General features: G+C 38.0%; 6 protein-coding genes across 13 annotated transcripts; 4 read left to right on the plus strand and 2 right to left on the minus strand.

The window, feature by feature from the left end:
• Positions 1-4,402: 4,402 nt before the first annotated feature.
• LOC116204975 (telomerase reverse transcriptase) lies at positions 4,403-16,133 on the plus strand. 6 transcript variants are annotated; one of them, XM_031537378.1, is made up of 14 exons: positions 4,406-4,884; positions 5,498-5,575; positions 6,182-6,247; positions 6,375-6,543; positions 7,421-7,785; positions 8,255-8,381; positions 9,811-9,955; positions 10,605-10,743; positions 11,243-12,084; positions 12,235-12,397; positions 12,969-13,022; positions 13,918-14,483; positions 14,936-15,208; positions 15,525-16,133. In XM_031537378.1, exons 1-14 carry the CDS (start codon positions 4,558-4,560, stop codon positions 15,793-15,795), a joined length of 3,585 nt encoding a protein of 1,194 aa, XP_031393238.1. In that variant the 5' UTR covers positions 4,406-4,557; the 3' UTR covers positions 15,796-16,133. The 6 variants fall into 6 exon arrangements, 4 of the variants coding, with proteins under 4 accessions (XP_031393238.1, XP_031393235.1, XP_031393237.1 ...); XR_004156425.1 differs by having other exon boundaries at positions 4,403-4,884; positions 11,243-12,397; positions 14,958-15,208; positions 15,525-15,664; XR_004156426.1 differs by having other exon boundaries at positions 4,403-4,884; positions 11,243-12,397; positions 14,982-15,208; positions 15,525-15,664.
• Positions 16,134-18,763: 2,630 nt separating this feature from the next.
• LOC116203523 (tubulin-folding cofactor A) lies at positions 18,764-21,948 on the plus strand. 3 transcript variants are annotated; one of them, XM_031535276.1, is made up of 4 exons: positions 18,764-18,963; positions 19,035-19,236; positions 21,410-21,496; positions 21,584-21,948. In XM_031535276.1, exons 2-4 carry the CDS (start codon positions 19,084-19,086, stop codon positions 21,683-21,685), a joined length of 342 nt encoding a protein of 113 aa, XP_031391136.1. In that variant the 5' UTR covers positions 18,764-18,963; positions 19,035-19,083; the 3' UTR covers positions 21,686-21,948. The 3 variants fall into 3 exon arrangements, with proteins under 3 accessions (XP_031391136.1, XP_031391135.1, XP_031391133.1); XM_031535275.1 differs by having other exon boundaries at positions 18,765-18,963; positions 19,076-19,236; XM_031535273.1 differs by having other exon boundaries at positions 18,767-18,975; positions 19,076-19,236.
• A 1,167-nt stretch (positions 21,949-23,115) lies between these two features.
• LOC116203522 lies at positions 23,116-27,868 on the minus strand. Its single transcript, XM_031535272.1, has 4 exons — positions 27,607-27,868; positions 27,085-27,142; positions 24,470-25,185; positions 23,116-23,967 (listed from the first exon to the last, which is right to left on the minus strand). Exons 3-4 carry the CDS (start codon positions 25,078-25,080, stop codon positions 23,274-23,276), a joined length of 1,305 nt encoding a protein of 434 aa, XP_031391132.1. The 5' UTR covers positions 25,081-25,185; positions 27,085-27,142; positions 27,607-27,868; the 3' UTR covers positions 23,116-23,273.
• Positions 27,869-39,112: 11,244 nt separating this feature from the next.
• Positions 39,113-42,332, plus strand: LOC116204683 (proteasome subunit beta type-3-A). Its single transcript, XM_031536886.1, has 7 exons — positions 39,113-39,264; positions 39,364-39,545; positions 39,654-39,761; positions 40,624-40,713; positions 41,292-41,376; positions 41,718-41,812; positions 42,024-42,332. The coding sequence occupies exons 1-7, from the start codon at positions 39,259-39,261 to the stop codon at positions 42,070-42,072; spliced, it is 615 nt and encodes a 204-aa protein (XP_031392746.1). The 5' UTR covers positions 39,113-39,258; the 3' UTR covers positions 42,073-42,332.
• Positions 42,333-46,317: 3,985 nt separating this feature from the next.
• Positions 46,318-48,679, minus strand: LOC116204684 (upstream activation factor subunit spp27). Its single transcript, XM_031536887.1, has 2 exons — positions 48,085-48,679; positions 46,318-46,758 (listed from the first exon to the last, which is right to left on the minus strand). The coding sequence occupies exons 1-2, from the start codon at positions 48,424-48,426 to the stop codon at positions 46,633-46,635; spliced, it is 468 nt and encodes a 155-aa protein (XP_031392747.1). The 5' UTR covers positions 48,427-48,679; the 3' UTR covers positions 46,318-46,632.
• A 17,039-nt stretch (positions 48,680-65,718) lies between these two features.
• Positions 65,719-70,447, plus strand: LOC116205208 (chromo domain-containing protein LHP1). Its single transcript, XM_031537723.1, has 7 exons — positions 65,719-66,019; positions 66,124-66,344; positions 66,722-66,747; positions 66,836-66,922; positions 67,220-67,912; positions 69,770-69,830; positions 69,917-70,447. Exons 1-7 carry the CDS (start codon positions 65,977-65,979, stop codon positions 69,965-69,967), a joined length of 1,182 nt encoding a protein of 393 aa, XP_031393583.1. The 5' UTR covers positions 65,719-65,976; the 3' UTR covers positions 69,968-70,447.
• Positions 70,448-70,801: the final 354 nt, after the last annotated feature.

A 70,801-nucleotide genomic window follows, 5' to 3' on the forward strand; every position in this document is an offset into this window, starting at 1 on the left:
AATCTATAAATATTTAATATTTTAAAAAATAACAAATTTTCGAAAATAACAAAGAACAATTTGTCAGCAATAACTGAGGTTCTCAATGGTCTAGAGCGAGAGTAGTCAGCGAGGCCGCCATTCCTCACAATCGATATCCCAAATTGCAGCGGCTGACATCTTGATCTCAAGAGATCAAGCTGACTCTCGTGCAAAAATTTTTTATTTAAAAATTTTTAAAATAAAATTTAAAATGTAAGACAACAACTATAGGGAGCCTGCGCAAGGCCGACGACTACAATTTTCTGCTGAGGGAAGCAATGATATTGGGTGTGGTGCAGCTTGCCCTCACCCAAACCCCTCCGCCAGCTATTAGTCCCCGCATATTTTTTTTTTTTGGGATGAATCCGGTATTCTAAAATCCAACTAAGCCGGGAATAATTCAATCAAGCCGGGTTGACCTATTAATGGGTAAACCTCTTTCAGTGTAAATTTTCTGTATACACGGGGACTCGAACTCAAAACCTTGCTTTAGCGAAATAAATACCGAACTGCTTGAACCAATTCATTTCGGTACCATCACTTCTTTTCTTTTATTATTTTTTATTTTTTGGTCGACTTCTCTACTTTTATTTCATCTTTTAACTATTATCTTTTTATTCATAAAAAAAATTGAATGTTAGAGAATAATTTATAGAGAGGGCTTCAGGTTTTGCACTAGCGGCTGCCAACACTTAAATGAAGCTGCGGGCAATCACTTTGGCACCTAGCCAATAATTGCTATTAGGATTATGGATGCAAAAATTGTAAGAAAACAGAACACGTGTGCAACGAAAACTTTAAAATCGGTAAAAATGAAATTTTTATCGCATGCTCGTTTTAATTAAAAACTCAAGATCGAATCTTGACATGGGAAACACCTTCTAACGAATAAATTAACAATATATAATGAATCCACAAGAAAGTTATAACCTTTAAACTTACTCTCGTCGGATTCAAGTTGATTAAAACAACAGTATTGCCCCTTCTCCAGCTCGTCCACACGAACGTGTTACCACTGATTATAGCCTTCTCTCGATCCGTCCACTCTGATCTAGGCCACTAAACTCGAACGGAATCACCATGGAAGGAGAAGACCACTTCAAGGATATCTTGGACAACTTCAATTTACAGAACCAAGACCAGGTAGGCCTTCAATCGGTGAGGGCAGTGGAGCGGCTAAGTTGATGTCTCTTGGCCGACTCTTTCTTTCTCTCTCTCACTTTCGAGCCTTGGGAATAATGATACTCGTAGGGTTAATTGTAAGACATTATATCTATATATATTAAAAATTGAATTGAATGGTTAAAAAATCAAAGAAAAAGGGAAAAATAATAATTGTGTTGTTGATTTTTATTGCGTAGTGATTATAGCTAAAATTAGAGTTAAAATTTTAAAAATATGATTGTAAAATCAAACAGAGCTAAGAATCTATCATCCCGATTGATTTCGCAATTTAATTTTAAGATTTTAATAATAACTTTAACTATACTCACAAAACAACAAAAATGAACTCTTAAAAGTCAAAAGAGTGGGCCCCATATATAAACCAACATATAATTCCCTTATAATTAATTATCTACTAGTCAAACGGAAATTTCAACGGGAGTGGGGTTCGCATGTCAGCCAAATGGGCAAATTTGCTTTGTCAGTTTTCAAAATCAAAGTTCAAGTTAAAACGCAACTGTGAAAACAAACGAGTTTATATGACCTGTTTGATTTCTAAATCCGATTTTAAGATTTTAACTCTAATTTTAACTCTACTTACTATACAACAAAAGTCAATAACATAATAATTATTTTTTTTTCAATTTTTTTAACCATTCAATTCAATTTTTAATAATAAATTATCTCAACTATTCATTACTTTTTATACAATTCAACAATATAATCATTACTTTTTTTCAACTATTCATTACTTTTTCATACTTTTTATCATAATTTTACATCACAATCATTACAAATAAATTAAAATTAAAATCAAAATTCAAGACTCAACTCTAAAACCAAACACACTATTACATTCTCTCAACTATCCATTTCTTTTTTCACAATTTAACAACATAATCATTACTTTTTCTCAACTATTTATTACTTTTTCACATTTTTTCTCATAATTTAACAACACAATCATTACAACCCAATTAAAATCAAAACTTAACTCCACTTAACTCTAAGACCAAACGCACCATTAGATTTTACCCCATGGATCTAATTGTAATTATTAATTAATCTATATTAATCAATTAATCACAAATCAGTCCTTGCACTTTAAGTCATATAATGACTTGCCCTCCGAGTAAGAAAGAAAGATTATTCTAGTTCTTGACACAAGTTTCCATTAATAGACAATTTATTTATATAAACTCTACAAATAAGGAAACTATCATATTTCATTAATTAGATTTATCTTTAATATTGGATTCGGCTTCAAGATGTGCCAATACCCTTGCAACCACATTGTCAGCCTCATTTGATAATTAATTCCTAATTAATTTCTTTTCTCAGCTTTAACACTTTTAATATGTGTGACTAACTAGGTTCATCACCAAATGACAATGGGATCATAACATCAACTCATTTGACATTATCGGAAACTCATTTCGTAACCAAAAAACATTATTTCCAAAATGCACTCAGCTCCCAAAGTTCATGAATGACGCTAAATAATATATCATGACAATCCAAATGGTGACGAATGTATAATTAAAATATTCTAATAAACATGTGATCATATATACTATGCACTAAGTCCATTTACTACAAAATCCCAATTTAGCCAGGGCTATGGCAAATGTCAAATCCTTTAGCCGACTATATGGATTCTTTGATTTCATTTTTAGATCTATAGAACTTAAACATAAACCCTTTTCTATTTAAGTCTATTTACCCCGATTGATGATTTCTCGATCCAGAATAAAATTCACATCCACAAGACCTTTTCCCTATTTACTCAGGTTGGTGAATCTCGTCTTGCTCAGATACATATCTCCAAGTATAACTAACTAGAACCGTTATTTGCCGAATACTCATGTTAATCACAAATACATTAGCAGTAGCAAATTCTAATTACCTATACATGAGATAGCGTTCCATTTTAGATCTAAGGACTAGCACTAATACGATCTATATAATATTCATTGACATTAGTAAGTTACTGTATGAATATTATCTAAGTATGTCTATCCTAACAATAATTGTTAAATAACATGAGACTCACTACTCCATCTTCATTAGTATCTATATACCAATTATGGATACAGACAGAGGTGACGATCCATCTAGAGAGATAATGCTCAATTAAGTCTCATACAATCGTGAACAGTTTAAAAATATTATTACCGAATTACTCCGTCACTCGTATTCTTAACTCTTTAAGAATGAAGCATTCAAAATATTTTAATGACTTTATTACAATAAACATAGACCATAATAGAATAAACTTCATTACCATAAAAGGAATTATTCAAATACATAAACCGGCTCTAGGGCATATCACAAAAAAAAAACAACTTAAGCTGCATTACATATGTAATTAATTCATCACGGAATGCCAATCATACTCAGCCAAACATAGTACTAGATTTCGCGATTTTCAAAATTTATAGAACTGATCTAAAAAGTAAAAGCCTAATTTGTTTATAATTTTTTTGGAAAACGACACATTTAGTCATCAGTTTTTAGCGTTTTTGTCACTTTTGTCCTAAACTTTTTCTAGCCAATATGGTTCTTAACCTTTCACATTTTTGCCACTTTAATCCTATTGTTACGTTTTCCCTTAAAGGATGTCATCATGGATTTTTGGAGCTAATAGGAGAAAGCCATGCGAGCGATATTTTCCAAAATAAAAATTAATATTTTTCAATATTAATTTTTTTTTAAAAAAAATGGAAGATCGAAAGCGATGGGAACTGTCGAAGAGGGAGGTAGCGTTGAGGCCACTGGAAGTCCCTATCTACCTCCCTCTCCGCCACCCCTTCAGCAAGACCCTTTTGACCCTTTTTTTTAAATAATTTAAAAGGTATTTTTTAATTAAAAATATTAAACTAGAAATAAAATACACGTCAGTAGACTTTTAACAGAGAAGTTAATGGTAGGACTAAAGTGGCAAAAAAGGTGAAATGTTTAGGATTAGAATGGTAAAAAAATGATTTAGGACCAAAATGGTAAAAATGGTAAAAATCAAGGATCAAAACGTCTTTCTCCATTTATTTTTTGAATGGGTAAACCCAATCATCATCTAGATGCACATTGGGTTCCCCACCCCACCCAAATTCCGGTTCGGGTCTCCGCATGTGTGACCCGACTAAATCGGATATTAGTGTGTTTTGCCCCAACCCGATTCCCGCCTACGCAAACCAAGTGGCTGGGCCGAAAGTGCTTCCAGTAAAAGCACCAGCTAAGAAAAAGCCGCTTTCATTCATTCGTTCGTAAAGCTTCCTCTACGAGCTTCCCTCGTCCTTCCTGATTTCGAATGCCCGCCAGAAGCTCGACGGTGGGACCCCGAACGCGAACTCTCCTCTCCTCCGCCGCGATCAAATGCCAAAGAAGCAGAGGGTGCCGGAGGTTCTCTGGCGCCTCTTCGGCGGCCGGGCGCGGCCCCTTCTCCAAATGATCGTGTCACTGCTTCCTCCTCCGCCACCGCTCGCTGCTGCCATTTGCGAGAGATGCGCCCGGTGCAAATGGAGACGTTGCCTCGGCTGCAGCTGCGGAGTGGGGGAAGCAGAGGCCGCGTCGTTTCTCCTCAGACCAGACGACCCGCAGGACTATCGGAAGCTCCTCAGTCAGTGCTTCGTCGTCGTTGACGACAATGTACCTCCCTACTCTGGCGGCTACGATGTCGTCATCGTCCGTACTCAGCGCCAGGTTCTCTTTGTCTCTCTGTCTGTCTGTAACTGCCTGAACTTGTTCGTGCCTTCGTTTGCTGTTCTTCTTACCTGTGAGCGAGAGAAATAGTAGTCCTGAAGTTTTCCTGAAGTGGATCGCTTGCTCAGCTGACGGATTTTGGTGCCTTTCCTTTTTCTGGTTTCTCTCTTCGATCAGCTTTGAGCTTTCTTTCCTGTCAGTCAGTAACCCCAGAATTTTGCTCCCTCTAGTGGGTAAAGTTTCTGTTTGGTTATCCCAGAGCTATATCTCCTAATTCCGTCGGTATCGATGTGTTTGTGATCTGATTGTTTGTGCCGCTTCCATGGATCTACAGTATTCACGGATTTTGTTTACAACGAAAGGAACCTATTCAAAATGGACACTTTGCTTTGATGATTAAAGTGGGTAGCTGGACATTCTTTGATTTTATGAATGCAGTTGTCAAATGCCAGGGTAGGGAGCTACATAAACATCTCATGGTGGTGTCTAATATCTTTCCGATCATTTCTGGTTGAAATGTGAATGGTTTCTGTGTGAAGACAGCAGATTACATGACAATTTACAATAGTAAATGATGTCTCCTGGATATTGACTAATCTCTTCTTTTATTTAGATCGTAGTGAATGTGATTATGAAGCTGCGTATGGAGAATACGCCTTCGGCAAATGTGATATGCAATGGTTATGATAAGGTATGAAATTCTTGTGTGGAAAACGAGAGAATATCATATTCAGGGGAAGTATCATTGTTGGGCTTTGTTCATGTTCCGGATGGCTGGCTGCATCATTTATTTTGAGTTCCTATCAGTGATGAATGACTGAGCAATGCAGTGGCTTTTTCTTATGCGAATATTTGCCACGTTTCTTAGCTATGACTATATATATTGATAAGTATCTCTAGCATTTTTTTTTATATCCCTGATAAGCATTTCAATTTGAAGTTAAATGTTTTGGGAGATTCAATGAGCTGTTATAGCTCCATGTTAGGTCATCACTGTCTTCCATTTGAATAAGGGGTGATTATGAGATTATGGGAGTATTTCTATCTAATATTCTCTTGTTATGGTTCCATTATTGATTGCAATCCTCATTTCTCTAATTGCCGATGGTGTATGATTTTGGAATGATTATCTCCATGAGTTTCAAAATATATTTTCTATTTTTCTACTTCAGTTTACATTACTGATTGGAAGCCTTACTTCTGCACATGCTGATGGTGTATGATTTGAAAAAATTTCCATTGTGTGCAGATCTGAATCTACCATTACCCGTGGTAACTAATTTGTATTTTCTGGCAGCTTGACCGGACAAGTGCTACTTTAGAACTTTTAGCAAGTTCAGCCTGGTGCCTTCTTTCAGAAAGGGTATGCCACCACCTTAAGTTCCTTCAACCTATTGCTTTGCCCGGCCTCCTTTCCTACATTTGATATTCAACTTTACTAGATGATCATAGTTGGGTCCTGGAAGTTCATTTCAGATGCTATTTTGCAGGCCGGTGGCCCCTTCATGAGTTATCTCCTTAGCAATGCATCAATATTTCTGCCAATGTCTGGTGTGAAATATTGTCAGGTGGCTGGACCTCCTATAACCAGATTGAGGCATAAACTGTACAAGCCTACATCAGACTGTTTTTTTCAACATCCTTCAGTCATCCAATCTGGTAGACATTTCTTTCTTTCTTTCATTCATTTTTTTTTTGTGGATTGGTTACATATAGTCTACAAAATCTCAGTCTTCTACAATGATATAATTTTGTCCTTGTGTTGTGCTCTTCAATATGCCCTCTAGAGTAAATATGAGGCTGCATACAGATTGACTTTTATGTTTATCTTGGAAGAATATTTCATATCTAAAGGGGTATTTACGTGTTTGGTGTAGTGACGTCAAAGGATGTAGTTTTGGATGAAATATCTCTTTTGTTGGTGATGAGAAGTTAGTATGTGAAATAACATCCGAAATTATGAAAGGACTGGAAATCTAGAGGAAAAATGTCGGAGTCACTGTCAAACTTAATTAATGTATTAATTGATTGGTGAGACATCAATTTCCTTGTTAGTGATATTTTTAATGCTAATCTCAACTTATTCCAGTGCTTAAAGCGCACATTTATGTGAGTCATTAGAATTGTTTTCTAAATTTAGTTGGTACTGGATTGGGTTCTGATACTTAAAAGTTAATGAAACATTCATCTTTAGTTTCGTCTTTGCTGCAGTGTACAAAACATGCACAGTTAGTTTGAACTCTGGTTTTCTATGAATCCGTTTGTTAATTTTGGCAGTTTAGTCATATGCTTTCGACAGGACCTTCTTGGTTTAGTCAATTTCATCTGACTTCCCATTATGAATGACTTACATTGCTTGTTTGTATCTTACAGCATTTTCTAACGTAAAATTGCTTTCCAAGCTTGCAAACACTAATACTTAATCGACTAAGTTTTGTCTGGTCTCTTCCTCTCCCAAGGGTTTTCTTGTATAATTCCTGGAGTTTGATAAGGTTCATCTTATTGCTAATTTATGGGCATTCTGTTCTTCTGGTAGGAGTTCAAAAGAAGAGAAGAGTTGGAAATCAATCAAGATTTTCTAGTGATGGTTGCTCTATTAGTAAAAGTGGCACCGAGCCAGAAGAGCATGTTGATAAGAATGGGGATAACCAGATCAGTGTTGTCGCAACAACAATTGGAAGAAATATTGAAGAAGCTACTAATAATGGATTGCAAGGAAACTATAATCAGATCATAGCCAAGGATAGAAAGCGTAGGAGACCATTTAGCTGGCAGCGGCGCAGAAAGAAAAGAAGACTGGAAGTTGCAGAAGTTGCTACTGCCTCTTCCAGCGTATTGTGTGAGGACACACTTAGTTTGCCTGCAAAGCATCATTGCAGCTCAAAATTCACATTAAAGAAGGTATTCTTTTTAACACTCTCCCTGGGATGTTAATTGCTCTGAGATGCTGTCTCAGTGTAGATTCTCAAAATAATATGTATGGATTGATTTTAACATATATCTTTGGTATTGTTGACATAGATTGGCATGCAGGAAAATAATCTATGCATCAGCAAAAATTGCTGTTTTATGCTGTTTAGACCAATTCAAAAAATAGACATATCCCCTTTAGCATGCTTAAATTCAATGTATCTCCTTCACTACAATACTATACACTTAGTTCATGCCAGGATTAAATACCTTTGGCTGATATACTATCATACTTTAAGTAGCCGCCCCATGCTTTCTGCTATTAACAATTTTGCCGAGTCTTGATGTTGACTTTGGCAAATACTCATTTACATGTTCCTATTGTGCTCACTACTTATGCGATGATGTAGAGTTCTATGTATATATATGAGTATGTAATCATTATAATGATCACTTGCAGATGCCAATGTTTTGCTCATGCTGTTTGCAATTACAAGCTATCGGAAAATCCTATCAAGGGGCTCAAATTCAGAGAAAAAGTGTTTTCTATAATTTGGAGAGTTCTTCCTCTGGTTTCCCGAAAAGCCGTATCCTTTGAGTTTCGTGAACATTCCATCTTGACAATAGATATGCATGATAATACATTGTAACAGTCTCAGCTCAAAATACTTGACCTTGCTATTGTAACAAGACTTTTGGAAGAAAGATTTAACTAATCAGAGGATTTCAGTTGTACGATAAACATTTGCCTCATCATTGGGTTTGCTGCAAAAAAATTTGAAAGCGTCTTGAGTATATCTAAGGTTCACGACAAGTTATGCTTATCCAAGCAAAAAAGGAAAAGAAATAAATCCATAACACTTGGTCTCTTTCCCGCTTACATCTCAAAATTTTTTTATCCAATTTGCATGACCAAATTGAGGTTAAAATCATCTTATTTTCCTCATAAAAACTATTACTATAATAATATGTGAGGGACACTAGAAGTACTAAATTTGAAGTTTTTTTTTCTTTTGTTAATTAAGATTCTAGTTCTGCCACATTTTTCATTCTTGAGAATGCCTCAAATAAAAAAGGAAACAGGAAGCAGCTTGCTGAGATATATTATTTATTGATTTATGACCTCTAATGTTGTAATGAATTAGAATCTTGGTAAGAATATGAGTATTTAATACCAACCGAAAAAGGTAATTTTAGATGGATCGTACATTAGAGGCCAGTTTTTCTCTAAGTTTCATATTATACATTAGAGAACGCTGGCTCCACGCCATGCGCGGACAATACTTAGAAAAAAAAAAGAATGATAAAAAAGAATTTATATTCTGTAACTTCCTAATTATCTTTTTCCTTTCTTGTATATTGGTATTTGTTTTCCTTGAAAAGATATGGAGAAGATTACGGGGAAGTTGAGTTGAGAGGGGAGTTATCTACTTTGGAAAGGAAGAGAGAACGTGTAAAAGAATTAAGAGTAAGGGTGAGAGTGTGAGAGAAAGGTGGGGGATAAGGAGAGAAAAGTAGCAAGAAGAGGAGAGAACATTGAGCGAAATGACTTTTCTACCCTAATCTAGTTAATTTATAATTGGTTGATAAACTTTTATAATAGGTAAATTTTGTAATTTCATTACATTTATTTATTAGATATTCATGAATTTAAAAATGAAGAAAATGCTCTCTTTATAATAGTAATAGATGTTTCTTCACAAGTCACAGCTGCAAAAAGTTTATCTATAGAATATCACACACATAAATTTAATCCTTCAACTTTTCCTTTCATGGTTTTTTACTGTCATTGATATCAATCTTATCTATAGCATCTTTTGTAGCAGATAATTGAAAATTAGCAATTCCATTTGCACATCCCTGTTGTCCACATAGTCAATATAAATTTATGGATGGTTTCATATGTTTTCCAATATAGGCTGTTCTAAATTCAACTTTCTGACATGGAATCACATTTTGCAAGTTCCGTTCCTGTTTTAGGGTGAACTGGATTATGTACTCCTTAATAATGTATAGATGAACTAAATCTCTTGAAGCCAGATTTTGCTGGTTCAGTGTCTCTTCTTTGCAAAATTTTTGACTTGTATAATGTAGATTCTCTTGCCCAATCAATCAAATGCTTCCACAAGGCTGCTTTTTGTGGCAATCACTCATCATGCCTGTAAGCAAGGGTTTTAGTTGGATTTATTATATTTATCCTTCCGCTTTGAAACTATAAGTTTGATGTCCTCTACGTTTTGAATTTACACTTCCAACTAGTTTTTCTGCTTGCAACTTTCATATGCATCATCAACAACTTAAGGCCACTTTGATTGCTTTTCACGATACAAGCTACTTAGCCAGTGGTACTAGCATTTCTTTTGTCTCAATTGACATGTCGTGTATTTGTATGGTTTAGATTCAATGGCTTATCCTGAGCATTGAAAATGTTGAACTGTAAAAATATGTCTGATGTGGTCTTGACCTCTTCGAATATAAAGGCGGTGCTGGAATGTGTTAATTCTCTCAAAGTCATATACTGAGCAAAATAGTCGCCGTGAAATTCCTAATTGGTGGATTTATTTAGCATGAGCAGGGAATATTTTTGCTTTGAAGCTTGGAAGGAAAATGCGTATATTATTTTGTGTTTGAAGGGATGGAAAAGACAATAATTTCTCTGGAGCTTACTTGGTTAATGGGGAATTGGTAATACATTGTAGGAGCTGAATAATTGCATGGACAGTCATTGATGTAAACATGGAATTTAAGGTTATTTCTCTTTAGTATTTTATCGCTAATGTGATCCATATTGTTGATCTTTCATCTCTCAGGTATCATTCAACGGTCAACTTGCTCAAGACTCTTATTCGTAGGAGTAGGTCCTGCCAATACTCGAGGTTACTGGAAAAGCATTGTGCTCCTCCATTATCAGATAAAGATACCTCTGCCAAAGTGGCCAACATATCAGAGGTTGTTATCCCAAACAAATTCTGGTTCATGTTATATAGTCTTTGAATGTTTATCTGAACAAATACAGTGACATATATGACCATCCTAAAGTTTAACAATATCAGGTGGTCCAATCTGCATTGAAATGATATAGGAAGTCCATAGAACAATTTGTACTTTGGGATAAAAAAGACCCAAATGTTAGTATCAACTACAAAAGTTAATGAGTTCAGTACCTCAATCTTTGACAGAATGAAATTTGCACCCAAAACATTTAAGGTTTTTTGTGACTTGACTTGGATGAGTATCGGCATAACGTGAAACTATGTGGTTTTATCTACTTCTCTGAAAGCATATGAGGGTTTAAAAGGTGTACAAGTTATTTTCTGAAGTTTGAGTCCTATGCGCCTTTGATGGATGCTCTAATCTGCATTGACAAAGAGTTCTTGAGTTCTATGCTAATTAACTATTTACTAATTCAGAAAATTTCTTTTATTTGCTCTATGATCTTCACTTTCAGGGTAATGGGCTCAAGAAAAAGTTTCTGGAATCCACAGACTTAGAGGATATCAACTCATACTGCTCAAAAAGTCAAGTAGTGTCATTCGTATGGGCTGTTTGCAGGAGTATAGTTCCTCCGGAACTGCTGGGAACTCCATCTAATTGGAGAATTTTAAGGAGAAACATATACAAGTTTATTGAACTCCGGAGATTTGAGAAATTTTCACTAAAGCAGTGTTTGCATAAGTTAAAAGCTTCAACATTTACATTTTCAGCAGACCCGTCCTCCTCATGGCAGTACAATTGTCTGATGCTTCAGAATGAAGGGGCCCACAATGTAGAAGAACATAAAAGGTGCACTGAGCTGAGAGAAATAATGTCAAATACAAGGCATAAAATGTTGGAAAGATGGATTTATTGGTTCTTTTCATGTCTCGTTGTGCCGCTTCTACGAGCCAACTTTTATGTCACTGAAAGTGAACATGGGAAACAAGAGGTATACTATTATCGCAAATCAACATGGAAGAAGCTGACAAATGGAGCTATGGGTAGCTTAACAGGCCAGATGTTTAGTAGTTTAGAGGATGCAGCTGTTCGAAACATTGTGGCTAAAAGATCTTATGGGTTCTCAAAGATCAGATTCCGACCAAAGAAAAATGGGCTAAGGATGTTGGTCAATCTCAAATCTCCGTCATTTATGCCAGTGCAGTGGTCCTCTGTCTGTGCTCAATCTGGTGAAAGTGTGAAGACCAGGAGACTGCATCGAACGTTACACAAGTTTAAGCGTTCCAAATCTGTGAATTATTTTCTCCATGATACCTATGCTGTTCTGAAAAGTCTAAAACAAAGGGAACCAGAGAGGTTGGGCTCCACAGTGTCTGATTACAATGATGTTTATAGAAAGCTTTGTCCTTTCCTCCTTGGTTTGAAGAATGGAGGATCTCTCATTCCTCCAGTATATGTTGTTGTTTCTGATGTGGTAAAAGCTTTCGATTCTGTGGACCAGGATAGGCTTCTAAGCATAATGAAAGACGTGATTACAGGACGTGTGTATACTCTGGCAGAATCATGTGAAATGAATTGCAGTAGGAAATCCTTGTGGGTTCGCGACAAGTTCTTTTCCGCTGATATAGATGCCATAGCCAAGTCTTTTCATGGGGTCATCATCAACCAGGTAAGTATTGTTGTCTCCTAAGGCAGGCAGGCTTATAGTTGAATAGATAATTTACCGGCTTCCATCATATTTATCTGTGAACATTAGCATATTTCCCATATCCATAAACATACAGCTATCTGTCTGAGAGTTGTTGAAGTACTTCTTTCTTTCTCTGGACCATCCCATGATTGGAGAGAAATAAACTCCACATCTTTTTCTATTCGTCTTTCTTTTGATGCCTTATCTGATAATTTTGGAAATCAGACCCTTCTGCTTCAAATTTATTCCCATGGAAGCCCAAGCTACTGTCTTTACCTGATACGTGTGGTAAGCCATGAATCAGATCATTTCTTCCTCTATAAAAGGAAGCATCTTTTCAAGGTCTTTTTCCTTAGGTTTGGAAGCTTCCATTCATTTGCACAAAAGGTGTCCAGCTTTCAGCAATAGTGCAGATTCCTTTCCTCCCCAGAGCTACTTGTCTTTTACACCTTCATTGATCTCCAGGAAACATGCAGATTTCTTTTCACAGTCATTTGGTCATATAGGAAAATCTAAATCCGAAAAGTTACCACGCTTTTGATGTCTCCAGGTAGTCCTGGCCTACTTGCCGTTGCTTTATCATGCACAAAATCTCGGCCTGCAGGTCCTTCAGTTCTAAGCTCCTCTACAGTTTATTTTGGCATAAATTGCTGTTGACTTAATATACGACCTGGAGAGTAGTAAATTTGCAAAGTTTTCTAACCTTATGAGGTCACTTCCAAAAGCTGACCCTTTATAGTTCTCTACGAATATATTAAGTCCAGCCAATTGTACTCAGTACGAATCCGCTTTGTTTTTCTTTACTTTTGAAACATAAGCACCATTTTCTTGTTAGTGCTGGATTGAAACAGGTCGAGATCTTTGATCCTGACTCCTTCCTATTTAATTCATTATTAAACAGTATTTTAGTGGACAAGGTGACGTATGACCTCCTGGATAGTCTTGGTAGGCTAACTGATTGATGGCTCATGTCACGAGAATTGCAATATAATCTATAGACTCGCCTTCTCCTTATTTGGCCTAGTAGTTACTTTTTTCATTTAGTCATCTCTTCCAATTTCTTAAAAGTGGATTATATAGTTTTTAAGCTTGTGGTCAGAGGAAGCCAAGATACCTGCGAATATGCAATTCTATTTGCATTTTGCTTCCACTGTGTTTGGTAATCTGATGTCTAATAAATTGATATTCTTGCCGTGTGAATTTCTATGCATCAACCTTTCAGAAGATTGTTATATATCACGTAACATTTCTTAGGCCATAGGCCTAGATAAAATTTCTAAGAAATCATAGGTTAATAGTTAACTCGACCTATAATATGCTTAAACTAATTGGCTGGAATTTAACAGCCCTAGGACCACAAAAACCTTTCCTGTTCAATTTGCATGTTTAGTTGGCGGCATTTCAGGTTCCTTCTGAAAGCAGAAGTAGTATTTTCCTTTTTCCTGAAAATCTTTGTGAAGCTAAATTATGCCTCACATGCTTTATTTTTGATGCATCAGATCGGATCCAAGTCCGTAAAAAGGCAAGAGATCTTGTTTAATCTGAATGAGCATATCAAACATAATATCTTGCTGTTTCATAAAAAGTTCTACTTGCAACGGATTGGTATCCCTCAAGGAAGCGTTCTGTCTCCTCTTCTTTGCTCATTCTACTTCGGGTATCTTGAGCAAAATGTGATCCTTCCATTCCTGGAGAAAGCTCCTGAACCTGTGGTTGATGATTCATCTACCACAAAGAGCTGCCCTGGAACTCTTAATGCTCTTCACTTGGAGGATGAATCTGCATGTTCTTCTCGCTTTCTGCTGCTTAGATTTACTGATGACTTCCTTTTCCTATCAACATCAAGAGAGCAGGCAGCCAGTCTTTTATCAAGGCTAAGGAGAGGCTTTCGTGAATTTAACTGCCAAATGAACGAGAAGAAATTCTCGGTAAATTTTGATGATGGATATACGCCAAGGACCCAGTCAAACAGGGCTGATATTAGCGTGGATGGTATTCAATTTGTTCATTGGGGTGGACTGCTGTTAAATTCTTGTACTCTTGAGATTCAGGCAGATTACTCAAGGTTAGAAGTTCTTACCAGTATATAAGTTTGCCACACCGTCTTCCCTATATTTGATGAGCTTATCTTGGTGTGGAAATTAGTGCTTCTCACTTTTTAGTTAAACTCATCAGAACAGACACTGATAGCTGTGTCAAACTGTAAACATTCAGATTTTGCACCTTGAAAATCATTAGAATGTTTAAATCGAAGTGTGCATGAATGAATAGAGAGCTTGCTAAAATGAGGTAAGGCAGTTTGTAAGTGCTTATGACTTCATATTTTGACATTATTAAGAGCAGAAGGAGTGGGATCTGATTGTTATTCACTAGCTTTAGTATCAGCTCATGCGGAAATTCGTGGCTGCTATTATAACAATACTTGCTTGGACCAGGTCATACCTAAGCATATATCTGTACTTTATGTATTTGTTAATGTACAAATCGCATGAGGAACAGCCCTTTATTTATTGACAGGTACTTGAATAACCATTTGCAGTCCACGCTCACAGTCTGTTGGCAGGGAAAACCTGCATCTCGTATCAGGGCAAGGTTGTGTGACTTCCTTAGGCCCAAGTGCCATGCGATATTCTTTGATTCAAATATAAATTCAGCAGCTGTTGTCCGATTAAACGTCTATCAAGTGTTCGTGCTATGTGCTATGAAGTTTCACTGCTATGTTCGCGACTTGTCCTACATTTGCAAGTTTACTCCGAGATTCTATTTTAACATAATCAGAAGTTCCTTCAGGTATTGACGTCCTCCTCCATCTTTGTATTTCTTCTTTTAATTATATGCAATCGTCTGCCTCCTTGAAATATTTGCATTTATTCTGCATCATTTTCTCCGTGCCCTAGATTGGGTGTAGCATTGGCTATCAAGAAATGGTTTTAGGCCCTATTTGTTGACAAAAAGAAGTTGCAATTTTTCCTAGAAGTTTTCCAAGAAAACTGTTTATTGTAGTTAGCTTCTTTTAAAAACTCACTCTTTGGTCCCCTAGTGTTCTCTTAATTTCTGCATTATTCTCTTGCTGGTACCAGTTATATACTTCTGGATTTGCTTGCAGATATATGACAAAGTTGATACACAGGAGAATGCGCACTCGATATCTTCCCAATATCCGCCCAGTTCTTGAGTTGAAGAAAGGAGAAGTTGAGTGGCTCGGTTTGGTTGCTTATGTAAGAGTGCTGAAAAGAAAGCAGTCGTTGCATAAGCAGTTGCTCGCATCACTCAGGTCTCGGCTGTTAAAACACAGGATCTCGGGGAGTATTTCACCTGAATTGAGCTATGCGGTCGATAGTCGCCATTCTTCTGTGATCTGGAAGGTGCAATATTGATAATGCCACAGATCAGATGTTCTCTGGGAGAAGGTCGCGACCTTTTCGATTATTCTCTTAACTGGGATTCCTTCCATTTGAGGGTTGAATTGTTAGTAACCATGCAATCGATGGTATGATGGGTTTTGTAAAGCCGTTGGTAACCTGTTGGTGGAATGAGACCACAAATTTGATGCTTTTGCTAGACTTCATGTTTATTTAACCCCTTTTGATTTCGAGGTCGTTGGATATTATCATTATATGGTGCTTGAAATTTACTGGAGATGTATATGATTCGAACTCGAGACTTCTCAAAGTTACAGAGATTGTGCTGTGCTCAAACGGCAAAAGCTTCTCTACTACTCTCTCTCTCTCTCTATATATATATATATAAATTACAACATAGTGGCTGAATGGAATTTCAAAATTGAACAATAATTTGAAGAAAGTGATAGAAAATCTATATACATAGTAAAAAATTATGAAAAATAATTTTCGTAGATATTTCAAAAGGATAAAAAAATAGTTATGTTAGACTGCTTGTCGCCTTGAGGCAAATATAATAATAATTAGGATGAAAAGAAAAAATTCGTAAAATTGAAAGCCCAAACTTACGCAAACTTGACAGTCCTGTTCTCTCCCTCTGGCTCTAATGACCTGTTTGATCGATTGAATGTAACACCGGATAGGATTTTTCAAATCTTTATCCTTGGTGACGTCTAGGATAGGAAATCGGAGAGGATTGGACGGGATTAGGCCCATATCCGGCCCAGGACTGGGTTGAGCCCGGTTTAGGATAATAAAAACGGTTAAAGGACGAAAATATCCTTACTTTCTCCTCAGATTTACAAAACTTGCCATTGCACGTTAATAGTGCTCTGCTGCTCGGGGAAGCACCAGCTCCCTCTCGATTTTTTTTTCTTTCTTTTTTCTTTCTCAGTTTTTGAAAAAACAATATATTAAGAAATTATAAAAAAGAATAAAAGGGGGGAAAATGGGGATATATTGGTCATTTCAAGACTACATCCAACTAACATATCCTAATTTTCTCCAAACACAAGATTATGATTAAAATTATCCTCCAAATCCCACCTTTTCCTCTTCTTATTTCCTATCCCATCTTGACGTACAAACATGGCCTAAATGGAATACAACAATACCATATTTTGAGGGAGTGAAGAGAATGAAATTGAAATTAGGACACGAGAAAAAAACTCAAATAAAGGCAAAAAATGACAAAATACTGCAAAAGGGGATGGCGGCCTTTTTTTGAAAAAATTACATATATACTTGGGTCGGGTTGGTCCCTGTGAATTTTTTTACCTTGAACCTGAGAACCGAATAAGAAGAAAGAAACCGCTCAAATCTCTATTCGATTTTCGATTTTCTCGGTTCGGACTGGACTGAGTTTTTCGGCTTCTGGATTTTTGCTTACACTCCTAATATAGCTAACAAATAAACACGAATAATTTCACAATGAGTATTAAATTTAAAATTTTTTAATTATTAGGAGGAAACGAACGTTTTTCATAATAAATTTAAAGATAAAAGATGCACTAGAAAAAGGTTATCTTTGCAGCCCCATCGTAATCGCATGAGGGAGAAACTGTTAGGAAAGTACTGTCAACCTCATTGGCATTTTAAAGATGCCCAACATGTTCACTAGCAACTTTGAGTCTCGGAGACGATATTTTTTTTTTGGGTAAAGTGAATTCATTAAAAATCCATGTCAAAAGCAGATACAGGGAAAAATGCCCAAATTGTATATTATAAGAGCAAAATAGAATGATTTATACGCCGGGCAAACGACAAAAGGAAATAAGTGGAAAATCACAACAGGAAAATACAGATACAATTATCATTTGCCATCTTGAAATCCTAGAATCTGCTGTTGACCTACTAGGTTCATTTCATCACAGTCCCCCGTACTAACTAGGAAGGGGAAATCTGATCCTAGTCCATAAATCTGCGATGAAATCCAACTTCATTCCAAGCAGAAAAAGTAGAGTAGTCAGGAGGTGTTGGGCCGATATCCATGCGCAAGATTCCACCAGAAAATCCAACCTTAGACCAATTCAATCTACCTATTCCCAAACTGCAATGCCAAACAATCAAACCAAGGTTGCCAAAGCCTCCTTTGTCGGTTTAGACTAGTGATTGGCCCAGGAGTAAAAACCTGTTCAGGAAACACAACAAAAAGGACAAGCCACAAAGGATTAGCTGGAATGGCGGAAGGCAAGATCGATCTGACCCAAAGTTGCATCTTCTAGGTGGTGGTCGGGGATTCTGCCGCCAGTAGGAGACGGTAAGCCGCAGAGGAAAAGCCACATCCAAGGGGAGGGAGGGGATCCAGTCGGATAATGATGCTGGTAAGAGCACAAGACCTCTCACTCCTACTACGTAAAGTTGCACAACCTCTAGACTAATAAGCTACCAGCTTCTTTTATGTTGACTTTACTCTTTACATGATTTTATAAGCATTTTGTTAAGTTTTGCAACACAAATGAGTAGATAAAGATACTTTCTCTTTCTATTTGTTTATTATTTCTCCCTAATTATTATGTACTTATCAAGTATCATTACTAATCATAATTTTATTAGTAATATATGTATTATATAATTTTTAATTAAACGTGCGGTCTGACCTATCGAATCCCGATTGACCTACCAAATCCGTGAACCCGTATCTCGACTGGTTCAACATCTAATCTGATTTTGATAACACTGTTTAAAAGTGCAATTTTAAAGAACCTTCAAAAAAGATAAAAATCTTACTATTTAACAAGAAATTTTGCTATTTAATAAAAGTTTTACTATGTTCAAAATAATAAATTTCAAAATAATAGATTTCTTCTTGAATAACAAAAAATTTGTTATTTAACGAGTTTATTATTATTTCGTTATCGACAAAATAATAAATTTCAATCAATAAACTGCAACCGGACGCATTGTAATTTCCTTGTGTAAACACAAGAAGGGAGGATCCGTTCTCTTATAGGAGTAATTACTGTCCTCTGCCTTCCTCTCGGCCTTTCTCCTTCCTCTTGCTGGCGGTGCTTTTTTGATCTTCCATCCTGACCGAGCTTCGATTTCAAGCCATCTCTCTCTCTCTCTCTCTCTCTCTCTCTCTTTCTGCGTGTGACTGAGGATTCTTCTTCTGCTTCTCCATCGTCTCTCCCTCCCGGGAAGGTAAATTTAAAGGTCCGTGCGACTATCCCCTCTCCATTCTCTCTTTGCAACCCTTTTCCGTTCATTGTCAGATGGATGGATAGGAGTGAGTACTTTCCAACTCTTTAATCAGAGTCGACAATGGCGACGCTGAGGAATCTGAAGATAAAGACGGGTACTTGCCGGCGCATAATAAAGGAGCTCCACTCGTACGAGAAGGAGGTGGAGAGAGAAGCCTCCAAGACTGCCGAAATGAAGCAGAAGGGCGCCGACCCTTACGACCTTAAGCAGCAGGTACGTAACTATTCCCCCTTCACCCCATTTCACCTTCCTTTCAATCGATCAATCCATCCCTAAACTCTCTTTCTTGTCCTCAATCGAGTCGATCGGCTATGATCTGATCTGCTGATTGAAATAGTTTCCGTAGAAAGCCTTAGGCCGTTGCTTTCTTAATCAATTTGTGGTTTTGGCCAGTCTGTATCTTGCTCAGCTGCAGCCCTACCTGCCTGAATGAGTGATGGTGTGTTCGATTATCTTTTTCCTTACGTTACTTTGGTGCCTAGGGGAGTGAACATTTGTCTTAGCTCTGAGTGCTGTTGTTGAGAGCATCCTGTGCTTAGTGAATACTAACTATTTACTATTCATTGCTGAAAATAGCCTTGAAACCATGAATGAAAGTTGAGTTGGGATTGATAGTCTCTGACTAGTCAGTCCTCAGTCGCTCCTTGAACCTTTAGTTTTGCTGTCGTCCTTTTAGCCCTGAAACCATGAATGGAAGTCGAACTTTGGGTTGGAATCCGACTCAACCCTCCAATAATTTGGTCACCAAAGGCTAGATAGACAAGAATGTGGAGAATGAAAGTGAAATTGCCAGTAACGGGGAAAAAGTCTGGAATTAGTGATGGTACCTTTACTTATAGGTGACCTGAGAAGTCTCATACATGTGAAGACTAAGTGCTGAAGTCACATGTCATCTCTTCCACATGTATCTACTGACCTGGCCAGAGTTACATTGTTTCCATGTCTCTCAAACCCTTTGTGATGTGAGTATGTAGGACATACTGTAGCTTGTCGATGCATTGTAGTTCTACTAACATGGGCTCAGCAGTTCTCTAGTGACAGCCATCCCCTGCCAGTCTCATCTATCCTTTTGGTGAGATTATATACATAGTTTTTATTCAATTATCATTTCCACATCACGGCCAAAGGCTAAACTCCATGATAACGAGAAATGAACTTGTCTTCTGATCCAACTTAAGACCTAGAAATATGTCAACACGTGCTTATTGGACAGGACTCATGTTACAGAATGATTATCTGAAGAGTTTGAACTTATCATCAAGAATGCAACTGTGGTTTACGACCATTACTGGTAGTTTCTCAGCATAGGCACGTGTAGATACTGATGTGGACTGCTAACAATGTGTTAATGTAACTTACGGTTCTCTTATATTGCAGCTCTATTTAGAGGGAATTGGTTAGTTGTTGAGGGAGGAGAATTTTCATTGTGTCTTCTGTGAAGCTCCAGTGACCAGCTTGATAATAAAGCCTTCAATTAAGTTGAAATGATCATGAGGATGGACTAGTTAATTGGGAAATGTGATGGACTGATCCATGGCCATCATAGAGTGAGGTGAAACACTTATCTTTGCTTAGCTGAGGAAGAGAAAGTGAGCAAAAGCAACTGGAAACTATGATGCTTAGATACAACCAGCTGCTTGCAGTATATATATATTTTTTTTTTTTTGGCAAGTGGCTTTTTTTCTGTCTTTAATCCATGTGTTTTTGGTTTGTGGAGATCTTGAGAGATTTCAACTAATAAAAACTGCTTACCAGTAGATGGTCAAAACAATGGATTCAGGAGATTCTTTTTATATTGTAAGCTCAATATCTTGCCTGTCAACTGAGGAGACAAGCTTGATCTTGGATGGTGAATGCCCTGAAGCTTGTGCCTAAGCGTCCTCCTAACGCTTTCCTAAAATTAATCCCTTGGTTATTGTTCAATTTGCACCTTAGGCCATCTGAATATTAAGATGACTGTTAGGCACAATTTTGGGAGGGAATAGCAATTTTCTAAACTTTCAGGCTATGAATGGGAATCATTTAATTTTAACCTTTTCTTGGGCTCTTTGCTCTGGTAGACACTAGACAGTGTTCATTGCTTTTGAGCACTCACCCTCTGGACGCATCCTGCTCCAGTTTGAATGTATCTACCCTTTTTCATTCCCTTTCTAGTGTTACAGAATGTCTTCTTGGTTTATCTCCGTTTATTTATTTATTTTGGAAACCTATCTCTGATTATTTTAATTCAGCCTTCCCTGATTCTGTTATGTTTATATGACTCTTCCATAGCCCTTCATGGTATGGTTAGCTCATATATTTGAATCTTGAATTGCCAATACCTGCAGTTTCAAGTATAGTAAGAAATGGTCCTAAATTTGCAATCTTATGTTCTGATATGGAACAGGAAAATGTGCTTGCTGAATCAAGGATGATGATTCCGGACTGTCGCAAGCGATTGGAGGCTTCTTTAACTGATCTTAAAGCTACTTTGGTACTGAACTAATCTGCAGAGTTCAAGATTCTTTTCTTTTAATTTCCATTAGCAGACTGAGTAACAAACGAGGGTCTTTGATTATAGGCCGAGCTGGAGGAATCGGATCAGAAGGAAGGGGTGGAGATCAAGGAGGCTCGAAGCACCATAACAGAGGTTGAACATTTTTTTGAGACCACAGAGGCCTGAAATCCGGGATCACTAGTGTCAGGTCTTGTAAGGTCAAGAGTTTGATCTGCCAGGAATTCAGGTTGTAGTCCCGTCAAAAGAGCACAACAAAGATTGCAAGACTATTGTGCTGTGTGAGTCAATGGCTATGGTGAAGCATTTCATGGATTATTACTCTTCTGTTTTGCCTAATTTCGGTTTGGCCCCTGTAGGTTGAGGATATACACAAATTGCCTCCTGTAGTTTTTAAGTTGTCTCAGAATGCCCATCGAGGCTTGAGTGACTGTCTCAACTTGCCCTGGGGCCTGGACGGTAACGCCATATACTTACTTGCACGCGTTTTAAGCTAGGGTTAGATTTGGAATTTCCAAAACAAAGATGACATGGTTTAACTTTGTCAAGCAATGGAGTTTAATGAGACCAACCGGCTGCAAGTCACATTTTTAGTTGGTGTTTTTAACTTCGCGAACCCTTCAAATGATATATAAATATATGAGAATTTTAGAAATTATGAAAGAAACTACAATTATCGGACAAATATTAAAGGAAAAGTCTGGGAAGCCCATTCTTGGGCCAGCAAGCCCTGGTTCCGTTAACCAGCCCTAGCGAACCAGCCGCAGCTTCACCCAGTCCAACACTCAGCCACCCTGTGCAAGATACGTGAGCTCTTGGTGAACCCAACACTGGGCCGGCACACGAGTTGTGTGGGTTGGGCGAACCAAGGCATCAGAACTGGGCTCAAGGCTCACTAGCATGAGTGCACGGGGGTCTCCCTGGCCACATCTCGTCAGCCAGAATTATTGACCTTGAATCTGGCTTTGTCGTCTCAAGACCGGCCAAGAGAGGCCCGTTTCATCTATGATCATGCGGCGGTAGTCACAACAATGAAAAATGCGACCTAATTTGTGATCAAAGTTTGGCTGAGGGACAGGGACAATGTCTGAAAATGAAATCAAACTCGGGCATATTTCGTCTCTCCTAACAATTAATAGCCTAAACTGTGAGGACTCGCCCAAAAGAAAAGCAAGAAACTGTCTAGCAGGACAATCCGCGCAAGAGCTGCTTTTCTGATGAACATGCTTTTATCTCTACTGCCCAGTCGCGATCTTAGCCTTAGGTGGGCAGTCAACAGTCCATACGACCTTCCATATCTGTCGATCAACATTGTGAGGGAAGACGGCTTATGACAGTTCCTTTTTGTCAAAAGACCAAAGCAGCACATCCGGTCTCCTACCAGGCACAATTTCGAGTTCTTTTTAATGCCCGGTTGATTCTGAGCAGCACGCAAGCTACCTTTTTTTTTTCTTTTTTTTTTGCATTTACAATGGAGGCTTATCGGTGAAATTATAAGCAAACTACGTATTTACAAAACGGACCGACTCCACCTATATATCTACATATCGACAGATTTTTAAATGGAACATGTGCTCACCTACTTGTAATATAGCATATAAAAAAGAAAAAAGAAAAAAGGAGTCATTACCTGAAAATGATAATTATGTACACCATGACCAATCATGACAACAGTTCAATCGTCGTGAGTTCTTAGGAAGGGGAGGGGCGAAAAACAGTAAACACAATGAGCTGGTCAAGAATGATTATCAATCGATCACAAGGAGTGCCACGACCCTCTCCTGATCTTCCGGCGGAAGGGCTTGCAGGCCTCGATGCTTAGATCAACGGCGGCAGCGAGGGCCATGAAGATAGCAGCATCCTCCACACAAGTCACGTGCCGCATTGCCAGCTGCACGAGGGGCCTGCTGTTCTTTCCCTCCCCTTGGACTCGGCAGCTCATTACGAACCCCCCAACCGATGGGCCAAGGCCTGCGAAGTCCCCGCTGCTATGGGGGCTCGGGACAGGGCTCGCACTAGCCTGTTGGCCACCCGTTGTCCTCATCTGCCTATCGGTGTCGATGAAGAACTCCCCTCCCTTCTCAGCGTTGATGCTTATCTCAGGCAGGAGGACTTCCCCTCCGCCCCAGTGCCCCTCCGAGAGGAGCCGGAACCGGCAGCAGACAGAGTCTCTCATCCCACGTTCCCGCCATGCCTCAAGCTTCCCCCAAGGCTGCCAGCTGTCAGGGCCGCCACATGGGTCCGGCCGCACAATGAGCCAAGCCCCTGGGTTGGACCTAGCCACCCAATCACAACCTGACGACGGCACAAATGGAGTCGTTATGAAGGCTGCCGCAACAGCCGATCCAGAGAGGTCATGTATTTTCACCTTCCATCCTTTCCTCTCCCGTCTTTCGTTCTCCTGGTTGGCTCCATCAGGAGCACTAGACCATGGATCCACCTGTGACACCCTGTAAATTCTCATAACATCAAGATCGCCACATAACCGAGCCAAAACAGAAAATTTGCGCACTGTTTATTCAAACTATAAATGGAAGATTCATAACAAAAATGTTTATTCCACATAATCTTTTTACTTCTCCAATAGCTAACCTCCTCAAATGACTGAAAAGTTTACGTATCAACTTCTACCATCTCTAATTCTAGCCATTTTTTCTACGTTTTATCTCCCATCACTCTTAAATCCTACACGTGCACCCCTGCAGGCCTTTTATCCTCCTTTTTTCCAAATCCCATTTTTCTACCCCTAAAAGCAGTGCTTGTTGCTTACTTCCATGCCATACGTATATAGACCAAGCACATCCTTTCTGTTCAAGTTATCAGGTACCAAAAATCAACAAAAGTATCAATCATCTTGGATATATTTGCTCTCACATTCCAGGTTAAGACATCAACTATCAAATGAAACCAATATATAAGAGCTCAAACTTAATTTGGTAGTGTTCACATCACCTGTCTCGGCTGAACTTGCAGCTAAAGATGGGTTGCTTGATGGAGCCCTGAAGCTGAACGATTTGAGGGCTCAACTTTGTCATGTCCTCAAATTGGAAAACATACCTGGGATCAGGGTCTAACTTCACTCTCAGGTGAAGCTCTGCTCCGGGTTTCCCCGATTCCACCTTACTCTTCCCAATCCCGATCCATCCATTGAATAGAGTCAGGGGCTTCCCCTCACCCCACTCAGGGCCCACCTCGAGCCTAAATGTCCCTATCTGCTGCCTCTTGATTCCTACCCCACAGTGGGATCCCTTCCTCCCACTGAAGACTACAATCTCAAGGTAAGCCTGGGAGTTGTAGAAACAGGAAGGGGCTGAAAGGGCCTTTAGGTCGGACTCCTCGAGGTAGAAGCTCGAGGCAATGCTGTGAGAGTCGGGAATGGCTTCAGGGGAGGAGAACAATGGGATTGTAGTGGTCTGCACTGGGAACCCTCGGAGGCGAATCTCGCACAGGCACAAGGAGGAAGACAAGGGTTGAATTCCAGACTTCACGGAGCTTACAGTTGTGCCGGGAATCCGCAGCCCTAATGAGCCGACCGAGAGCCTGGTGAAAGCTTGTGGATCCATCCTTGTCACAAATCTTCCCTCTTCATTGTCTCAGAAGCTCTGTCGTTTATCAAATTATGGTACCCAAACATCTGTATGCAAGTGGTAGCAATTATATAGAGCAGCCTGATGAGCAAGAAATCACATGTTAGTATCACCGCTTAACTGCTCATGCGTGTACCCCCCCAAAAAAAAAAAGATACCAGAATGTGACTGGATTAGAAAATGCAGCCGTCTTATGTAAGTTATTTATATTGCTGTTTTACTTGTTCATACAGAATGTTCTCTTACAGAACACTATCAATGGAGAATTTCCTCACCCAAGATCCTCATCACACTTGGAGAAGTTATTTGATGAAAACTGAGTCAAAATAGTCGACTCTTATTTATACTGGCTGTATTAATTTTGCAGGTTAAGTATTAATACATTTAAACATACAAGGAAACCGAGATATATTTCCTCATTAAAAAAGCTGGGAAACTCTTCCAAATTTGAGGATACTCCAGAAGAACTATGGAGGATAAGCTTTTCTAAAATAGGCTTTTCTTGAATTTCATGCTATACTCAGTTATAGCAAACACTCAGATCATACAAGCCACAGGCATACCACAGAGTGTATTCTGACAAATGTGCACCCATGCATATTTCATATGATGCACAAAATAAAGGTTTGGACACTGGCAAAATCTAGAAGCTGACCAAGGGCCTAATCTGAAGAACTGTCAGCAAAGAATATAAATAAACATGCAAATATATATACAGATTAAAATTGAGTGGAAGCAATGCTCAATTTAAAATCTCTTCCTGCATAATGATTTACCCCTATACTCACTTTCTCCATTAGTTGGATGCAAGGAGCAATAGACCTAACTTTAAAAGTTTAGGACACGTTATGAAAAGGTAAGTACCTAAATCAAAGGGCAAAGATTGATTAGCTGCTTCTTTTGAGGGAAAAACTGCCAGAAAACGTTATCAAACTTTTGCACAGGCAGGAGTCAATCTGATGCGCAGACAACATGTCATGGGCTTAAAGATTATTTTCTTATGCTGGAACATACAACAAGAATGGGAACTCCTTTCTACATTCTAATAACAGACAAGTCTAAATCCGAAGATGCTTCAGTGGCATGCAAGGAAGATCCCAAGATAAAGTAACCATCAGTAATATTTTATACCTATTATAACCTAACCACTCTAAAACGACATACTAACACAAAACCAAATATATCATGAGTAAATTCTATATTTCCAATAATCCTCCTGCAGAAGGAATCCCTGTCACCCGGAAAATAGCCAATTCTGGTAGAATCAACTCTGCCAAATCAATGTGTGCAATCAGAACTCTTTTTCTACAAATTTTGTCCAGGGAAAAGGGTATACCAACAATTAGAGCAGTGTCGTAGTGAATTCGGCTTTTTTTTTTTTTTTTAACAATTCAGTTCTCCGTGGAATCAAATACTTTGCATCTCTTTTGGTTTGAGTAAGCAAAGGAAGCTGTGTTCATGTTACATATGCTGCAGCATACATTAGCTCTCTAGGACTATATATTTCCCATGCTTTACAATTTTCTTTGTTACCCGGGTGGATAAGACCATCACTTTGATCATAGGGATTGATCCTAGTCAGAGAGCTCAACAGCAAATCTCAAAAGCTTTCCCAGACTTACTGATTATCTAATCCACATACTACCCACCAACCGAATGAAAAACATGCACAAAGGGGATCACCATCAATTAGCACAGAAGTCCAAACAGTTACGACCAACAATAACCCATGATACGTAAAACAGAATGAAAAGCCACCACATGTGGCAAGGCAAACTACCAACAACTAATTGAAGTGACTTAATTAGCACAAACAACAGTCAGGAACAAGCGGCTAAGCAAAGTCAGAGTCACCGAGAAACATGAGCGAAACAAGGAACAATTGTTTGTTGGCAAAGCTAATAGAACACGAAGACAAGATTAAAAAGAGAGGGAAAAAAAAAAGCACAGAATTTAAAGACCCCAACATAAAAAACTTACCTTTATTGTTGGGTCAAGAACTGCTGATCTTCCTCCTCCTCAAACTCCTAACAGGTACCTGAACAGAGATCACAATTCAAAGGCGTACAGAACAGAAGGGTCATCAAGGTTCTTAGAAAACCCCAATCAAGCACACCAAGACACACACACTCACATGTCTCAGACACACATTCTCTCTCTCTCTCTCTCTCTCTCTCTCTCTCTCTCTCTCTGTGGGTAAGGAGAGAAGAAGCTAAAAATGGTGAATTGTCATTAGTGGGCATAGATGAAGAAGCAAGATCCAATAATAAGCCAATCTTCCGGCTTAGGATATCACGTACACTATGCACGGATCACGAGGAACAAACCCTTCTTTCCTTCCTCCCTCCCTCCATCCCTATCCCTCTCTCTCTCTCTCTCTCTCTCTCTCTCTCTCTAGACTGGACTTGGGAGAAAGACAATAACGCGAGCATATGCCAACATACACACAACATGTACAAGAGGACAGGGGAAATACAGCAAAAAATCTGTCATGTCCGTTACCTGAGAATTGTGCTCTGTTCTTTTTGGGCATTTACTAATGGGTCGAGCGGAAACAGTTGTCGGAAAAGAGAAGGGATCGGATTTTCCATATCTGATACTGCTTGGGGGCTAGTGACTCCATTCATCTCATCTCAGTTATCAAGAACCAAGGAGGAATTGAGTGATGGGCTTTCCCAGAAAGGAAGAAAGAGACCACGAAAAACAGAAAGAGTGGAGACAGCTATGCTTTCTTTGGGGCTATCGAAATTAAATGTGGAGTTCGGTTGACAATTACATTCAACAATTTAGAAATGAAAATTGTTTCTCTTTCTTTTTCTTCCTTTTTTTTCTTCTCTTTTTATTTTATTTTATTTTTTTTTTTTTTTGCCCGCACTCACAAATGAGACAAGAAGTTCTGTATTGAATGTCGTGACTGAAATACAAGAAGACATTTCAACTTATCGTATGGAGCTCGGAGATAAATTACACATATAATGCACTAACACACACCATCTGGCACTAATACCTCTAGATTGATTCAAGATCGAACCAAATTATCGCACTAAAGAGCAAAACTCTCGATACTTTCCTTAAGGAAGTAAGCTACTAATCACTGGAATTGTTATTTATATAATTTTATCAAACCAAGCATAGACAGTTCTGCGTTATCATGTTATGTAATGTGAAGCCGCCGCTGGTAAACTATTGTTCTCTATGACCCAGGAATATGCAATATAAATATATATATATATATATAGAAATAAATAATATTTTCTTTTTGGCTGGAATGATGAATAAATTAAGAATATTTCAATGGGAAATGAAGAGAAGAAAGAGAGAGAAAGGAAGAAAATGAGACTGAGAGAGACGGAGAGAGGTCGTGAAGACAGCTGTAAGCAACACTCCTCTTTAGGATTTCAATACCAAACAATTTTATTTTTTTTGGTGAATAATACCAAACAATTGATAATAATAATAATAATAATAGTTATTATTATAATTAATTATACCATTGTTATAATATTATTATCATGTAAAGAACAGTGTATTAGCTGAATCCTCACTTGCTGTGTGAGGTGAATTCATTAGAATAAATAGTGATGTACAGAGTTCTAAGTATGTAAACTATCTATACATGACTAAAATACATAAACTATACATGGTAAGCAATAATGAAAATATTCATGCTAATCTTCGCTATTACTCCCCCGCAAGCCGAACAGGGACTGTGCCACGTGAAGCTTGGAGCGGATGTCAACAAAGCGAGAAGAAGATAAGCCTTTTGTGAGTGCATCAGCTAGTTGGTCATCGGAAGGAATGAAGCGGATTGATAGTTGGTTGCGCATGAAATACTCCCGCACAAAATGATAGTCAATCTCAATGTGCTTGGTCCGAGCATGAAAGACGGGATTCGCCGTAAGATAAATCGCAGAGATATTATCACACCAAAGAGTCGGAGGGTGATGCTGTGAAACCCCAAGTTCCTGAAGTAGGGACTGGAGCCATAGAATCTCCGCAGTAGCATTGGCGAGACTCTTATACTCAGATTCAGTGCTCGATCGGGCAACTGTCCTCTGCTTTTTGGAGCTCCAAGAGATGGGATTGGAGCCAAGAAAAACAATGAAACCACTGACAGAACGACGATCATCAGGATTACCCGCCCAATCAGCATCCGAAAAACCATGAATAGATGAGATAGGGCTTGGACGAATATGAAGGCCGTATGTGATTGTACCCTTGAGATATCGTAGGATACGTTTCACCGCTATCCAATGAACAGTAGTTGGACAGTGCATAAACTGACAGACTTGATTTACCGCATAGGCAATGTCAGGCCTGGTGAGCGAGAGATACTGGAGGCTACCAACTGTACTCCTGTAGAGAGAAGGGTCTGGAAAAGAATCTCCATTATGAAGAGAAAGCCGAGATCCTGATGAGACTGGAGAGCTGATAGGCTTGCATTCCAGCATAGAAGTGCGAGCTAAGATATCATGAATGTACTTGGACTGTGTGAGATAGAGTCCAGTACCATCAGTGCGTGCCTCCATTCCAAGAAAATAGTGAAGAGGACCGAGGTCCTTCATGGCAAATTCCTGTTGTAAGGCAGTAATTATGGAGTGGAAGGGTGCACCTGGGGTTCCCGTCAGGATGATATCATCAACATAGATGATTACATAGACAAGAAAAGTAGGTCCTCGGAGGATAAACAGCGAGGGATCAGCTTTGGAATCCGAAAACCCAAGTTTCTGAAGATAAGTGTTAAGTCGCTGGAACCAGGCCCGGGGAGCTTGCTTGAGTCCATAAAGAGATCGGCGAAGTCTACAGACATGATTAGGACGAGAGGCATCGATGAAACCGGGAGGTTGAGACATATAAACCTCCTCAGCGAGATGCCCATGAAGAAATGCGTTCTTCACGTCTAGTTGTCGAATCGGCCACTGGGACGAGACAGCAATAGAGAGAACTGTCCGAATGGTAACCGGCTTGATGACTGGACTAAATGTTTCTGAATAATCGACTCCTTCTCTTTGATTAAATCCCTTTGCCACCAGTCGAGCCTTAAAACGATCGATAGTGCCATCGACCTTTTGTTTGATGCGGTAAACCCATTTGCAACCAACAACATTTTGCGCAGAGGAAGGTGGGACAAGATCCCAAGTGTGATTCTGGAGTAATGCTGTATATTCTTCCTCCATCGCTGCTCGCCAAGTAGAGTGTTTGCTAGCCTGAGCAAATGTGCAAGGTTCCTGTAGCGCAGCAGAAACAGAAAAAGCCGAAGGGTGGCGAGAGATAGAGAATCGAGGAGGAGGCAGAGTACCATCCTTAGACCTCGTCATCATCCTGTGAGTGTTCTGAGTAGCAGGTGCAACAACAGCACCCACAGCATCCTCAACCTGAACTGTAGGATCTGTAGACTGGTTATGAACCTCAGGAGCAGATACAGGTGACTCAGTGGGTAAAGTGACGGGATCACTGAAGCTAGGGATGCGCATAGAAACAGATGATGGAATAGGAATAGAAGTGGAACTGATATTGGAAGAAGAGGGAAAAGACATACCAGTAACAAATGCGGGGCTAGAGGAGGATCGATCAGCATCCACCGAGATAGGCGCACCTGTCCTGAAAGGGAAGGAATGCTCATCGAAAACAACTCGAGTAGATAAAAAAATACGACCAGTGGTAGGATTTAGACATCGATAACCCTGATAGTGATAAGGGTATCCGAGGAAAATACAAGGTTGGGATCGAGGTTCTAGCTTATGACGGGTGTAAGGACGTAAATATGGAAAACAGAGACATCCAAATACCCGTAAGATAGAATAATCGGGTCGACTGCCATGAAGTACTTCATAAGGAGATTTGGAATTAAGAGATCTAGTAGGTAACCTATTAATAAGGTATACCGCTGTTTCAAAAGCAAAATCCCAAAATTTTGATGGTATGGAAGAATGAGAAAGTAATGTAAGACCCATGTCAACAATATGACGATGTTTGCGTTCAGCAGAACCATTCTGTTGAGGAACATGAGGACACGAGATACGATGAAAAATACCATTTTTCTGCAGTTCAGATTGAAAATCCGCAGATAAGAACTCCTTCGCACCATCTGATTGAAAATACTTGATTCGATGTCCATAGAGATTCTCTATTTGAAGCCGAAAAGCTCGAAAAACACTAAGTACATCAGATCGAGATTTGAGAACATAAAACCATGAGTATTTACTATAATCATCAAGAAAGTGAATATAGTAATGATGACCAGTATGAGAAGTGATTGGTGCAGGACCCCAAATGTCTGTATGAATAAGCTCAAATAAGGATATGCTTTTATGAAAGGTAAGTGGAAAAGAATTATTTATTATTTTTCCTTCTTGACAAGCAGGACAAATATGACCAATATGATCATTATTCAGAGAACAAGAAGTACTTAATGCATGACGAATAGTGGAAAAAGACGAGTGACCAAGGCGTTGATGCCATAGGACACTAGATCCAGACACAGAGAGATGAGCTTCAGGACGTTCGATGTGCCTGCCTCCCGGGTGGAAACAGTAAAGTCCATCCTTAACTGGGCCACGCATAAGCTCCTGATGAGTATGACGATCCTTCACAATGAAACAATCTGGGTGAAGCTCAAAGAAGCAGGTATTATCTTTGGCAAATTTAGATATAGAAATGAGATTTTTGGAAATATTAGGTGCATAAAGAATATGTTTCAAATGCAAAGGTCGTAAAGGAAGTTTAATAGTAGAAGAACCAGAGGCTAAAACTGGAAGAGATTTACCATCACCCACATGGAGATGATCTGAACTTAAATTGGCATCACGAACACTAAGATTAGAGAAATCTGAAGTCACATGATATGTAGCTTCTGAGTCCATATACCAGTCTGGATCATAAAGTGTTGGAGAGGAGCCGTAGGTTAGATGAGCCTGAGCCCCAGAAAATTGATTAAACTGACAGAATGGTGCGGTGTGGCCAGCGCGATTGCAAGTCTGACATATAGCAGATGGACCGGGCCTGAAGTGTTGCCTTGATCCAAAATGTTGATTTAGCCCAAGAGGAGATGGGCCACGGGGCTGAAGAAGGAAGTAAGTTGGGCCGGCCAAAATTAGGCCCAGCATTAGTCGGCCCAGCATGTTGTAAGTTATTGGGCCCAAGATTAGTCGGGCTAGCATGTGGTAAGCTACCCGAGTAAGCCTGACCCGTGCTGTCATAACCCGACCCGAGTCGATTATCTTCTCCACCCGACCCCCCTTGATTAGGGTTTCTTCTTCCTGTCCCTCGATCAGACACCCATGCCGAGCCTCCTCCTCTCCCGTTGCCTTTTTCTCCTTTTCCTTTGCCTTTGTTGTGACCGCTGTGGTTGCTTCGGCCATCAGTGTAGTGAATCTCGAACGGAGGAGGACCAAGAATCCCCGAGAGAGGGGCGCTTTCGGACGGAGACGGAGCGCCATGGCTAGCTGCATATAGGCGTCGTTCTTCGTGCCCGACGAGTAGCGATTGAAGCTCGTCTGTGCTGATTATTAGCATGCGTTCGGATTGAGCTAGAACGATGGGTTCCCATTCCGGGCCGAGACCGGTATAAACTCGGCGGTTGATCTCGGCAGTGCTCTTGGGCTTCCCGATCTGAGCATATCTAAGAGCATGTTCCTTCACCGAATTGATGAATTTAGCCATCGATTTAGAGCCCTTCTTCAAATCACGCCATTGTTGATCGAGTAAATCCTCCTGTGCAGCTGTCTGATTCACAAAGGCACGTTCCAGAGAAATCCAGGCCTCATGAGAGGTTTTAGCAGTGAGGATAGTCCCCCCAATTGCCTCGGTGACGGCAAGCATAACACAGGTGAGAGCAAAATTGTCTCTCGATTCCCATTTTAGGAAGTCAGGATTAGAGAATTGAACACCATCAGTACCGACAATTGCTTTGCTAGGAGCAGTAGCCCGACCCTCAACATGGTCTAGCAAACCGTAGGTAGCTAGCAAAGGTTTCATAACACCTTTCCAGTATAAGTAATTCTGGCCATCAAGTTTGACGGGAATCGTCGGAATAGTAGACGGTGTTTGTATGATGAAAGATGAGGATGCAGAAGAAGTAAGAGAGGAAGATGAGGAAGAGTCGAGTGAGGATGTGGTGTCAGCCATAATCACTGAAAAAAAAAAAGAAAGAGCGGAAGCAGATGAGCTGATCGGAGTTATCCGTTTAAAGCTCTGATACCATAAAGAACAGTGTATTAGCTGAATCCTCACTTGCTGTGTGAGGTGAATTCATTAGAATAAATAGTGATGTACAGAGTTCTAAGTATGTAAACTATCTATACATGACTAAAATACATAAACTATACATGGTAAGCAATAATGAAAATATTCATGCTAATCTTCGCTATTATCATGAATCACTTTCGTCACTATTTAATTTATTCTTTCATGATCACCCGTTTCGTTTCGACAATGACTCGAGCATTGAGTAGTATATTTATTTTCCAATGTACACAATGAGTTTTTTTTTTTCGGTGGAGTTCTTTTTCAGTGGAGGACAGTGAGGCATTTTAGTTGAGTGTCCATATATGCCCGTTTGGTTAAACATAATAATAATAATAAATCTACTCCATTTTAACTCAACTTATTTTCAATTCAATAATATAATTTTTTTTAATTTTATAACTATTCAATTCAATTTTTAATATTAAATTCTCTAGACTATTCATTTTTTTTTATAATTCAACAACACAATCATTACTTTCTCTCAACTATTCATTATTTTTTCACATTTTTTCTCATAATTCAACAACACAATCATTACAAACCAATTAAAACTAAAACTTAACTTTTTTCAACTCTAAAACCAAACACAAATCAACCTAAAACTCTTTTTATTCAAAAATATCATTTATAATGGCATAAGTTGTAATTAGGTCATGTATAGGGGCTATCTAATATATATACATATGATTGTAAAGAGGATTATTAGTATTATTTCTTAGGAAGACATATTCTATTTCAGTTTTCTCATCAAATAACTTTCGTGATTTCTATTAAGCAAATTTCGTTTTGTTTTACAACTTATCTATTATATATAATTAGTATTATTTTTTTTGTTACAAATGAGGTTTAAAGCATAGTACAATAAAATAGAATATATATTTATTACACAATTATTTTAGACTCATGCTACGAGAGCACTTCATCCGTTTGATGAGAGTCTTTCATGAGCTTTCCCTTAGCTCATAATTGAACATCCATTCGCATCCCCTGTATTAATGCCTTATTTGATTACCAAGATGATACTAAGAACAAGATGCAGAAGTTGTTTTTACGTTTTATCTTATCAATATTTAAGAATTTAATTTTAAACATAATTTACAATTAGAAAATGCAAATACCCACGCAATGTACGGGTCACATGACTAGTTAATTAGTAGTCTAAAAGCTTGAGCACCAATAAGTCATGCTCTTTTGAAAAATAATTTCTCCATGGTCAAGGCAGAAATGAATATCCACTAACAATATTGTTCGTCCTATTTCTATCCGTATACATCTATATAATCTAATCTAATCTAATAAAAAAAGAGTGTATTATAGTGATGCATGTCTTCACATGTTAACCTAGCGGTCGTAGATTCAATACTTAGTGGAACTAACATGTCCATTTATTAATTATTTAGGATTTCTTTTTCATTGTACTAAATCTTGAGCCTCCTTTATAATCGAAAAAATAATATAATGTAATACAAGATAATGTAATTTAATGGTATATAAGAAGATAAAAGTTCACGAGTAAATACTAATGGCACTTCCCAAACTTTAGGATCTGTAAACTTCCAGTCCCTAAACTTTTTCTAATGAAAATTCTTGTATCACTCCACAACTTCTATATGATCAATAGTATATGATATAATATGGCTTGTGCAATGCACTTAGTTGAAGAAACGACCGATACTTCAATTTTAATGGATGAGAGGCAACGTTCTTCCACGAATTCTCATTTACTGTCGATTGAAATTAACAAATACAATATAAAGTATTCCCGGTTGGTCTCATATATCGGACTTCTTTCTCGAACACTTCTATTGTTTAAAACCGCACGTCCTCGCTATGCGGAGTCCTGAGAAGATAGAACTTGTATTTCTTGTGAATTTGTTCTCTCCCTGTCATCTATCTCTATTACTCTGATTTGGTACTTTCATTTTCCCTCTTCTCGAGCACTCTCTTCATTCTCGCACTCCTCTCATGAGCTCTTAGGTTCTCTATTCCCGACTAGGGAATTCCGTCTCTCCCCCTTCCTTCTTCTCAGAGTTCCCTCTTGACAAAAATCTCTTCCTCTCTTTCTTGCTCTTTGGAGCCATCTCTATCTATCTCTATCTCATTTTCTTCTGTTGTCTCCTGAATTTTCGGCCATGGAAAGCTATTGTTCTTTTGACTTATTTCTCCTATCAAGAACGACTATTATTAATCTTTTCTAAGGAATGTGGCTAAAGCTAGGATGTGTACGGATACCGAGTATACTCGAAATCGATCGAAACCTACTCGTTAGGTAGAGTCCGGGTAGCTTGTATTAAAAATGGGGTATGGTTCGGATATTAAAATAAGAAATCAATAAAAATTGGTTCCATCTCGATTCTTACATATAGGGTATTCGGAACCGGAATTGGAATCGATACCAGGACGACCCGGATAATAATTTCCCCCATTATATATATATATATAATTATATTCAGATATTCCTATATTTAAAAAATATAGTCACTAATTATATATATATATATATAAATCTAAGTCGACATTCTGTTTTACGTAATTACTTATTATAAATGAGACATTTTCGATTTTATTTAGCGAGATACAAAAATTTATAGGTTCCAATATAGGGTAGGTTCCGGTTCCACGACCCAATAGGTTAGGATTCGAATCCAAAATCTTGAAACATGTCCTTTATAGGGTAAGGTTTGGGTATCGTGAAAAAAATAGTACCCCGAACACCACACCCTAGCTAAAACGGTGCTAAGAAGACAGCAATAGGAGAGCTTCCAAGTGGTGTTGAAGACATCAAACGGCCGGAGGACTTCCAAACGATCGAACTCTAGTTGAAATGAACCATCAGACCATGAAATCAAAAAGAGAATAATTCCTTGTGCAGGGAAATTGAGTTCTGATAGAGATTTTATTTGTTTATCTCCTTAGGATATATAAGAAAGACATGATGAAAAGAAGGAAAGAGGAAGAGTTATAGGGCCCCTGGCCTCTCATCCCTAAATAATGGTCTTTTGGTCCTTTTTCCGGGTTAATTACATCAGGATACCAAAATTTACCAAAATGTAATATTTTGGTAAAAAAAAAATTGTTAGGATTTGGTATAAATCTTTCGACTTTGTTGCAATTAGGTGCATTCTGTCCTCTACCACGGCTTGCTAAAGTGGCTTTATGATGTGTCAAATGAGCATTCAAAGAGGTCAAAATTTAAAATAAAAATTAATTTCTAAAATTCTAATTATACTAGATAACAAAATAAAATAAAAATAAATTTTAAAAGATTTCTCTCCCTCTTCACTCCGATCTCTCTCTTCACTCCGATCTCGATCACTTCCGAGACCATTCCTGATCAAGTGCAACCCCAACCACCACCACGATACCGATCACTTGCAAGACCACCACGACCGCTTCAACAGCTTGGGCCGGGCTGGATCGATCCTGGCTAGAGAGGATTTGCCCAAATCTTAAAAAAAAAAAATAAAAAAATAACCATCGGGCGTGTGGGGGGCCCACTGGCGACCCCATCCGCGACCCATGCCGCCGGCGGGCCACAACTCCGTCGAGGACCTGAGTCGAGGGTTGGAGTCGCCGACGAGGGCAGCCCCGACTCTAATCTGAGCGGGGAGTGCCCTCGAGTCATAGATCTGACTCGGGGGTGGGGACGCCTCACCGACGACTCCACACTCGACCCAGGTCGCCGGGGGCCTAGCGACCTGGGTCGGGGGGTGCGGTGGCAAGTGGGGGCGACTCAGAGATCTGAGTTAGGGGTGGGGTTGCCCTGTCGGCGACACTTCCTCCCGAGCGAGCCCGACGGCGGGTTCAGACTTCGCTAGCGAGCTCTGCCGGGGGGTGGGGTCATCGAGGTGGGCGCCCCCACCCCCGATGTACTAAAAGACCGAGAGAGAGGAAGAAAGAGAAGGAGGAGAGAGAGGGCCCATGCCCCGGCAAGCTTCCGACGAGACGAGCTTTCAGCGATGGACTGGTTGTCGGGCGAGCTTCCAACGGTACTGTGACTTACGGTGGGTGGGGGGGGTAAGAGAGGACTGTGACTTGCAGGGGAGCATTGCACACGTCATAACATATTTATTAATGAAGAGGTTGGAGATTGAGATTTACCCTTATTGATTATTGTGGGGCATGCAATTTCCCTTTTTTAAAATTGAGGGAGTGAAAGTTGATATAAATATAAAATTTGGCGGCATCTGATACCGGTGGCGACCTGACCTGAGGGTGACCGGCTTCGAGAGTCGCCACTTCCCTACCCCCATCTTCTTCTCGAGCAATTATCTGTTTTTTTTTTTTTTTAAATCCCGCTTTCTGGTTTAACTAGATAGATCGATCTATATTAAACTGGTCAACACGATAGCGACTCTTTAAATTTGTTGAATTTTAGATTTGACCCGATAAGTTTATAATGCGATTGGAAGATCTGGGGTAAAAATAAATTTATTCATATCTAATGGACAAAAAAAAACTAGTGTACTACCGTCGTATATATGATTGCGTACTGTAGTAGAATTCGCCAACTATTTGACTATTGTAATCGTAAAATTCCACAATTTTCTAATGAAATCCATTAATCCATCAAATAATATAGGTTTTTTTTTATATAAATTTCGAACATTTGTGAAATACAAATATCACGGAATACGTAAAAATTCCGATAAAATGTCACTCTTTTCCCCACCATTGTGACATGCAAAAACAACTCATTTAACTTTATGGGTGAAATTAAACCCCAATGAATGATTAACCTAAGTATGTTGAATGGACACAGTAATATTATCATAAGGATATCGTTGAGACGTCTAGCACTCAAATCGTCCTTATAGTGAGTCAAGATTTAATAACTATTTCAAACTATTACAATACAACATTATGAACTTTATGGAAAAAATGGCTACGAACTAGAATGCACATCAAAGCATGGTGAAAAGAATGTAGTGTAAGAGGAGCTCAATAATTCGTATATGAAATATATTATACAATTAGAAGAAAATTAATTGTAAAAAGTAATTGTCAATAAAAAAATCAAATTTTGAGTTGCAGAAATCAGGCGAAGGGATAATAATAAATGTAAACAACAATGCATCTTTTGAGGAACAATGTGAAGAATGGGTTGAATTGTTCCCATTTCCTTCATACATGTTGTGCACTAACAGAAATGAGACTGTTGATTGTATTTCTCCAGCATCAGAATATGGCTAATATGCAATAATAAAGAGGTTTCGCTTGTGATTAGAAAAAGAATAGAGAAAAACAAACCATTTACTCAAATTCGCTAGAGAGCAAGATTAAATATACTCAAACATCATCACGATACATACAAAGTACACGCTCTTTAAATTAACAAAAGGAAAGGAAAAAAGAAAATCTAGCAACATAAATCATGAAGTTGTCTGCTTCCGATTATACCAGCATTAATGCACCGGATCCCATTAAAACTCCAAAACTAAGCGTGCTTTAGTATTAGAATGGGTGGCTTCCTGAAAAGTTTTCATGTTAAACTCATCCTTTTTAAATTCTACCGGAAAAAAAAAATCACGAAATTGTCTGGAGAGGTTTTTATTTATTTATTTATTTTTATTTGGGTGGGTTTTGGATATCCCCCCATTAATATCCAGCAACAATCATCAATATGTACTTTAAACCAACCCCAAATGTAATCCCAAACAAATGATTGGAATGAAGTGTCCAACCCCGCCTTAAAATGGGCTTAAATTTTCGTTTGTTAGTCCATGACCCGAGTTGAGAAATCCGACCCGGCCCATAGCTCCGGCTGGATTTTCCTCCAAGTCATCCCAAAATTACAGCAGCTATACGGCTCCATAAAGCACAGTCCTCCGTTTTCCTTCCTGCCCCCTCCAATCTGCAAGCTACCGCCGATCAGTTCACCGGCAAGCCGAACCCCCCGTCATTCCGATGTCGGTGGGTCTCTGCGAACCTTGCCTGCGTGCTACTGACTGTAAGTATATATATATGTATGCTTGTGGACTGAGTCGGGTTTGGCTTTTCACTCTGTTTCAGATCTTCGAGTACAATGGAAGTGCCCTGATTGCGATGGTCGGGAAGAACTGCTTCGCCATCGCCAGCGATCGCCGGCTCGGAGTTCAGCTCCAGACCATCGCCACCGATTTCCAGAGAATCTACCAGATTCACGACAAGCTTTACATCGGCCTCTCCGGCCTTGCAACCGATGCTCAGACACTGTATCTACAAGCCTAGCCAGCCTTTCTTTGTTCTTTTCCATCCTTTTCCAGTTTCCAGTGTTTGTGTTGCGTTTTGGTTTTCATCCTTGCGCTGTGTCTGTGGTGAAGGTATCAGAGGCTTGTGTTTAGGCACAAGTTGTATCAACTTCGAGAAGAGAGGGATATGAAGCCTGAGACATTTGCTAGCCTTGTTTCAGCTATACTTTACGAGAAAAGGTCCGCTTTTGTGTCTTAAATTTCTGAATTTTACACACTTTAAGATTAACCCGGCAATGGTGGGATAAACATTGTAAAACTGATTGCAAAGGTTCTTTTGTTGTGTTTCACTTGTTGGAGTATCACTGTGCAACAATAGATAATCTTAGCCCTTTTCGAGTGCTCGGGTTGGGCTTTTTTTTTTTTGAATTTAGATGAATGAGGGATGACTTGGATGGAGGCATTTGATAACTGCTTTCGTTAGGACTCTTTATCAGAGTTTATGCTTCTGCAATTCTGAGATGTGGAAAGGGTTGCCCGGTGCTTGTATGCTTTGTGACTAACCCTGGCCAGTTAATAATGAAGTAATTGAATCCTGTTGATGAGTGGGTTTAGTGGGTCCTGTTGATGGGCGGGGTGAGCGTTTTCAATTGGACATTTACGCTTCAACTTAACTGTGGTTTCTGGCGCAGAAGGGGCTGGGCGGGTTTTGAGGGGTTTGGAGATTTTAGATTTCATGGCCTAGAATTACTATTAGAATGGTGCAAATGATTAAGACATAGTTGCAGCTCAACATCGACTGAATTCTTAATCAAGTTTACCATGTCTGTTTTTGATTATCTGTCTAGTGTAGTCGCTGAATTAGGAGGTAGAAATCCATCAGCAGTGGGGGAGTGTACTTTCACTGAATCAGCAATTGTACTATATCATTTCACTGATTTGCTTTTAGTTGTTACTGTGCTTTGTCTAAACAGTTCCGATGCCTTCTCTCATCACTTTTTTTTTTACATCATTTAAAATTTTATGATAAAAATCAACTATGATTTGTTCTGTGTTTTTTGATGAAGTGTTGATGCATAACTCAATTGCCATTGTTGTTTAGATTTGGTCCGTACTTTTGCCAACCTGTAATTGCTGGACTGGGAGATGAAGACAAGCCCTTCATCTGCACCATGGATTCAATTGGAGCTAAGTGAGTTATTTTGACTTGGTTCTTCTAATGCAAGGGTAGCTGTGAAATAAATGTTGCGTAGTGTTAGGCACCTCACGGTTTTGTTCCATCGTTGATTTTCTATTATTGGCCTTTATGTACTGCATGATATTTTTACGTCTTTGTTTGTATGTAATAATGTCCTTTTATCGCATTTCTTTCTTCTTGATAAAAGAATCAAAATTAGAAAACTGAATTGGTTAATTGTCACTGCCTGTATATTATAGATTGTTTAATCTTAAACTAATCGTTTGGCTACTTTTATTAATCATTTTCCTGTTACCAAACTATTCTCTAGAAAGGGAAGTATCCATCTCTCTTTCTCTACTTGTGTCTGATGCCCTTTATGACTTCTCTGTCCAAAGTTTTATTTGAAAACATGATTGTCCTGCATCATGTGAAAGGTCTTCTCACTATATTCTGTACTTAATTCTGGGTTTTAGGACGGTGTGAAATTTCTCTCAAAAGTGAGTTTGTTTCTGTAATTTTCTTTTTGATGAATGCGGATGCTGTTACCATGAATATCTGATTTTATCTGTCTCCTCTTTGTATCACTTCAGAGAACTTGCCAAGGATTTTGTGGTTGCTGGCAGTGCTTCAGAATCTCTTTATGGTGCTTGCGAGACGATGTTTAAGCCTGACATGGTTTGTCATACTGCCCCTTTATAACCTATGCTTTTTTTTATGCATTTAATGTGTGCTAAACCTTGTACTTGATATCGCAGCAGGATTAGGGGGCACTGCCATTATATTCCTGTATTTTTTTTTCCAGAAAGTACATTCAAGGTTGTCGTTTTTACAGATTTCATAATTTTGAAATACGTGTATTATCTAAGGATGATGGATGTTAAAAAAAAAAAATCTGTATGAATTTTAATCTTGAAATGGTTCTCATGCAGCTTGCATTACTTTAGATTTTTTTTTTCTCTCAAGTTTAAAATGATAATGGCCCAATTATATTAAACTGGTCACTGATTTTTGTTCAGGAACCTGAGGAATTGTTTGAAACGGTGTCACATGCTCTTATGTCATCCGTAGATCGGGACTGCTTGAGTGGTTGGGGAGGACATGTCTATGTTGTGTAAGTGCACTTAACATCAAATTATCTAACAGTTGTTTCTTTCCTCTATTCTTATCAACTGCAAAATCCTTGAATGCCTAAAACTAAAATCCTTGGCAATTGTATGTGGTGGAACTTGCTCTATAGGGATTTTTCTCTTCTTTTATATATATTTTTAGATTTTTAGAATGGAAAGCATCGTTCCTGAATTGTTATTGCAACCTGCCTGCAGAACGCCAACTGAAGTAAAAGAAACAATTCTGAAGGGCAGAATGGATTGACATCTGATGGAGGAGTTCGGTTACCATGTACTTCCTCATGCGAGGTCTCATGCCTCCCCTTTTATCTGTTTGGACAGTTTGTGCTGAACGATGTAGGATGAGCAGACGAGTAAATCGAAATTTAAGTAGTCTATGTTATTTAGATTCTCGTTGGGTGAGAGTTTCAAATGAAGTGTTTGTGATACTTGTTTCATCCTCATGAAGGCTTCTAGTCTTTGACTCTCTTTTCTGCATCTAAAAAAAAAAGTAAGTCCGATGAATGTTGGTGTTCTCTAATTTCCCTAGTGTCTCCCCGGCAGCACTGTGTTTACAGATTTCAAGTTGTGGTTGGTATCACCAGGAGAGTGGCCAGCCATGTCAAGGACCATGTGATCTCCACAAACGACTTTAGAATTAAAAGTTGCAAGCGATATCGTTATTGTAATTGGCCTTACGCTGTGTTTGGATACACTATGTTTGTATGGGAGGTGGAGAGAAACAAAGAGGAGGAGCTTTATGTGGGAGTTTTGGTCGATTTCTTACTCGTCCAGACAAGCATCGATCTTTTTCCATAGTACAGTATGAGGTGCAGAAGGTCGTTTTGGAAGTTATGACCGTAGTCGATAATTTCCCTTGTGATGGATTTAACTTAATCGACCAGTAAATCGATTGGGGCCATCTTGGATGGTCTAAGCCCATTTTGTTTTTGATTGGGGGCCAGAATGAAGAGATCATCTTCTTGTGGGGCAAAACTGAACAATTAAAAGTCTTGGCATTACTAGACTGCGCCACCCTTCACCCAATCAGTGATCCCTGAGCCTACCCAACACAGAGATGTCCCGGAAATGGGGGATTAGCTGGTCGGAAAGCTCAGCCTCCCTAGATAACGGAATTTCTATGGTTCACGTCGCTCGAGGTCAGCCGTTATTGTCCTTTTTATTTTGTGCGAAATCGTTAGACTGAAGTGCAAAAAGATTAACGCACTTTTTTAGTTCAACAATTTTGTTCAACAGAAATTCATTCGAGTACAAAAAAAAAGCTATTATGCCAAATATTTTCACACTTTATTTCAATAATTTTGCATTAAAGCAATTTCTTTAAATTCGCTCACCCCTAACTCGGAGATAGGGATGGCAACAGTGTGGATACCACGAGAACCATAACCGCACCGTGATATAAAACCGTGCACCATATCCTCACCATATCCGTTGCGGTTTTGAAAATTGGAAATCATATCCGCATTGACAAAAAACAGCGATTATCCGCACCGCACCTCAAAATTAAGTTAAATAAAATTATAAAAAAGCATAACAATTAAATAAAATCTTATAAATAAAGATTATCCTTAGATTAGTATTCTATCTTTATAATTTTATGAGCTTATTGATATATAAATTAAGAAATCAAGTTGGATTTGGATTGGGCTTGGACAATTTGTTGAAAAATTAGCCTAATCCATATGTATAAAAATATAAATATTGCGGTACGGTTTTATTTTTTTATCAAAACCATATCCACACCGTGCCGCAATGGTTTTTGAAATTAAAAATTATATCCGTACCATAACCATTTGGTGTAGTTTTGTGGTGTTAAAAACGGTGCGGTTATCCACGAATACGGTTTTTTACAAACACCATTGTTATCCCTTCATGGAGATTCTATTTTTAATGAAATTCTTTATCCTCGCTCACCCCTAACTTAGAGAAATCACTATCTTATTTGCCCCCTGAAGGAGCTCTCCCAAAAATCCAAATCTCAGATCTGTCCCTTACTAGAAATCGATCTTATGTGGGAAGTCGTCATTGGTGGCTTTGCTCTTTCATAACGTCTGCCAACGCAGATCAGGATGACATGGAAGGCGACGGGACTCGACTAGTGTCCCCGACCCATCCCATAGTCAAACCATAGTAATTAGAGGGGAAAGGTTTTATTTCTCTTCGACACGAGTTTCAACTTTAATTAAATACTAGGTTTTTTATCCGTACATTGCACATAATTTTTACTACAAATATAATGAAATTTATCTAATTCAAACTTTGCTATTTTTAGTTAAATTTAAAAATTTTCATAAACACTATTTCTTTTTCCTATAGTATATAATATCTAATAATTATATTCAAATATCACAAGGAATTATGATTAATTAATATATTACTACTATATGAAGAAGCAAAATAGTAGAGTAAATTTTTCAAAATTATTATTTTTTTCGAAATTCGGTCAAAAATCAGTCAACATAAGTTTTGACGATAAATTTGTAATTATAATATTTATGCATAAGTTTTGAGGATATATTAAAGTATTTTCATGTCCCAAATGTTTATGCAGATATAAATATATATAAACTTTTAATTTATATGTATTTACTAATTTAACTCAAGTTGTATATATATTTAAATTATGCAACTATTTATTACACTATTTCCAAGTTTATATATTACTAGTTACTGACCCCGTGCATTGCACGAATTTTGTAAGGAAAGTTTTATGACGAGAAGTTAAATATTAAGACCATAATTGATATCGATTTATAGATTATATTAATATATGGAAAAATTATTTTTATACTATATAAACTTTAATACGGTAAATTTCAAACTTACGCTAAATAATGTAATTTAAGAGCTCATAAGCAAGTAATTCATGTAAAATATCATAGACATATAATTCCAATTATCAATTTAATCTGTAAGATTAGAATCCTATAAATTCAAAGTTCCTAGATTTAGCTAATGAAATAATGATAATTATAAAATCTATAAAATTTTAAAGTTAAATATTCACTGTTGTCTTATGACTTTTATCCTCCCTCATATTTCATATATTAAATTTTCTGAATATGAATAATTTAAGATAAAATGACCAATCATTTTGTTGAGAGAGTTACTTAATTTATCTTTTATAATGCTAATAATGACTGTTAAAGAAAAAATTTTAATATAATTTTAAATAATTCTTAATTTCCTCAAAGTTATGTGTGCTTATTTACTAATAAAATAATAATAAGTGATTGACACCTTTTAAAATATTTTTTGGACCTATTTTCTTTAATTACATTAATAATAATTATTTTTATTTAATTCCTATTAACATACTAAATTATTAAGACATTTACTATTATAGCCTTATATATTAGGGTGTAGTCAAGTTTATATATATTATATAAATAGATAGTGTATAATATTTAATAAATTATATAAGAATATTTTAAGGAATTATGATTAATTAATACACTGGTACTATATTGAAGAAGCAAAGTACTAATGTAACATTTTCAAAATTATTATTTTTTCGAAATTCAGTAAAAAATCAATAAATATAAGTTTTGATGATAATTTTGTAATTATAATATTTATGCATAAGTTTTGAGGATATATTAAAGTATTTCATGTCCAAATATTTATGCATATCTAAATAAAAATATTTATAAACTTCTAAATTATATGCATTCGCTAATTTAATCCCATTTAACCCAAGTTGTATATATATATATTTACAATTATGCTACTATTTACTACACTGTTATATACAATTATGTCACTATTTATTACACTGCTTTCAAGTTTATAAATAATTATATAGATTATTAATAATAATGACCCATGCAAAGTCTGCCTCTCATGTCTGTAGATGAATTTTCCAGAGGAAGTTCTGTGCTTCCATACTTGGATTCGGGCTTGTAAAATGGGCTTTGAATCAGATCGTGGCCTGGCCGGTCGAAAGAAAAAGGTCACAAGTCTTTTAAGATTTAGATAAAAGAGAGGAGCCAATCGGACGGTCATTTTTCTGAGCCCTTCGAGTCATTAAATGGATTCCCAAACTTTTCATGTTTTAACGATTTTAGCACAAAAAAATTTGGCATTCTTTTGATTATTTACTCTATCTAAATTAGAAAATATTCGGAACCTTAGCATTGATCTAAATAAAAAGCTGACCGTTTATTAGATTCCCAACCACTCAGAAGCCAAAGAGAAAATGAGGCTACGAAGAGAAGCCGAGGCTACGTAAAACCGGTCGTGTACAATGCAAACCATAGCTTAATTTGTTCTCAAGGGGGGTGGGGTGCTCCGGCATTCCATCTTAAACCAAAGGAGCCCGACGATGTAGGCAAATCCCACCTCGAGTCCTCTAATACATAATTCCCAACATCCAGTCGGCTTTGACCACCAGTTTTCTGGAGCCTGCTTTAGCATTATTCTATTTTTTCGCTCAGTTCATTTCCAATCAAACACGGGTATGATATATGCTCATTCTTGCTGCTTAAGCTAAGATCATAAAGGGGCTAAATGACATTCAAATGGCATTACTCACACCGAGTCGATATTGCAACAAACAGGGAACCAGGAGACAGCAATGCATGGAAGCCGCTAAACTTTCTTTGCCTAGCATCATTTGTAAACGTCCACACAGAGTTCGCTAACACCGACACTGAATCATCTACCACAAAAATAAAAGAAAAAGAAAAAAAGAAGAAGCAAGTCTTAGCCAACACAACGTCAGTGATCAAACACATGGATCTTGGTTGGGGATGGGCACATCTTCTCTAGACACAGGTAGGAGAGGCGTCTCCCTTACTACTTGTCAGGCTGTCTTAATAAAATGGCGGGACAGCAACTTCCCTATCTCCAGGAACCCGACTTTGTCTTTCCCATCGAATATGCTCTTCAGCTTCTCGTCGCAGAATATTTCCCTCTTATTCGTCGGATTCTGTGACAAAACGACCCACATTCGTCAAAAAATTTGCAGAAAAATCTCAATCAATGTGATTCAGTTTCATTAGTGAAGGCTAAACATGCAATCAACGATTGCAGTTATTGCCTTCCCTTTTTTCTTCGTGACCAAGATTGCAAGTAACCGTTCAGTAAAACATAAGGCCAAGAACATCTATTTTACTGCAAAATTCTCCACCTTAAGCCTATTGAAGATTTCAGTTTTTCTGGAAAATTTCTCATTGACCTTTTAGCATAATAAACCTGCAGGGAGGATATGGAAAAGAAGCAACAAAATTTGTTACATTGTTGGAACCATGGACCAGGAAGGCTACAAACAGTTAACATCATTCATAAACCTTTTCAAAGCCTCATTATAAATCATTCATTGCTCGAGTTTGACAAAATAAAGAGAAAAGGAAAAGGGTGAAAACCAACCGGTTGGCATCCCTTCTACAGAAGGAAACAGAAAAGCAAAAACAAGAGGAAAACAAGTTATTAAAACAAAAACCCCAGAAAAAAAAAAGAGAGGAAAACTAAAGTTTTGAACTAAACAATGTCCGGCAACTAAGAGACTAGACAGAAGATGTTTTGAGCCAGAGCAATTTTTCAGTCAAGCCGAGCATTTCTAAACTGCAGCTACCAGAAAAATAACCAAAACTATGCTCAAACACTTTATTTGATACAGCATGTGGTCATGAGGAAAGAGCGAGAAGACTCGCTGATGTGTAAGATGAAAGTCTGCTGCCAAAGTCGATATCGCCTTTTTCTAGTAGAGGCTGTCCCGTGAAATGAAAATCCTCTGTATAAGCACGGGCTAAGAGGATGAATTACAGGCACTTTATATGGAATACGGAGCACTTAACGAAAACTAGAGTACCCTCCATTCATTTCTTTTTACTGAAAATGCGGCGTCATGAAAGAAGATCAAATATGCTGAAACTTGAAAAGATTGTTCCTCAAAATGACTATATATATTCCACAGGATCAACCAGATGAAAATGAGAAAGGCATCAAAAGAATTTCTGGCCGGAGCAGCTCTAACTTCAGATAGCCCACGGCTAAGAAGAACGAAGCCCCTGCCTAGAGCAAACTGAACTAACTGATGCCCTATACAAGCTATTGATTGCCCCAATGGAGTTAAGGAGTGCACTGCAGAGACTGCACCATGTTGCTTCCTTCAGATTGAAACCCTAAAAACCTCATTTCCTCGAATCCATTTCTACGAAACCCTAAGGCTCATTCCTCTCCCAACACAGCTAGCAGCCATCAACAAACAGCAAATGAGACAAGGGAGAGAGAGAGACAGACGGACGGACGGTACCTGGAGGTCATGGAGCTTGATGTAAGACCAGATTTGCTTGACAGCATCGGAGCGGGAGGCCTCGGGGGACTTCAGGAACTCCGCTAGGGCAGGAGACACCGGAGTCACCTTCTGAATGCCCGAGGGCCTGCTGGGAGTGCTCCTGGGCGACGGTTTCTTCCTCGCCTTAGGCTTCTCCTGGGCGCTGGAGGCAGCAACTGCGGTGGCGGGGGCGGCCTTCGACGGCTTGGCGGGGGCGGCGACCTTCGACGGCTTGGCTGCGGCAGCAGCAGAGGAGGGCGCCGGAGCAAGAAGGGCCCTGCAGCCTCTGAAGACCCTCATCGCGGTGGACGAATTCGACATTGCAAGGGTTTTGGTGGTCGGTCTGCTTGTGAAGGGAGGGAGGACAGTACAGTGAGTTAAGTGAGAAATGTGGAGAACTGCTCCGAGTCCGATATTGGCTGGGTGGGCCCTCGCCTAACCTCCGGTGTCTCTGCTTCTTTTCCTTTTCTTTTCCTCGCGGCGGGGGCAGGGCAGGAGGAAGGGGCGAGGGTTTGTCTCCGCTGGAGTCACGTGCGCACACGCGCTCCTCCGTGTCCCTTGCAACACATGCATGTCACATGAATGGGGTATACTCTCTCTATATATATATATATATATATTTTTGATATAATCTCAGAAAAATCTCCTATTTAAATTAGGGCAAATTCCCTAAAAAAAATGTAAACTTTCCACGTGTTATTATAAGACGAACTTTTTTTCTTAATATAAAAATGCACAAATTATCAATTTGATATCAATTTTAATACGTTTTAATTTTTCCATTAATTAAAATGAGAATCTATGATTGTATCCTAACGTAAAAAAATTCTAAGTTTATTTTCTATCTCTACATGTTTTATTCACGATTTTTCGATTTTTTCTAATTTTATTAACGAGGCCTTATTTACATGAATTAACTAATTAATTCCTAAAAAATCTATAAAGTGTCCTAATTTCCTCAAGATCAGTTTGACCTTCAATTTATATCTTTTTTTTTTATAAGTACCTTCAATTTAAATCTTAAGACTCAATTAGTGAGTTATTACCCTTAATCCCCATTATTATGTGATATAAGTGATTAACCAATACTAATCAATTAACACAGAAAATCGACTTTTTGATCCAATTAAGTCAAGTGATTGACTTATTTCGATTTAAAGTACCCCGGGTCCTAATGACCCGCCCTTAAGGTCACGAAGACCTTCCTAATAGTCTAGACACACTAATCAATATCTAATTATCCTTAGTCCCATGCTATCAGGCCAAGTGCATATGATTATTGCAAATTAACACTATAATTTCAAAGTTTGACTGATTTTGACTCAATTAATCATACAAATTCGGCCACATATACACAAATGGTCATTTATACTAATTAAGCCTAAGGAAACCCAATTGGACTCAATTAGACATCAATCCCCAAGGCCCAATCTCTAATTAAGTCAATTTCACATAAATCGGTCTAATTACTCCTAATTAGACTCCAATTAAGCAAAATCAGACCTAATTAAAATCTACCCACTCGGCCACATTGCCATTCATACATACATAAGCTCCATTCATCCATCGGAACAAACAAATAAAGGAATTGGCCACAATTGGCCTTATTAGACAATGGAAGTGAGTTATCAACAAAATTAGCACCCCAATTAAGCCTAATCGATCCCTAAATCAACATATTGGTTCTCGGATCAATTCAGCAAAAACTTTCCAGCATGCTTAAGAGGTCAATTTTGGGCTAATTAACGCCAATTGAACCTAAGTAAGCCTAATTTCAAACAATAGGAAGTTAATTTCCCCTATTACGTATAATCAAGCAACAAATCATCAAATTAACTCATCTAAGTGTAATTTACAGAAAATTACAGAATATTCACAAGTTTGATTTCATGCTAATTTCTCCTAATTAAGCAAATCCTCGCCTAATTACTCATAGCCAAGTTCGTAATTACTCATACCCAAATTGGACTAAATCACCAAATGACCAGAATATTATCACGAGGTATTAAGTAAGATTAAGTCTAATTAGAACCTAATTAGCACATACACGAGCTAATTACAACTAATTACACCTAATTATATGCAAATTGACTCGATTAACACCAAATTAAAGTCCAATTAACATACAATTAGTCTTTTCCCTAAGACAATCAAGGTTAATTAACCGAGTTTGATCCTAATTAAGCATGGTACTACCCCGTTAATCCTAATTAGGCTCTAATACAAACAAATTAGCAATCTATTAGTCTAATCTACATATAAATACAGTAATTAAGCATCGGTCGGCCAAAATACAACATAATTTGGCAAAGGTTCGGACCTTCGAGCTCGGATTCGTCGAAATTCGAGGAAAAAATCTTAATTATCCTACTAGTTATGAGAACTATAGGTGTAATTAGGGATTTTAAGGTTATTTTGGCAGAATCTCATCACATGAAGTTGGCTAAAAATCCTAATTTATGAAAATAACTCTCTATTCACAGGGAAATGGGAGTCCGAGGTCGTTTTGCAAATAACGATTGTTCAGGGATGAAAATACAAGTGATTTTTGAAATTTGAGAGCTTCAGATAGGTCCAGCTCTCCAAACGGATAGGTTTGGACAGCTGGCCCGCGGCCGTGATTACTATCTGCGAGACGTGTTTAGCATCCACGCCTCCGTACATGGACGCGGTTAACAACTGCGCCCCTGTCTTAATTTTTCACCTCTGCGAGAGCTCACTAGAACTATTTGAACGGAACTGGTTTGGTCTGGCAAAATAACGTAGCTGCCTTTAAACTTGTAAAAACATTTCATTTTCACCTTTTTTCGAGATTTTAAAGCACATTTGAGCTGAGAAAAATTATTGAAAAATATACTCGAGTTTAGAAAATACTTTTTAACTGGAAACCACCCCGACATGAACACTTTTCATAATGTGAGAATATTGATTTCTCCGTCTTGAACCTTTATCCTTTTGAATAAAAATATGTGAATCAAATGGTTTTTAATCAGAGAAAATTTGATGTGCTTTCTTTGTTAAGAATATGAGCAAATTGGGTTTAAAAACAAGATCTTTGGAGAGTGTGTCACGTTTCAAAATTCATTTTACGCTCGCATTCCCAGAGAAGAAAATATCGCCAATTAACTCGTATTGTTTTGAAAATAGGCACAGATAGGGAAAATTACTTGGGTGATACAAAACTTTTTTAAATTGTAACACGGACAGTACAAAATCATTTTTTTTGTAACAATTTGGTACAAAACGTATCAAATTATTTCAATCAAATCTAATCCGTCAATTTCCGCCGACGCCGTGAAAACTTTCCGACGTAGTATGTGACGTGACAAGTCGTATCGTACGTAAGCTCAAATCTTTTAGCATAATGTAACAAATTGGTATAAAATTTTATTAAGATGTAATAAATGGGTACAAAACTTTGTTAAGATGTAACAAATGAGTCCAAAACTTTTATTAAGATGTAACAAAGACTTTATGAAGTGGTACATGACGTGGCAAGTCGTATCGTACGTAAACTCAAATTTTTTAGCATGATGTGACAAATAAGTACAAAACTTTATTAAGATGTAACAAATAGGTCCAAAACTTTTATTAAGACGTAACGAAATGGTACAAATAACAGAACAAATGAGACAATGTTAAAGTAAGTTAAACTCCTTTAAAGCAATTTCAGTAGCACAATATGTATTGCTTTCCCTTTCAAAGTAGCAACAACCCATGTAAACTCAGCAAGGGTACAATATGGAATATCATATTTGTCTCTCACCATATTCAGTAAAGAACTCTCATAACTAAATGGCCGAGTTACCAAGACAGCTACACCTAATTGCAATAGTAAAAAGGCATACTGTTTTTTTCCAAATCTCAACAAGAGGAACATTTTATATATATATATATATATTGCTCTTTAAAAGATTTGAGCTTACGTATGATACGACTTGCCACGTTATGTACCCCATTAGAAAGTCTTAACCGCGTCGGCGGAAATTGACGGATTGGATTTAATTGAAACAATTTGATACGTTTTGTACCAAATTGTTACCCAAAAAAAAAAATTTGCACCGTGTGCGTTACAACTTAAAATGTTTTGTATCACCCAAGTAATTTTCCCGGCACGGACAATTAAAATTTAGTACTTAGCACTTGATGACTTATTTATTTATTCTTCAAGGTCCGTCTTCTTACGTGCGATCCCTAGGTGCTTTGTTTATTCTCTAATTCAATGTGCTCCCTGAACAATTATCCTAACCCAGGTTAGAACGAGGTGCTTACATTCCTGAAGAATAAAAGTTACTAACCATCTCGTATTATTATTTTTCCAAAAATGGGCACCAAAAGTTGAAATTAAATAGTTCATACTTGATAACTTATATGTTAAATTTTGAAGGTCCGTCCTTCAATATCTAATTTTTCCATCTATCCAATCCCGATGTGCTCTTGAGATTGTTGACATAGCCTAGGCGGAACGAGGTGCTTATAGTAACGGGGCTGAGAAACATGAGTGCGATCTTGAATGCGTAATTTCCAATTTATCAATATAGTGAAATCTACCTACTTTGTCTGTGGGTGTTTTCCTCAATTTGACGGTTTTACCACGTATATCCCAGTGTTGATTGTTCTTATTTCTCGAATAAATTCCTCTAACTCGGTATTCTTCCCAACAAAATCAAATGAGCACGAGTTCTGAGAGAGGAATTAGAACTACAAGTTGGGAATGTTGTGAGGTGAGGGCTAGTTGTGAGGAGAAAACGAAGCTAGTAGTTTCAAAACGTTAAATTCTACCTAAGCTGAAGATAAGGATTAATTCTCAAATGTCATAAACTAACTAATATATAATAAAAATAATACGTGTAGAATAAATTACTTAGGTAGGTCATGCTCTTCTAACTTTTTGGTTCGAGGACTGACTTGTAGCTGATGTTTTTTTTTTTTAGTTTTGAAGACCATTCAAATGATATATAGGGTATCAAAAAGTCTCTATTTTTTCCCTCCTTTTGTCAGGTAGGGTCAAGTTTTTTGGATTTTCGAGCTTTAGAATTTTCACTTACGCCCCTACTCCTTAACCTTAAGCAAACTCCACATCTTCATCAATATTTTCTTCTGCTGCATCAAATACATCATTATTCTATGTCAACCAGCTATAAAAATGGAGATAAGGCATAATCAAAGAGGGGACTATTGAAATTAGTAACTACATAAGAGGAGAAAAGACATTAACCCAAATTAAATTACAATGGAATATTTTACAAATCTAGTAAATGATTAGGGATGTCTTAGTAATTTCATGTCTTAGAGGTGTTGGGATAAGTTTGACGCAAAATATCATATCTTCATAAATTCCGTAGGGCTTTTATTAAAAATTCCTTAAGCAAACCCTTTAACGCTCTATTAGGGCTTGCCCCATCTATTTATGTATAAATAATAAAAGTTGAAGCATCCTACTAGGAGATGCTATGTAGAATTAACTTAGATTCATGTTGAATGACCTTTCGGCTCCTCGCCTTTAACACATGGCACAAAAAAAGGGAAAATTGCACCATATATTCAAACATTTACATGTTGTCTTAGTTTTATTCCAACGTCGATTTTTTTTGAGGTATCCTAAAGTTAGTGGTTTGGTGTCAAATCTATCCCGCCGTAAACATTCCATCTATTTTAACGGAAAAGTTGACGTGGCGCATTAATTGCTCAATGTATCCCAACCTTTTAATATTTTCTCAATTTTATCCCGACCTTTTTATTTTTTTTTCAATTTTATCCCAAATTTTTCATAATTTCTCAAATTTATCCCAACATGTTGGGATAATATCGAGAAAGTAGTAAAAGATTATGATAAAACTGAGAAACTATCAAAATGTTGGGATAAAATTGAGAAAACATCAAAATATTATGATAAAACTGAGAAGCAACAAAAATATTGGGATATATGGTGTAGTTTTTCCTTTATATCGGGACCCACACACTCTCCACATCAGCATTTTCTGTAAAAAATAGACAGAAGTTTTATAGCGGGATATATTTGAAACCAAACTATTATTATTAGGACACTTAAAAAAAATCGATGTTGGGATAAAATTAAGATAACATGTAAATGTTGGGATAAATCGAAGTTGGTCCCATATGATCTTGAAATTCCAATAGTCACAGCTATGGAAGTTAAATTGGATATAATTCTTAAAAGGGAAAATAGCCTAAAAATGCATGAAGTTTTGAGGTTTTTTCAAATTTACCAATGTTTTTTTAGTTTTGACCTGGAAATGCACAACGTTTCATTCTATTAACATATCTACCAAATCGTTAATAACTCTATTAAATGTCCTGATGTAGCAGATAACGGTTTCCACATGGCGAGCAAAGTCCCGCGTGGCCGATCTCGTATACAAAAAATAACCTAAATATTCACAAAGTTACATATTTGTTTCAAATCTACAATTTTTTTTTTGAATTTTGACCTAAAAGTTCATAAAACTTCATTTTGTTACTACATCTATCAAATCGTTAATTGCTCTGTTAAATAAGCATATGTGGCCTCTCACCTAGACAAAAAATAAATAAAATAAAAAAGGAAAAATGATACTGTTGGTCCTAAAACTTTGCAATTTTTTACATCGAGTCCTAAAAGTTTCACTTTAAAAAAGTAAGTCCTAAAAGGTTTGGAAAAGTGTCAGTGTTGGTCTTATCCGTCCGTTGCCGTTACCGACCCGCCAACGTGGAGTTAACGCCGTCAGTTTCGCCCACGTTGCCGTTAGTTCGTTGACGTGGCACATTTGCCTGACTGGCTCATGAAACCCAAGTGGACAAAAAACCTAAAACTCGAAAGCTCTGGAAGGAAAATCCGACCGTTCTTCTTCTTCGTTTACTAGGTAGAAGAGGGTAGGAGAGGAAAGGAGAAGAAAGGGGAGCGCTCCCAGTCGGGAAAGGGGAGCTTGATGTCAGAGCCATGGTTGCTTGAGGTCGAGCTCGCCGGAGCTGGAACCGAGCTTAGGTTGAGCAGGGGTGGAGCCTTTGCTGTTCTCTGCAGCCCACTTAAGAAGATGAACAGTAGTTTTCTTATTTTTCTTTTTTTTTTTTAAAAAAAAAATTTCTTTTTTTATTATCGGAATCCTGAAAGGACGTCGTTTTGGGTTTAATTTGCGCAGGAAAGAGGCCAAAACGACGTCGTTCTGTGTTTGGGATTGAAAAAACATGTTATTGTCGTCGTATCCAGACTCTTGACTAGGCTGCCATGTCTCCAGATCGTCTCTTCCAGTCCAATAGTCTCTTCCAATCCATTTCCTTCAAGAGTTCAGCTTGGAGTCCAAATCCACCATCGATGTCGAGTTCAGTATCTGAAGCGGTCTGTGATGCCTGCAAATTTTCCAGGGACTCAAAACTGAAGAAAAGAATCGGTTATATGCATGAGGTAAATCACTGTTTTTCTTTTGGCATTTGCTTAATACTGTCATGTACGATTGAAACCGAGTGTTGATGTTGCTGCCTCTTCAGCATAGAGGTAGCGACTCTTCGGCTTACACGATCAATGACCCATTTTTCTCACTTGTCATCCTGCAGGTAGCTTCCAACTAAACTACATTTTTATAGCAACAAATGAACAGACTCTTCTTGCTTAATCACTTGCTTAGCAATCGGGATTTTGGGTACGATGAGGAGAAATAATAGTTTCGGTCTGTCCTTGATCCCGACAGAGTGACATAGGGGAGATTATGTATATGACCACCGTTCAGTAAAATTTGAATTATCAAATTATGCACTTCTGCTTGATCTTTTCGTCTCGATAGAGCAATGACTGCAAAAAGGTTCTTTTCGCTCCATCTGATGGTGCGTCCTCATTGCCACTTATATGCTATGCTCAACAGGTTATCATGCCTTCCTCTCTTGTAGGAGGTTGAGAGGTTATCGTGCCTTCCTCTCTCGCAGGTACCCGACTTCGATGGAAAAGTCCATCTGGGCTTTCTTGCTCCATACTCTTAATCTCGTCCTATGATACATACAATTTAAAAAAATGATGTGTACCCCACAAAGCGTGAGCAAAGATCGGGTTGGGCTCCAAGGCCTGAATGTCAGGCAGAGGTAAAAGAAATAAAAAATAAATGAATAACCGCAGAGCATACTGGAAGAGACGATATGGAGTCTGGAGACGACGACAATAACATGTTTTTTCAATCCCAAACACAGAACAACGTCGTTTTGGCCTCTTCCCTGCGCAAATTAAACCCAAAACAACGTCCTATCAGTATTCCAATAATAAAAAGAATTTTTTTTTAAAAAAGAAAAATAAGAAAACTACTGTTCATCTTCCTCTGTGGGCTGCAGAGAACAGCAAAGGCTCCACCCCAGCTCGACCTGAGCTCGGTTCCAGCTCCGGCGAGCTCGACCTCGAGCAACCATGGCTTTGACATCAAGCTCCCTTTTCCTGACTGGGAGCGCTCCCCTTTCTTCTCTTCTCCTCTCTTACCCTCTTCTACTCAGTAAACAAAGAAGAAGAACAGTCGGCTTTTCCTTCCAGAGCTTTCGGGTTTTAGGGTTTTTGTCCACTTGGGTTTCACGAGCCAGTCGGGTAAACGTGCCACATCAGCGAACTAATGGCCACGTGGGCGAAACTGATGGCGTTAACTTCACGTTGGCGGGTCAGTAATGGCAACGGCCGGATATGACCAACGCTGACACTTTTCCAAACCTTTTAGGACCAATGCTGACACTTTTCCAAACCTTTTAAGACTTGATTTTTTGAAGTGAAACTTTTAGGACTCGATGTCAAAAAATGGCAAAGTTTTGGACCAACAGTGTCATTTTCCCAATAAAAAATAATAAAAGAAAAGAAAACTCGAGGACAGGAAAAGAAGAAAGGAGCAGCGGTGGTTGAGATCTACCACCTTATCCAGTTGCCCATCCACTTTCCGATCACCTCACCTCACCTCACTGCATGCACCGTTAGGCAGATGTGGAGGTCGAGCTGTCGTTGCATTCCTCTTTTCCATTCTCAGCCGAGCTCGAGTTGAGAATGGAAAAGAGGACAATGACAGTTCGAGCTTCACATCTGCCCAACGGTGCTTGCGGTTCCTAATCTTCGACGCTGCCTCTTCCTCTCCCTCTTTAGCTTGTAGCCAAGCCTAACTTCATCGACTCGAGTGAAGTCTCCCACTTTCTTTTCTCGTTCTCTCTCTTTCTCTCCCTCTCTTTCCCCTACTGCACTGTCTCTCCGTCTCTTTTAACCTCACTACTATCTCTTTCTTGTAACTGGAACGGTGAAACCTTACCAATCAATATAGTAGCTATGATGCCCAAAACAAAAAGGGGAATAGAAAACTGTGGAGGAAATAGAAACGCTTTAGATTATGATAGGTGGTACATATGAAAGAAGTATTATTAACCAACATGTGTTGGTTCAAGCGGTTTGACATTTTTTCCCCTTAAGTAAGATCTCGAGTACGAGGCTTGTGAATGGAAAAAAATTCACGTTAGGAGAGTTTTATCATTTAATGGGATGATCTAGCTCGATTGGATAGGTTAGGGCGCAATTGAATTTTCGGATACCAAGGTTGATATAGAAAAAAGAAGTATTAATGTAAAAGATTTTCCCTTTAATATGTTTGGAGGAGTAAGGACTGCGAAGATAATAAAACCAATATGAAGTTGCAAAACAAAATGAATAAATCTAATTAAAGACCTCGTCTAAAAATTTTCTATACTTACCAATGCCAACAAAATTCACTAGGTATGAACAAGAAAAAACTAGCTAAATTTAAGGAATAAGTTGATGTTGAGGTAATTGAAGCGTGGACAGGCGATCAGAGTAGGCAGTAGACCACAGCTATCACTGCTTTCCTCTTCTCCTTATTCCTTCTTCTCCTTCCTCCTTCTCCTTCCTCCTTCTCCTTTCTCTTTTCTTCTTTTTAATTTCTACTCCTTTCCTTGGGTTTTCCTTTTGTTTTTTTCCTTCTAAGAGAGAGGCCATATATGCATATTTAATGGAGCAATTAACGATTTGGTAGATGTGGTAACATAATGAAATTTTGTGAATTTTCAAGTCAAAATTCAAAAAAATTTTAGATTTGAAACAAATATGAAATTTTGTGAATTTCTAAGCTATTTTTTGTCCAGGAGATTGGCCACATAAGACTCCGTACGCCACGTGTACATCGTTTTCCACTATATCAGCACATTTAACGAAGTTATTGACGATTTGGTAAATGTGATAATGGAATAAAATATTGTGCATTTTCATGTCAAAATTTTAAAAATTGGTAGATTTGAAAAAACCTTGAGATTTTGTGCAATTTTATGATATTTTCCCTTCTTAAAATTCCAAAAGTTGCCATTATGGAAGTTATAGCGCTATAATTATGAGAAATTTGATAGGACAAGTTTAAAAGGATACTTCTATTGCAACGTGTTGTGAGAAAGGATTTCCATGAGTTGGCGAGTGGAGATGAAGATGAACAATGAGGAGAAGCAACAAAATTTAGAGGAATATCGATGCTTTGATTAATTCTTTCTTCTTCAAACCATCGCTTTCTCATTCATCTTGATGATATGGGTATCTCTCTCTTTTCCCTTTTTCTGAATTTGATGTGTTTGGTCTTGATTTTACATAGAAGTACTTCTAATTTTCATATTTTGAGTACTTGAAATTGTTAATTGATAATGTACAATACAATTAGATGACATAATGGATGGATTGATAATTATAAAATGTGCCATAGAAAGATATATTTTGGGATTTTATGTTGAACTTTGATCTTCCATCTTAATGGCGGTAAAAGAGAGTAATATGTGGTTATATAGATGCATGTGATATGAGTCTTATCAACTTGAGGTTGAATGAGTTTCACATTTTCTCCTTCCAAATTTTATTGAAATCACACAAGAACTTTTTGTGAACTGAAATAATTGTCTCAACAGATATAATTCATCTAAAAGTCAAATTTTTATACTGTTATATCTAAGTATGTTAAGCATGAGCAATTAAGTTTTACGAGTAAGTAGTAGGTAAAACACTCTTGATTTTCTTAACCATGGACCTCTAAATTATTCTAAGACCATGCAATATTCTATAAGAAAAAATATGTCATGGCTGTGGTCTACTTAGCAATTTTAACATGATGTTTTTGCTCTATTGTTATGCTTTTGATTTTTGGGCTTATTATGTCATGATGTACTTGGGTGATTAATATACATATTAGATTGCCTATTAAATGAAGAATTGGTAGATTGGAATTATATTTCTCACTTTTATATATATACACTTTTCTAATTGTTAGTAACGATTGGTTTTCCCTCTAACAAATAATTTTAGCTCGTTCATACGCGCATGCCTTTCAACTAGTCTATATCTATATAAATTATAAAAGCTAAGATAAAACGTTAGAACACGTCACGTAGGACAAAGTAAAACCTTTGTTGCGTGACCCTTCGAGTTACAACAAGCAATAATATGACAAATGGCGTGATATCTTACTTCCACATCTCTTTTAGAAGCCGAAAAGACAAATACTCATGAAAGGCTATAAGTCACATAATTATAATTTACATATAAGGAGTTACATATAATGATTATTATTGTTTTTGGATGTAATGGTTCGTGATTCTCATGGAAGGTATAAATCCAAATTATATTAAGGTGTTCTTACTTCAGTAAATATAGTCAATATGCAAGTTGATTTAACCAATTTTTAATTAAATATTCACAATAGCATTTCAAATAATTTTTTTAAAATGAGATTATTGAGGAGACAGCTTTTAGACTTTCAAGTCCATTGCCTTTGATGATGCTAGGACTATTTAAGAAGTCATTCCAGTTTTTTTGGAACTCAACGAATCCATACAAGAATTTTAACTTGAGAGTATGAGATATTTTTCATGGTTATCATTAGAATTTCACAGTCGTAGGTTGAGACCAACCATGGAGGTAATGTAAATGTTTGCTTGTTGAATCGAATACTTTATAAGATAGTATTCTTCCTAACATAGTTGTGGAAGTCATAGACTTCTTAATAGATAACCTTAATTAAATAATCTCATCGATGTACAAGTCTAGATAGACATGGAGAAAACTCTCTATCCTAATCTCAAGCTTAATGAGAAAGGAAAGAAAACACTCTCTACCAAATAATAAGAATTAATACTTTTTGAGTTGAGGTCAAATATTATAATTTTAGTTATCATTCCTAATAAGCATTATTGAGCATTTGAACATTTTAATAATTCTATGGGCTGGCCTTTCGACCAATTTATTAAAAAAATCCATAAACATCTCTACTTTTTACAATTAGTTGGTTTGGGATTTTTATGGTCTTCCTTTTCCTTCCTAGGGTAAACCAAATCTTATTGTACAATTATTCTGAAAATAACTTCAGATAACGCATTAAAGTAGGACTGTAGGAGTCGATCCACTCGTAATCCGCGGGTATTAATTGTCATGCAATTTCTTCAGATACACCGAGTTTGTCGTGAATTAATTTATGAACCCATCTCTCCATCTTAAATCTTCACAAAATAGATCATAAGATATACAAGACATCATTAGCAATTACCAAGTTCATTAGCGCACGACCAAGTCCATTGATGAAATGCATTTTGATTTAGAAAAGGAATTGCTAGTGAATATATTGAGTGATAAAATAAAAGATTGTCACGACCCGAAACTTATAGCAGAGTTTCCCCTCTATTCCTTAATATCCATTATCATATACACAACTCATATACGTATAATCTATTTCCCTAATTCTCAACACATTAAACCACCCCAACAAGCTCTATATAAACATATAATGACCTAACTAATTCAGATATATGCATAAAACTCTCAAAGATTTCTCAGTTGCAACCATCTTGTAACACAGACTGAACGAAAAGCTTTCATATATATATATATAGCATACTTCTACAACACATCCAACTTTTAAACTAACTTGGCATGCTCTACATGAATATTAATGAGTCTAACGGATTCTAATGTACATATATGCTCTCCATAGTGTGTTCAGCTACAACCATACCACTAAACCAACTAACAAAAGTTTCAGGTCGTAACAGGATTGTAACCTTTACGAACACTTACTACCTATACTATGGGTGGGCCTACTTGCCAAAATCCTTTGCGCTGATCCCCGTTATCCAAAGCCCTCCTGTGCGGCTAGTCTAGCTCCTGGCTCATCTGGAAAAATGTATGCAGGGGGTGAGTTGCAACTCAGTGAGTATTATATTCCAAGGTAGAATGAGCTAATATGTTACATCACGATTCACGACAATCAATCATACATATATATATATATATACATATTTCACCGTGATATAGCATCCAATACCAAGATCATCCTTTCACACAACTCATAGGGCAACCAAATCCAAACAACAGTAATATAGCCATAGGGTTGCATTTCCTCGCAACAGAGTTATGACGGTACCGTGACCTCGCACACCTCATTCATATCATCCTCAACTCCCAATATCCATGTCTCATGAGCGGGGGCCGCCCATTAACCTCTGGCGGTAAGAGTTGACCTTCATTTATATTTCGCCGGTCCAGCGGCCGATCATGCCCCTACTTATATTCCGCCGGGTCCAGCGGCCGATCAGGCCCCTATTTGTATTCCGCCGGGTCCAGCGGCCGATCAAGTCCCTATTTATATTCCGCCGGGTCCAGCGGCCGATCAAGCCCCTATTTATATTCCGCCGGGTTCGGCGGCCGATCAGGCTCCTTTTATAATCCGCCGGGTCCAGCGATCCCATGGCTATAGTCCAACCATCACACGCATACTAAGCATACACATCAACTATGTTCCGCAATCATTCAGCCACCATCACTTCTATAACCATACATATATATATATATATATATTTATTATCATTTTACGATGGAAGAAAGTACTCACAAACACCCCTGAAATGACCACTTAATGAATCGAGCCTTCCGGAGGTATAATCTCAGTCTCCCCAGCCCCTATCCAGTTCAAGCACAAAGGTTAGATAATATACTAGATAAGGGTGAAAATATGTATCAATTCACCTCTTGTGCTATTTCCTGAATGTAGCTATAATATAAGATGTTTATAATTTACAAATGCTTCTTCCCTATCTCTTTTGATTTCTACCTAACTCTTTAAATAGAGAACAATGCAAAATGCTATACACATGTATCTCTCAAATTATATCAACTTAGGATTCATCACAATATATATCAAATGGATGACCAATTTGATCAGCCAAATTCAGGAAGAGTGCAAGGAATTCTAAGTACTTCTTTGGTTCCGAAATACAAATAAATAAGAGCTTATTCAATCAATCCATCACATGATATCATTATAATGCATGATAAATTTTCAATTCAGTTCCCTTCTCTAGTCCATGGTCAGCTCACAGAGTAAAATGTATGCATATATATACCTATGCACACACACTTGTCTACATCTATATATGTGTATATATACTTTCAGAAGGGCATAGCTATGTGCCTTACAAAAACCCACCAATTTAACCAAGGGTTTTGCCCCCTGCCCCACAACCGAATTTTTCAACCCATATAAGTGACCAAACTCATCCCAAAACAACATAAGACTAACTCCAAACATATATTCAACTCAACTTATATCATTTAGGAGAAGCTACCAATCTCAACAACTAAAATTTTCAATCTAACCTAACTGAAATAGATGCAAGAAGAGCCACAACTATATACAACATAGTGAATATGGATGTTTAAATCATAGATAATCAACTTACTAATCAATACTCCAAACTTAGTCTTCTTCTCCAAGGATTTTTCTCAACTCAGCTAACTCCTCTCTCTCTCTCTCTCTCTCTCTCTCTCTCTCTTCTGGTTCATTTTCGTTTTTCTTGGGCTAGGGATAGAGCAAGGAGAAGTGTGGTTTAAATAAGGAAGAAAAGCAGAAAAAGAAAGTGGTCAAAGATGGTCAAAGGCGTTGGAAATAAATTGGCTGCTGAAAAGGAGGCCACTTGGCCCATTCCACACTCATCTCTATCTGATTTCTCACCTTTTTCGTTATTATTATTATTATTATTATTATTATTATTTTTTCTTTCATATAGATAATGATCCAGCCACAAGTTGTGGTATATTAAATACATTTAAAGATCCAGCCAAAAAAATAAGGGTATATTATATACATGTATATTATGTAACCATGCATGTGCATATGGATATGTATATGAGCATATATGCATGTTTGGTGGACACTAGCCTCACAAAGATATTATCCATTGATAAATTTAATTTTGTTATATGTATTACTACTACTACTACTACTACTACTACTATTATTATTATTATTATTATTATTATATAAACGGGAAGATGACCCTTTTGGCCCTTTTTTTTTCCCTTAAATTACACTTCTTGAAAGCCATAGATTCGAGACCAAAATGACAAAAGTTCTTAGTAAAACCTTTCCACTAATCTCATTTTATCACTTTCCGATTTTTTTTCTCCATCCTCTTCTCACCCGTCTCACCACTCAAATATGAGAAAATCTTGTATGTAATGAAGGTACCATGTGGCAATGTCACAAACCAATAATGGTTTGCCATTTTAGTTTTTAGTATGCATACAAAAATAAGAAAAATCCGTCGTTGACAAAAGTAATCTCTTATTACCAAAAATAATATTTTCTATGTGTCTTATGGTATAATTCTACATGGTAGCTCCGTTACACATAAGACCTTCTCCTCAAATATAAATCCATTTTCTTTCCCATCCCAAAAATACAATTAACATTTTAAATATCTACTCATCCATCTCATTTCTATGATAACTAGTCGCTAAGCCCGCGCGTTGCGTGAGCTTTTATTATCTTATTTATTGAATTATTTATCGATAGCAGGATTATCGTCATAAATGAAATCATTATTTGCAAATATATTCGGGCAAGATATTCAAGAATAATGAAGTTACGCTTATTTATCTTCCCATGATTCAGACTGCACCATAGTGAGCTCTAATGAAATTGGCCCGTCCAGAGGCGGTGGTCCCTCCGGCGATGCCACAAAATTTGCGACCTCTTCAACGATCACTACATCAGAAATGTGGATAGCAGAAGTGATCTTTTAGACAGTCAATAGACAGTTCATTGGACATAGCAAAAGAAAAGATAAAACTCGCTTTATAAGGTTTGAAACAAAAACTTACTCGGGACCATGCCCAACTAACATGGGAGCTCCAAGAGGTACGAGAACTCCCCTAAACATGCAACACAACATCCAGAGTTAGAGGAGTTCCCGCCAACAAAGAAAGAATAGGGCCATTCATTCTTCTTCTTGATGATGAAGCTGGCGCCGATGAACCCGCTGAGCAGGGCTAAGACAAAAATTAAACAACACGTGAAATGTTGAGGTAGAAAGGGAAAGGCAGGGATGCAGCCTTGCTAGTGTCCAACGACCACCAAGCGGGGTCGCTAGAACACCATCACTCTAGCCAATGAAAGTAGCGAGGAAAGAAAAAGCCAGGCATGGTACCTGGAATGACTCATCGAAAGCATGCCAGAAAAAAGAAGAGCCGAATACAACGTCAAATGACTCCCCTTCGGCAACACATTTTCCTGGACAAGCCCCTAATAGTCATTTCTGTCAGTATCAAAGTTTTATACATGTGAGGTGATTATAGTTATGCATCAATTTTTGGAGAATTTAGCTTACTGTGAACAACGAGGTGGTTTGGGATGACGAGACTCCATTTAAGAGCCATGCATTAGCGGTGTTGCTGATTGATAGTATGGTGTTTGATTTGAAGAATTTTTTTTTTTTGGGTAATTCAAGTTCTATCTGAGCTCCAATGGTCCTTATGTTTTCGGTCTTTATATCAGTTTTGAAGAAATACCATATGCATTCATTCATGCTGATTAACACGTTTAAATCTTTCTTTAAACGAACATTTTTTTTTATAGTCTACAGACTATTTTAATTTGGGTCTTCACTTTAAACTAGGTAATTATAATGTTTTTAACAAAAATAAAAATAAAAATAAGGGTCATGGGTAATTAAACACATAGGAATTCAAAGAGCCGATCAACCATACGCTGCGGAATTGGCTGATAAACTTATATGGCGAATTTGCATCACGCAAATAGTGACTCCTCATCGCATAAGCGCGTGGAGTCTGTTTTAGATACCTATATATAGATATAGATAGATTCAATTCTTCCATTTGCATTCTAATGAGAACTGCCAATTAGTTAAAGATAACATAAATATCTATTACTTTTTCCAATTAAATGTGAATAGTAGTTGGATATTAATTTCATATATTAACAAAATAAATTAATTATTGACCATATTATTTATACCCATTAATGATCACATATTATTTAATCAAAATAGATTAATAGTCATATATATATATATACACTTTTTGCCTTTCATGCAAAAAAAAAACTTTTTCCATTAATAATAATCATATTATTTATATTCATTTTGCAGGTATAACTCTACTTAATATAATTACCGCCTGCTGCGGGTGAAGGGAGAATGAGAATATACTTCATCAACAACGAATCGCAGCCGTTGGTTGTTTCATCGAGATCATATCGAACGGCTGAGAGTTTCTATTCGTGTTAATACGCTGAGTTGTTAAGCACAGGTAATTTCCAAATTTAGCTGGCCGTTTCTTTTTGCTCAAAAAAAACCCAGACCCAGAGACGAAGAAGAAGAGGAGAAGCCCTGACCTGACCTGACCTGACCTGACCGAACTCTTTCCGACCAAATCGTCAGAGCCCTCTCTCTCTTTCCGGGTCAACACTTCTCAACTCGGCGGCAACTTCGCGCACTCCGACGACACCCCGTGCACGGATCACCAGAACGACGGAACTCTTTCCCATACGAAGAATTGAGTTGATTGATAGTGCTGCTGCTGGCAAGAGAATGAAGCTGGGAGTGAAGAAGAGGAGCACTGGAGCAGGAGAAGGTAAGAAATGGGCGAACCTTTTGGGGGGGAAAATGGACTTTTGGCTCTTTTATGTTGGGATTTTGACCGGAGCTAATGCTGGCGTTGTTGGGCATGTGTTGCAGAAGAAGGAGGGGACCCTTTTGAGGAGAGAGATCAGGTGGAGGAAGGGGAAGGAGGAGGAGAAGAAGAAGAGGAGGGAGAAGAGGAAGATGAGTCCGACGATGAAGGGGACGCAGCAGACGCTGATTTTGATGCCCAACAAGAAGAAGATGAGACTGAGCGTCCCAAGCTCGATGAGGGCTTCTACGAGATCGAAGCGGTGCGCCGCAAGAGGGTCCGCAAGGTCTCTTTTTCTCCCTCTCTCTGCATTACGTTCCTTGGCGGTCTTCCACTTGTTTTGTTAGATGGCTTTATTCGCATTGCCAGTGACTGTTGCATTGAGATGAAATTTATGGTAGCAATGCTCGGAGAATTAGGCAGAAGTTCGATAGCAAAGCGTTAGCTTGAAGATTTCATGGAAAAGTCTGAATTTTTCGGCTATGGACATGACAGAAAAAGGAGAATGAAATGGGGACGTTGAGAATAACAGAATTTGTAGGATATAGCTGTTTTTTCTTTTTGGTGGTTTGGTGTTTTCTTTTTGGCGGTTTGGTGTTTTCTTTTTGACTGTAGCCTGTAGTATACTGATTTCACTTGTGTATATGGATGATTTGCGAGCAGGGCGAGGTCCAGTATCTTATAAAGTGGTATGATTACTCTGTCTATATCCCTTCCTTCAAATTTTCAGTTGGTTTTGTTTGTCAAGCTAATGAGATCTGTTAATGGTGGTGGTAGGCGTGGCTGGCCCGAGACAGCTAATACCTGGGAGCCCTTAGAGAACCTCTTTTCCTGTACTGATGTTATTGATGCTTTTGAAGAGAGGTACTTCAATCCGAGTCTTTGTCTAATATTCTGATGATCATGCCCTCTGCAGAAGGAGGACAACAAAAGTTTTCTTGTTTCTTTTGTTGATAACATGAGTGCATGCTTTTTGCTCTTTAAAATATGAGCTATCTGTGTTTAAGCTAGTTTTTACCTTTAATTTCTATGAAATGAGATGGCACCCTGGAGAAATGAAACTGTTCTTTTCACTCTTAATATTAAACCCGGAAACTGAATTAGAATTCTCTCACTTGAACATCGATCTGCATTTATGTTTTTCCAAATTCTTGTTTGAAGCTTGCGGTCAGGAAAGCATAGGTCATACAGGAAGCGTAAACGCAAACACGGGGTGACTCACACACAACCCAGAAAGAAGCAGAATACTCAGCAGCAGTCTTCTTACAGTTCGAGGCGAGTGGAGGACAGTATTGATGATGAGCTTCTCACTTCTGTGCCAATTAAGAGCTCAATCCCTGTAGACCTCCCTAGAGAGGTTAATTTGGCTATAAACAGGCCAGAAACTGTGGCGAATGGGTTGGAAAGTAATGTTCAACAACCTGTCGATACAAGAGAGGAGCCCGAGTACGATCCCAAGCTTAGTGAACTCATGGGATCAGTTCGTTCGAATGGTGCTGATCCTGAGTTTCGGGCAAAAAAGCTGCAAAATTCTGAAGGTAATGGCCTCATGAATGGGGTGAAGTCCGACTCAGTTGAACTAAATCCCCGAGGAGCAAAGCGGAGAAAATCAGGTTCCGTGAAGAGGTTTAAACAAGAATTGGCTTCAGGTCAAGTGGATGTGGAGAATGTTGGTTGTGGGGCACTAGAGCAGGGCATTGAGAATCACGATACTACGAGGGTTAATTCAACTTCTACCAAGAATGATAGTTCAAAAAATGCACCAGTAATCACGAAGATCATCAAACCAATAGGATTCTCATCTTCTGGGACAGACAACGATCAGAACGTATCAGTGACCTTTGTTGTCATGAGGTTTGTTATCTATTGCTCTGTTATGTTTTGGGTTACAAATACTTGGAAGTATGTGTATTAAGTCCAACGTAAACATGCTAGTCCTCATGAATCCAGTGGATCATGTTTGATCTGAACCGAGTGTTGATATGATGAAATGAATCGCCTCTTTCAATGCATGTCCTAATGTATCTCGACTTTCTTTGGCTTGATTCGACATAATTCAACTCATATTTTTCACTCTATTGTATAAAGCAACAGAAGCCATGAGAACTTATGGTGAATTTTGTGGCAGCATCTCTCTTTGAGTTATTCTTTACTCGTAAAATATGACCTGTTATTATCAAATGATAATGATACTTCTTAAGTGTTGTTTAGATCTGCAATTTGTTATTTCTAGAGCAGTTCGGATCTTTCAGTTACTATCTTGGAACTCTACAGTGGGATATATTAATCATGTCAGTAGCATTCTCGAATTCAGTAACGACAAGTCTGGGATGATTTGACTCATTGTTATGTTCATTAGTGATGAATTTTCCCTGTGTCTATCACGGTATCACCAGGAGGAGTTGTATTTTTCTTTTGTTTGATCTAAATGGTGCTTGTCAAGATGCAACTTGGGAGACTAGCGTTTTCCATTTTTTTGAACTGAATTCCTCTTACTCTGCATGAAGTGTCTTGATTTAGTTGAGAGAAGCATGATCTACTCTGATGATTTCACTTCAAATTTTCGATTCTGGATTGTTGACTTATTCAGTGATAATTATATAAGTGACTGATGCTCTTTGATATACCTTCTTTGTATTCACAGTTTGTCACTGCCTAGATGCTATCCTTATCTATTAATCCGCTTTTCCTGATACAAAGAGAAGGTTTCAAAATTTAGAAATTTGTGGCCATGTATTGGTGTTCCTAATAATGTCACATAAGCAAAATCAAAGGAGACATCATTGTCATATGATTGTACTCTTGCAGCCAACAGTGCCTGTTGGTGGCCAAAACGCATGTGAAACTCTCAGATTCGACTGGCATATGCTCTTATCCGAAGCTAGGTCCCTTACTGATTTTTAACCACCTTTTCTGGGAACTTCAGTTAAGTTTTATTTAAAAGCCAATGCTGCTGCCACTCCTAACAATATCATGAATCCCAGATTCCGCCATTTCGAAAATACACTCATGGAGTGTGCCATATCGGGTCCTTGTAGGCTGTTCTCTAGTAAAACGCTCTTAAAGATACACTTGCAATCCTTTAATCGTTTCTTTCCTCTTCTGAAGCCACTACTATGTAAAGGTGTTTTGAGTTTGATCTTCCTTCCCTGTGAATGAAAGCGTCAATCACCTAAAAACTGTAAGGGTAATCTCTAAACCATCAGGAACCTTACTTGCCCTCGCGCACTTCTTTTACTTTTCTCAATGTGATTGTTTGAAATGATTGATGTTGGCCCTATTATTCAGTTAGCTTAAATCACTTGAGCTTAATGGACCTAGTGGGAGCTGAATATTATTATTGGCATGATGCGGATTGCCGTGATGCGGATTTCCCATTATGTATAAATGTAGTGGCAAACTTTAACCTAGCTCTGGCACATTACCTTGACTAGCAAAAGACATAACACCAAAAAATGAGCACTTCTCGTTTCCTTTTCTTTTGAATGATGACTTCACACAATGGTATTTCCTTCAGCTATTAGAGTAAAAAGGGTGTCTGTTATGCTGCTGTCAAAAGTGTAAAGAAGTATGAGCCATATATTCCATGTAGAAGACAGCTTCCTAAACTAACAGCTTCATTTGGATCTACAAACACCAGTTCTTATTGTCATCCTTATAGTAGGGATGTGAAATTTCAGAGTTCATTATTCCCTTGCACTCGTTGTGCAGGTCCGATGGGAAGGAAGAAGTGGTTGATAATAGCTATCTCAAGGCAAACAATCCGCTTCTGGTAAACCAAAATTTATTACCTCAAATTTACCTACACGTTTATTTATTTCCCTTTGACAATTGCTGATGTGGCCTGATTTCTGACAGTTGATCGACTTCTATGAGCAACATCTTCGCTACAATCCGACACCACCGTGATTGTCAACCCACTCTGCTTGTTTACTAGTAGTTGCCACAGGACTGTTGAGGATTATTATGGACTGCCGTGTTTTTCATCCTCTCTTTGCAAGTGCCCCTTCAGTGAAAGAAAAGCAACAAAAGGTGGAAAAAGGAAAAAGAAGGGAAAATCCTCTCTTACTGGTAAATATCCGCATTGTAGTTCCACTTTTGGGAGTGAGTATTTATTGTAGATCTTGGTAGATTACAGTTGAGTTCCTTATTAGTGTATGACTTCATAGTTTGGTTCTTGTGAATGAAAATGTTCAAGTCTAGCATGTTTCAGCACAATCCCCGTTGATGGTAGTGTAAGAATGATCATGCGGACAATGCCTATATTTTCTGCCAGGTGAATCTTGTGATGCTGTCTAGTTCTTAGTATCTCTGATATAATTCTTCCAATGCTCTTGGCAACGCTTTCTGACTTCAACATGAAATGGACCTCATCTTTCTATGCTGTTATCATTCATTTCCATCACTGCTTGAAATTCTTTTTCTTATATGAAAGTACTTGTGAAGGGAATTGTGGCGACTTGAACGCCATCCCCGGGCTTGCTTTGATTGCCAAAACTGACTTCATTATCTGGAAGTTGATTGTTGTCTGTCTCCTGGCCCGCAAATAGTGCAACGGTTGTACCTATATTGCCTTAGTCCTTAGATGATAGGACTGCATGTCCAAGTATTGCCTTGTATGCAAACACCTCCGGTGGTTGGAGGATTTTGCGTATAATCCGTCGAAGTAATCAACCATCAGAAAATGGGAAAGAGTTTGCTGATCCAAAAGGGAAGTTGGAAGCTGGTGAGCAAACCAATGCA

Source organism: Punica granatum, chromosome 4 (assembly GCF_007655135.1).
Source record: "Punica granatum isolate Tunisia-2019 chromosome 4, ASM765513v2, whole genome shotgun sequence".
NCBI classification, from domain to species: Eukaryota; Viridiplantae; Streptophyta; class Magnoliopsida; order Myrtales; family Lythraceae; genus Punica; species Punica granatum.

Excerpts from the sequence above, each read along its gene's own strand:
- LOC116204975 (XM_031537375.1), top strand. The coding sequence starts at position 4,558 with ATGCCAAAGAAGCAGAGGGTGCCGGAGGTTCTCTGGCGCCTCTTCGGC. Across the intron at positions 4,885-5,497 it reads TCGTCCGTACTCAGCGCCAG|ATCGTAGTGAATGTGATTAT; the intron begins GTTCTCTTTGTC and ends TCTTTTATTTAG. Across the intron at positions 12,398-12,968 it reads ATGGGGTCATCATCAACCAG|GTAGTCCTGGCCTACTTGCC; the intron begins GTAAGTATTGTT and ends TGATGTCTCCAG.
- LOC116203523 (XM_031535276.1), top strand. The coding sequence starts at position 19,084 with ATGGCGACGCTGAGGAATCTGAAGATAAAGACGGGTACTTGCCGGCGC. Across the intron at positions 19,237-21,409 it reads CTTACGACCTTAAGCAGCAG|GAAAATGTGCTTGCTGAATC; the intron begins GTACGTAACTAT and ends GATATGGAACAG. Across the intron at positions 21,497-21,583 it reads CTGATCTTAAAGCTACTTTG|GCCGAGCTGGAGGAATCGGA; the intron begins GTACTGAACTAA and ends CTTTGATTATAG.
- LOC116203522 (XM_031535272.1), bottom strand. The coding sequence starts at position 25,080 with ATGGATCCACAAGCTTTCACCAGGCTCTCGGTCGGCTCATTAGGGCTG. Across the intron at positions 23,968-24,469 it reads TGCAAGTTCAGCCGAGACAG|GGTGTCACAGGTGGATCCAT; the intron begins GTGATGTGAACA and ends GAGAATTTACAG.
- LOC116204683 (XM_031536886.1), top strand. Across the intron at positions 41,377-41,717 it reads CGATGTTTAAGCCTGACATG|GAACCTGAGGAATTGTTTGA; the intron begins GTTTGTCATACT and ends ATTTTTGTTCAG. Across the intron at positions 41,813-42,023 it reads GGAGGACATGTCTATGTTGT|AACGCCAACTGAAGTAAAAG; the intron begins GTAAGTGCACTT and ends ACCTGCCTGCAG.
- LOC116204684 (XM_031536887.1), bottom strand. The coding sequence starts at position 48,426 with ATGTCGAATTCGTCCACCGCGATGAGGGTCTTCAGAGGCTGCAGGGCC. Across the intron at positions 46,759-48,084 it reads TCAAGCTCCATGACCTCCAG|AATCCGACGAATAAGAGGGA; the intron begins GTACCGTCCGTC and ends GTTTTGTCACAG.
- LOC116205208 (XM_031537723.1), top strand. The coding sequence starts at position 65,977 with ATGAAGCTGGGAGTGAAGAAGAGGAGCACTGGAGCAGGAGAAG. Across the intron at positions 66,923-67,219 it reads ATTGATGCTTTTGAAGAGAG|CTTGCGGTCAGGAAAGCATA; the intron begins GTACTTCAATCC and ends TCTTGTTTGAAG. Across the intron at positions 69,831-69,916 it reads AGGCAAACAATCCGCTTCTG|TTGATCGACTTCTATGAGCA; the intron begins GTAAACCAAAAT and ends GATTTCTGACAG.